The 72,089-nt window shown below is 37.8% G+C and overlaps 2 protein-coding genes across 2 annotated transcripts; both read right to left on the reverse strand.

Moving 5' to 3' along the window:
• Positions 1 to 20,729: 20,729 nt before the first annotated feature.
• LOC149831619 (ALA-interacting subunit 3-like) lies at positions 20,730 to 44,859 on the reverse strand. Its single transcript, XM_090014020.1, has 8 exons — positions 44,651 to 44,859; positions 41,114 to 41,172; positions 40,879 to 40,953; positions 40,633 to 40,746; positions 40,466 to 40,536; positions 22,255 to 22,552; positions 21,816 to 22,105; positions 20,730 to 20,986 (listed from the first exon to the last, which is right to left on the reverse strand). The coding sequence occupies exons 1-8, from the start codon at positions 44,733 to 44,735 to the stop codon at positions 20,932 to 20,934; spliced, it is 1,047 nt and encodes a 348-aa protein (XP_089870146.1). The 5' UTR covers positions 44,736 to 44,859; the 3' UTR covers positions 20,730 to 20,931.
• A 10,778-nt stretch (positions 44,860 to 55,637) lies between these two features.
• Positions 55,638 to 69,110, reverse strand: LOC149831620 (PITH domain-containing protein At3g04780-like). Its single transcript, XM_090014022.1, has 8 exons — positions 69,040 to 69,110; positions 68,885 to 68,971; positions 68,689 to 68,812; positions 64,919 to 64,967; positions 64,750 to 64,807; positions 64,551 to 64,597; positions 64,365 to 64,442; positions 55,638 to 55,875 (listed from the first exon to the last, which is right to left on the reverse strand). The coding sequence occupies exons 1-8, from the start codon at positions 69,076 to 69,078 to the stop codon at positions 55,827 to 55,829; spliced, it is 531 nt and encodes a 176-aa protein (XP_089870148.1). The 5' UTR covers positions 69,079 to 69,110; the 3' UTR covers positions 55,638 to 55,826.
• Between the last annotated feature and the right edge of the window lie 2,979 nt (positions 69,111 to 72,089).

The raw sequence follows: 72,089 nt of genomic DNA on the forward strand, positions 1-72,089 counted from the left end.
TCCCAAATTTTTATGTAAAAATCATAAATTATATTACTGGTCTGATCTGGGCCTGGTTTATATTATACTTATAGGACCAGGGTAAGTTTTTTCCCTATATATAGTGACTCCGGTTAGTCCAAACTAGGACCCCATGCCAGCACGTCAAAATTGGATCCATGTTTGGACCCACCGAGATCCAGTGAAGGTCCAACCCACTATATAAGACTAAAGGAGAATATAATATGTGGCCAACACAGGTCCAGAGAAGTTATTGCATGATCAAACTTAACTTTAACCAAGGTATAATTGTAGTATTGGTACGGCACGCTTTGTGATCCACCAATAATACAATGTAGGGTCCACTACCCGATCCACGAGTGGACTGGGGCCCAGTCTTAGCCATGCCCATCTGGTCACCAAAGTTGGCATTCTCTACAAGCCACAACAAATATAGTAATGCTAGCTGGCTATACCAACTTTCATTTTTGCCAATGATAAAAAAGTAAGATGTCTAGCTACCACCGCAAAAAGAGGGTTCCAACCCAGATCCAAACCAAGGAGACTGGAACCAGACCCACAGAGAGGGTCCCATAGTCTCATCAACCCAATATGTGTAGGATCCGTGGCCACTTGGTAACAGATTCACAGGCTAGTATAGGTGTCTCTAAATCTTTACCACACATTAAATCCAATACATTATGTCATGCACATTTTGAATAGAAAATAGGGAATTTACCTTATCTCGTGAACCCTTGACACTGCTATTCGGGTCGGGTCTGAACCCACATAGGTCCGATACGGCCACCCCTATAACTATTTGTAGTTGTAATTGAACAAGACAAAGGTGTCCCCTTCGGAAATTAATGAATAGGTCGGTCATTGTTGGACGTGAGATGTCCAGCCGATTAGCTGGTAGCCTAACACAATAAATACTATACTAAAGCACATTAATGGTAGGGCCTATTATTGATACGTTGGATAGTACCGTACTCTTTAGTAAAAAGCAATAATGCCAAGTAATGTTTATTTATCATTTTTTTCTCTTCTTTTTGTTTTTTTTCATGAATCTAATATCATCGATGTGATCTACATGTTTTCTTTAGTAGAGATCGGCACTTGGCTCATCTGATCATGGCACATAAGCATGATTTCAGAAGGCTTAAAAAATCTGCTATTTTTGCAATGCATAAAATCATATTTTTCGGTAGTAAAAACCAGATCCAAAATCCAATTCCTATCATTTGGATCATGTTGAATCCATCTATGAGATCCGAATATTGGATCAAAACAACTTGTGTTTGTGATCTAGAGGTGTGTGTACTTCATGTTGCCAAGACTAAATATTAAATGGCTCTAAAACAACTTCTCATGCTCAAGAAAAACAGATTCATAGGACAAATCAACAAGATATAGCATTCAATTATTCAAATTCTTGTTGAAATGGTAAAATTCATCAAACATGAAACTCATGTGTCTGTACGTTCATTTAAGCATTCATTCAACAAAAAACATGCATCGACACTTTAAATTTTCTCATATGATAGATCTACGGAGAATCAAGCCACCCAAATCAAAATACACATGAAAATGAATTCGATCTCACCACTGATCAATGGTTAGATGATATTCTTCACAACTAGGCTTCTCAAAAATCTTCAATCTGATGGTGGATGGTCTAGATCTGAAGATCTGATCTCCCTCACGATTAGAACACGATTTGATATAGATCCACACCGATCTACATGTTTTCCACCGTTGGATCAGTGAAACTTCTTTTAACGTAAATATTTTTGTACATTGAGAGCTGTTAAATTTTTTTAGATTTCTTGAAAAAACTATTCACATGTCAATCTCTAAATATAGTGCAAGTTCACCACTAAAAAGACTGTAGAGTGCATATTTGCAATCAAATTCATAAAATAGTGTATCATAGGAAACTATGCATCATGCACACTTCCAACCAGGCTACCTTGCCCGCCCATGAGTGGGCCGGGTTCTAGTGATTGAGGTAGTCTGCGTACACCAATCCGACAGGTTGGCACATAGTGTACTCAACTTTCCATATCTCTCTCCCCCTCTTCATGGCTTTGGCTGTTTTGATCTAATCTGAACTCATGGATGTATTCAACATATTCAAAATAGTAGGGACCGTACTTTTGAGGCTGTTGAATTTTTAAAGCCTTCCCGCTAAGCTATTATTTATATATATATATATATATATGGTTAATATTTGGTGCTATTTAATGCACTAAATTATGTGAAACTATTAAGCTGAAAATCAGAGCTTCGAGCTTTATCGACTCAATCTGACCATATAAATATGTTTAAGATGGTTTGTTTGCTAGGGATCAAACCTTAGATCGTGTTATTTCAATTCAAAAATATGATTTTTTGAGTCATAAAATTTTAGTGCATTGTGGACAGTTAAAGCCCTTAAAAGACCTGATTATGTGTCACAATCATATGATTCAAAACTCATCTCCTACATCACATCCATAGGATTTAATCTACAAAAGAAGTCTGAAACTTATGATTTTCAACTCAATAGTTTCATATTATTCGGTGTCTTCAATAACACCAAGTATTAACCCATATATATATATATATATATATATATATAGATATATAGATATATAACAAGGGTTCGTACAATAATGACTGATGAATTGCAACTCTCTCTCTCTAAGAGAGAGAGAGAGAGAGAGATCATCTAACACCAAAAAAGCTACTCATTCACATGTTGTGACCCATATGTCTTTTGTAAAATTAACATCACTTGGTTTGAAGGTTTGATCCTTCAATTATATGCAGCATTATTGAATTTGCATGTAGGTAAGGACAATTCACGTCAACCTAAATATGATTAGCTCCCTACCTTTATCTGATCTAAAAGCCATAGAGTTGATTACATTTATATAAAAGCTCCTTACTATATCTTTTATGGTCATTTATCAAGAGCAAGTAAACAAACTAAGGTCAGTTAGAAAGTTGCATTTTTTTATTTTCTCAAAAGAAAAGAAAGAAAGTTGCAATTTTTAGTTTCCTATTTAAACACGAGTGATGATGCACGGCTTAAAGGGGTGGCCTAGAGTTCATGCAAGGATCCATGAATTAATGTACTAAAATTATAGAAAATGTAATTAGTGATTATAATCTATAAGAAACTAAAATATTTAAAAAATAAATAAATAATTTAACCAAAAAATACACATAATAATCAATCACGAGCCTTTAAATTGAGCTTTTATGATGTCTATGTAGCTCAGTCTTTTACTTAGTTTGATTCTTTAAGATGCTCCAAAATCAGGAAAGGTAAACCCCCATATAATGGTTTCCACAACCCAGTCCTAATGCTATGCCCGCCCCCTTTCCATTTTTAGGGAGAGGGGTAGGTTCGGCACGGCACGTGGTTGCCCGTGATTGGGCCAAGTACCCTTTGTAAAGTACTCGCCGACCGATCTCTCATCAGCCTGACCCCAACTTGCCAATCAAAAAGATTTCTAAGGAAACCCTAATTCTAATGTGAATTTAAATGGGTTCATAAAATAAACCAAAATTCAAAATTTAAAGTAATTTAAATAATAAAAATAGATCCAAGGATCGCAGCCTCCCAATCTGCATCAAGTTTTGAACAAGTGAATTATGAGGTACAAGGATTGCGACTCTCACCATGAGTCAGGGGCTTTAATTGGTTGAAACCTTTCTATGAATTAGCTCTTGTTTGGAAAATGTAGTTTGCTTGAGCCAATAAAGCCAGAAATATATTTTTTTCCCCTTAGACTAAAGAAAAGGATGGCGTAGGCTTATGATAGAGATTTCATGTAGCACTCGTGTGAAATTGTGACATGATGTTCTATGAAAAGGTGAAGAGCCAAAAACATTTTGTCAGTAGAGTTTGCAACAGACAAACACCAAAGATTACAAAGCGATTCTTGACTGTTGTATTATTGTAAAGTGTAAAATAAAAGTGGACCCCATAGGTGAGATGTATAGATGAGAGAAGCCCTAATGATTGATGACAAATAAACCAATTTGACAGCTTAGTTTGAGCATGAAATGAAAGGACTTGTATGTGAGTCCATGGTCTTAATCAGTTGTCTTGTAACGACAAAATTGGGTTGTATTTGTTGAAATCCAGAACCAACAATTCTATATTTATCATCACTATGAATACTTGAATCCTCTTCTCTCTCTCTCTCTCTCTCTCTCTCTCTCTCTCTGGGTTGCAAAAGGATCGGATCTCGGATACCAAAATACATTGGAAAGCTGGATTGGTTCAGATTGGGGACAGACAAATTTTGTAAATTTGGCTTCTTGAATTTGACCCGTTTACAGCCCTACTCTCTCTCTCTCTCTCTCTCTCTCTCTCTCTCTCTCTATATATATATATATATATATATATATATATATATATATATATATATATATATATATATATATATATATATATATATCATCAATTTGAAGACTTAATGCTCTCTCTCTCACACACACAGGAGACTTGGCCGCACTTGTATTAGCCTTCCATACCAACGGTTGCCGTCTTGGCTGCATAAAAACCGAAGGTTGTAAACGGTTCGTATCCTGATTGGATGTGGTCAATACCATATTTAACTTATGGGATGTTGGCTAAACACATTCGAATTTTCTATTCGGATTTAGATGGTGAAATGCTCATTCCAAATCTGGTTTTTACATGTAAACGAATTTGGATACCCATCAAATCTTAATATCTATTGGACTCAGTGGAAAAGAAGCAAAACCATATCCCCATCTGAATACAATCGTATATGGTTTTGGCTTGCCAAATCTAGGGATGGCAGTGGACCGGAGAAAGCGGGGCCCCGCCCCGCCTCACCCCGTTTGGACCGAGGATGAAGGCTATGAAACGGGGATGGAGGCATGGACGAAGGTTAAAATCCATCCCCGTTCGGGGATGGAGGCGGGGATGGACGTACCCTTTTCACTGCCCGGCCCGCCCAGTCCCTGCCACTTTTCCCCGCCCCGCCTCATCCCAGTTTGAACCGGGGATGGAAGACATGAAACGGGGATGAAGGCGGGGGTGGAGGTTAAAATCCATCCCTGCCAGGGATGAAGGTTCTAATCTTGAGGCGGGGCTGGGGTGGAGACCTTGCCCCCCGCCCCACTGCCATCCCTAGCCAAATCTGAATAAATGGAGTAGGATTCGGTCTGATATTGGATAAAATCTGATCTATCTATCTATCTCTCTCTCTCTCTATATATATATATATATATATATATATATAATGTGTGTAACTACAGTCTCGGGTTACAAAATTCACGAGTCAAAATTTTTGTTTTATTATTTTTTTTTACATATGTAATCCTTCAAATGTAATGTACATGTTTGATTTAGTAGAAGTGGCCCTTGGATCATATCCATTCAACGTGTGGATGATGGGTTTTGTGGGGTTGAAAAATTAATAGCCAACAATGCACGAATTCCCATCCTAAGAAATTTGAAATTTTATGTTAACAAGGTACGATTAAAAGGTTGATTTATTTGATTATACCGAATACATGTATGGTTCAGATTTGGTCAGCACACGACTCACCACTATTAGTTTCACCCAGCTAGAGAGTTGGAAAACTTTGAGTATAGGCTTGGTTGGTACTAATGAAGAAAACTGTTGACCTGAAAATTACATGATCAAGCTGTATTGACCAACGTTGTTAGTATCAGTTTCGTATTCGGGCAGAAAATCGTTACGACACTAACCTGAATCGGTTACTTTTTAATAAATATAAAAAAGTGCTTACATTTATTTTTTAATATTATTTTAATAGTTTTAACATGTGTCACGTTGATTGATACGAAATAATTTTTAATTATTTTTTTAGCGCGATTCATAACGATTCACTTGAGAATCGGTATAGAGGGCCGATTTAGCCAAACAATAGCGATGCTGACAAAATTGGTATCGACTCAATCTGAACAAATGTGTTTAGCATGGTTCGTTTGCTACCATCAAACCTTGGATTTGTTTTTTTGTTTTTTTTTTTCGTTGTAAAAATATAATTTTTTAATTATAAAATTTCGATACATGGTAAAAAGGATGGTTTTTGAAGCCCCTGTTAAAACAAAACGGACTTACAGATAATAAGCATTCAAAACTTGTTTTCTGCTTAAAAAAATTTACAAATAAACCTAAAAAAAGATTTTTTTTTTTTAAAAGATGATTTTTACCCTATAACTCCCTAAAATATTAACGCTGCCTAAAGAATACAAAGAAACAGGAGCATGAATGAAATGTACTATTAATAATAAGATAAAGCAAAGGAAAAGAGGGGAAGGGACGCCCCCCTGAACATGAACATGAACATGACAGAAAGGACACGTCCACGCCTGACCTGTTCCCATGCAACCCCGTCCCATCTGTACGGGACGTAGAGCGGGACCCACATCCGTCCTCGTGGACAGGATGACAGACTCTGACATGATGGTTCGGCTGCTCGATGGGACCCACATCCCCCTTCTCTCCTTAAATTCCCAACGAATCCTAGACGTCGGATCGGATCTACACCAAAAAGGTAAAGGGGGCGGGGCGTTTAGAAGGCAGTATTTTAATCTTTTTTATTTTTCGATGGGTGTACGGGTAAAAAGGGGCGGGGCGGCGCTGTCAAACCGGGGGATCCGGGAATTACTTTGGCTAGAAGAGAAATTTACAGGAAGCTGCCAACATTTTTGATATTTACAAAAAGGCACTCACGGTTTCCATTACATTACATTCAACTGCTTACTTTGTCTAAATATGTTTCACATACCCGGCTGAGAAATAAAATGACTTCTTTTTCATCTTGCATTTTATGAAATTGTTCAGCTCTGCTTTTTATTTTATATTGAAAAAGGAATTTTATTTTAGAGACCAACCTTTTGCCCCTAATTTTAAGGATAAACTCATATTTTGAAGTTTTATTATTTTTTTTTTTTATGAAGAACGTTAACCCTCACCCAGAACCAGGTTACATAATAGGCCCACTTAGCCTTACGCACCCCCAACTGTGAAAAATCACCGGCAGCCCATTGTGCCAATGAGATTCGATCCTGGGCCTTCAGTTTGATACAGGACCCAGCTAACCACATGTGTAACCACTGCAGTGGTACATTTTGAAATTTCTGATATGAGGCCTCAGGTTTCCTTGTAACCAATGTTGTTAAAATTGGTTTACTAGGTGAATCAATTTCTTAAAAAAAAAAAAACTGAGAATTGAATTATTTATTTTGTATTTGACAACTTTTTACCAACATATGACACATGTCATTAAAAATATTAAATAAGAATTTTAACCTCCTTAAAAAAATACTAAAAAAAGTGAATTGAATAAGCCCTTTTTGAATTCTCATTGGACCGATTCGATCTGAATCAAATTGAATCGGCTGATTTGAACCAATTTTAACAACATTGCTTGTGATTGTTAAATAAGGACCTCATGTTGACATACATCAGTAGAGAAACATGATTTCTTTCTATATTATTATTCTCTGCTATTGAAAAATAATCATTTATCCTCTAAATTAAAGAAAATGTTTTGAACATTTTATTATATTTTATTATGAAGGGTATCATTGTAATTTGACTTGAGGTTGAACTGATGGCAGTGGACCGGGGGTGAAGGACATGAAACGGGGATCGAGGCAGGGAAAAGTCTTCATTTTAGTTTTAATTTTAATATTTATAGTTTTAGATTTTTTTCTTTTTAATTTTAATATGTAATCTACTTGTAAATTTTTTTATAGTGAAATTTCGGGCTTTAGTCCCGTGATTTTTTTTTTTATTTGAGTTTTTTCACGTAAAAACATGGTGTTCATTTTTTTTATTTTTTCTGATTTTTTTTTCAATTCTGTCGGTTCGGCCGGTCCAAGCCGTGAACCGGACCGCCTAAGCCCGGCCCAACCGTGCCAGTTTCACTGAGCCAGTGCGATTTGGCCTTCTCTCAAAGAGTCCGGTTCAATGAACAGGCCCGTCTCAACTGATCCGGTTCATGAACCTGCCCGGTTAATGAGTCTGAACTGGTGGGCCGCGTGCCGGTTGAGGCCCGTCGGGCACCTTTGTTAAAACTACGAGCCTAAAGTATTTAGCTGACATTTTTGCCCCTTGTCTTTTAAATAACTCATTCACAGCCTTTGTTAAGCAAATAACAATGAGAGTATTTTAGTATATTTTGGTATACTCACCCTGAATGTTCACGTGTGTTACTTTTTTACCCTTTACAATTTTGCTAAGAAAATGAGAGGCTACTAAATGTGATTAAATTAAAAAAAAAAAATAAGAAAAGGTTTAACAGAATCTGGTTACATAAAAAGTAAGCCAAGCTGTCATTTGAGTAATTTCTTGAAGAGGTAAGCATTTATTTTAAATATTTGGAAAAACGTAAATCATGTAAATTTCCATGCTTTTAAGACCAACGTGTTTTGAAACATAAACTAAAAAAATCAGGGTGTTAAATGTAACAAGTAACATTTTGTAAATTATAGATAAGTGAAAAGGATTTGTGTAAATTAGTCAAAAAGATTCTGTCCGTCCCTTGTTTTAGCTCAAAGGAGCAAGACAGTTACACTTTCAAAAGATAAAATTAAAGGGCAAGAAACATTGGCCTTGAATAAGACCTATGAATTTTTTGAGAAAATTATTTAATATATGGTGAAATTTTAATATATATATATATATATATATATATATATATATATATATATATATATATATATATATTCATTAGAATCGAAACATCGAGATTTTTAAGAAGGGGCTTAAACCCATTTTATTATAAAATTGTACATTGAATGAGATTTAAGAGAATTGTAGTTTTTTCCAGAAATTAGGCAGGATATTTTCAAAGATCAAAGCATGATTTAAAAAGAAGTTTTTGTAAATGAGCCAAAATAAAATTTAACAAAGTTAAAAAGAGTTTTTTTTTAAAGAGCCAAAACAAAATTTAACAAAGTTAAATTTGAGGTTTTCTAAATTTTTGGAGAAGTTGGCACAAGGTTAACGTTATGCCTAGGGGCATGGGCGCACGGTAGAGTGCAGCCCACGCCACTCTGAAAAGACTAAAAAAATTATAAAAAATCAAAGGTCCTAAAAACCACCCAAAATAAGGAGGGGTGGTGGCATTTTTAAAAGGGATTTCAAATTTCAAACTAAAAAGGGGGCGTGAACATGGTGGACCGTCCATCTTCCCCTCTTAATCTCAGTCGTCCAATGCAAGCCCTAAGTTATATAAGGTTTTGAGAAAGGGGAAGAGATAGAAAGACTAGCCATTTAGCCTCTCTCTCTCTCTTCTCTCTTCTCTTCTCTCTTCCACCGGCTGTGCATGGAGGCTTGAGGGTGCAGCCATTACCTTCTTCCTTAAGCTCTTGTGTAGGGTGAGGTACCACGTAGGGACTTCCTCCTACTCTTCTAGCCAAGAGAAGCTCTTATCCTTCCGGTTCTTCTCTTCAAGTAAAGGTGAGTTTATCTTCTCTATGCTTTAACAATTTTTTTTTCTTTTTTCCTCTTTTGAAAATGCATGCATGCTATTACCGAATGCCATGAAGCCTCGTACCCTTCTTGCATTCGATGAAATGCAAGGGGTTTGGGTGAATTAGATAGTGCATATGCTTATTTTTGCTTTTCCACCATTTTTGTGCACACACGCCTCACCTACTAGTTGTTTTACTTTTTTTTTGGGGTTTCCCCATTGTAGTTGGCTTCACACAGCCTCTTCATGGCTATGTGGAGCCCCAGCTAGAGGGGTAGAATGGGGTAGGTAGATGGAATGCACCTTTGTTGCTGGAAGTAAGGGGCTGTTGTTCCAACACCCCCACCTTCTTTGTTTTTTGATTGGGTGGCAGCTGGCTGGGAGGGGTGGAAGTTGCACCTCCTCTCTTCTCCCTTCTTCCCTTCCACCATGGCTGTAACCCTATTTTTGGGCAGTAGGGGTTCAGACCAGGGTCTGAACCACTCGGTTCAGACTTGGTCTGGTTGCAGCAGGTGACCCAGGCCAACCACACTCAGGTCATCTTGGCCCCCCTCTTTCTCTCTCCTTTTCTTTTTTTTTCTCAGCCCTTCTTCTTTTCTTTTAAGTGCAGCGATGCTTGGCTGCATGCCAGGCGGGTGCTTGGGTCTGGCCAGCACCCTGTACAGGTGTTGTGTCTGGGTCCCTAGCACCCTGACCAACTCCTCTCTGCCACTACAACAGCCCCAGTGTATCGGGCACCCTGTTGTAGTCGTGGCAAGCAGGGTGGTCCAGCCCAGCACAACACCAGCCTGTGCACCCTGTGTCAGGCTACATGCCGAGCTGACAGCATCACCCCTGGTCTGAGCCACCCTGGCTCAGACCAAGGTGTGGTCATTTTCACACCAGAGTAGGTCTGGTCCCACCTGGACCAGACCTAGCAGCACCCAATCTCAAGCTTGGGCCCCCGGACAGTCACTGTCTGGGGCAGCCTCCTTGCGGACCGCAAGGCAGCAGTGTGCCTGCCCTACACCTGCTCCCCTTCTTCCACTTTTTGGTTGGCAGTTTCTCATGATGCTACTATGCAGCCTGCAGTAGTTTCAGTCCCTTATGTTGGGAAGCGTTCTGGTCTGCAAATGGGGTTGTAGCCTCCACTATTGCAGTTCAGCCTTGGGCAGCACCATTTCGCAGCTCTGCGGAATGGTGTTGCATTTGACACCCTTTTTCTACTGTTATGGCGGCATGTCGCTTGCGTTCCGTGGCAGTTGAATGTTGCCCCATTTTTCTAGGTTTTGGTAATATGTTTGGTGGCTTTCGTTTCTCGCATGTGTGTTGCATGTGTAAGGCATTTTCGCTGGGTTTCATTTTTGCGCTTGTTACAACACGAACCAACTTATAGAATGCATGATTCTCATAATTTTTTGTTGCATATTTTTTCAGCCACCGTAGTTGCGACATGTGATCCCTCGCATCGATATTAGTATATGTTTATAGAAGTGTGATCGCCACCATTCAAATTTTTGCAAAGAATAGCGTGTCAAAGTAATTCTCACAAATATGTTACGCAAAGTTATCACACATCATGACACATGCATGAGAATCCTTCGTTACAACGCGTAAGAGTGATGGTGAAGTGGAAAGAAAGTGTTGCGATTACGTGAATCGCCTTTGCACTTAATGATGCCAAATACGATGCAAAAAGACATGTGATGTAACGCAAAATTGCAAATGCTTATTTTGTCATAATTATAAATAATATGCGAAAATGTGTAATTGGCTTACGTATCGAACGTTGTTACTGACTTACACTTCGCACCTGCACATGTTGACACAAATGCGATATGAAATGTATGTGACATGCGTAGTTGATGAGATTTACATATGTGTGAAATTGATCGAAACATGTCTGATTAAGTTAAAAATTTTACACATTTTGGCACATCATGTCACTGAACTAAAACATGTTGAATTAAAGTGTGTAGATCAAGTGTCTTATTCTGCAAAAAGTTCTTATCATGCAATAGATGTTTAATGGAATTGCGTGCATTTATAGTTGACACATGATGCACACTTGACACTTGGTTTATCGTAAATGACAAGGGAACATGGACATCACAGTAGAGTTATGACACTCCTTTTACGTATTTGGATGCTTGTTTGAAACTCCATGGCGAGTTGTGTTGAGCATTGGGCCCTGTTCGTGAGTAGAGCTCACTTGTGCTCGTTGTGTCGTAAACCCCAAATAATGAATGTGTGATGGTCGTCTTCATAGGCGATGAGCTCTTTTGAGGTCGTGAGAGGCTTGGGCACGTGAATGGGCGGGCTAGACCTTGAGTGTTGTTTGTGTTGCCCTGCGGGGAACACAAGGCCGGATGAGCCTAAGTACCTCAAAATGATAGAAAGTTTACTAACTGGAGCCCTAATAAGATAAATCACCCTATTACCCATTCACAAAATGGTTCACCTTGGAGAGAGTGGATGGTACAGCCCTGGGTGATCGGTCAATTTTACGACACATTTAAGAAGCAAAGGCATCCTTTGACCTCCAGTCACTCAGAGTTAGGAAGGTCGAGATGACCTATTGAGGTGCCTCAGCCACTGCAGTAGTGTGGATTGCAATCTATTACCTATGTGAGGTTTTCTCTCAACTACGAGTCGCGCGCATGAGGTTTACTCAGTCTGTCACATAACATAGAAAAATAAATGTCGATGGTATTTTTTACAGAATGTGAGGTTCCTTCATGTACCCGAAGGAGTAATCAAGACAGAACAATTAAACTATCTTGCTAACTACTGATGTAATGCTTATGTCGTAGTTCAATTCTTAGTTGTTTAACTGGTGAGTTGTTTAGATACTTAAATTCATTGTCTTGCTTATTATTCATTATTTGTTACTGTTGTACTTAATTAACTATTTAAAATATTTTTTACTGTTCCATCATGCTAAAGTTACTTATGTCATTATGATAGTTAGCCTTGTTGATATCTGCATTAATGTCATTACTGCTTTGTTTTTCCTAAATGTATGGTTGAAGATATCACCTCACCAACTCACAAGAGTACTGACTCTGTTTCATGGGGATACAGGTGATGACTGCTAAGGTGCGATCGCGATGATTGCGCGACAGAGGCTTGAGACCCACACTTTGGACTTACGCGGTCTTGGTAATTGGTTTGGGAAATCCTCAACTTTGTTTTGAGAGACCCTTTTGTAAATGAGTTGATGTATATCCTTGGTCTCATTTTGTAAATCAAATATGGAATGAAATGTTTCTTTTTGTTGTTTTTTCTGTAACTTACTCAAAATTTTCAATTGATTTCCCCTTATGGTTTTTCTGCTTGCATAATGTTTTAAAAAAAAATCCTCTAAAAATCAGGATTTTACAAGTTGGGATTATGGAGCGTTGCATGTCGGGCCTGACTTGGATCTAGATCCTATGAATTGGGTACAACATGATCCATGCATGGGCTTATGTCCAACACATCCTCAACCGCATGCCAGTGGTTTCCATGCACAAAACTGGTCCACAAGAATTGGGGTTTGCCCATTTTGGCTTAACCTTTGTAGGATCAGATTTCTACTTCACCAAGCCAAGAAATATTAGAGATATGAGATCCAAGGAGTTTGGTGAAGTGGGATGATCTTAAACTGGTTGATGGGCAGTTTAGGTTCAAATCCCATGGGTGTCACCCCTTGCATAAGCTGAAGCTTGGCGACTCCCTGGCGGAGCTATATGCCAACATAGACAGCGACGGTAGTACGGCAGGCTGAGTCAGTGCGGCTAGGTCTCTGCACCTCGGGCGTTAATTTCTTTGAGTAAAAAAGTACTAGAGGTCTAACTTGAATGAAGAGTTGCCATGTACCATTTAAAGTCCTGAAAGGATGTCACAAATGCCAAACTTATTCGGGAAACAAGTTGGCCGGCCCGCTCACGTGGCTCGGCTTATGTTTGGCTCATAAAGAGCTTGTTCAGACTCGTAAAATAGGCTTGATAAGCTAAATATAAACAATAGATACTCAGCTCAGCTCAACTCGTATAAAGGTGGTAAGAAATATTTTTCTATATATATTTTACATGTATTTTTTTTTGCAATACTCTTTCTTCCAACTCTAAAACAATGTTTTCTTTTTTAAAGGCAAGCTGGGTTAGGCAGACCCCTACCAGATATCTCTTAAGCCCCATGTGTCTGAGGGATTCGAACCTGGGCCTTCAGCTTGGCACAGGACCCCGCTTACCACATGGGATACCACCTCGGTGGTTAAAACAATGTATTTTTCCTATAAACAAACCAGCTCTAACTCAGCTCGTTTAACTTGGTCTGGTTATGAGCTTGACCTCGGCTTGGCTCACCACATGAATGTGCCCATCTTGAACACTTTAAGGTCGTCTCGTTCAGCTTGGTAACTTTCACGAGTCACCCCTACCAGATGAGCAGATTCCTTGCAAACTTAGTCGATCTGTTTCTTGCTGCAAAGAAAAAGGCACCAATGAACTCGCGAGTGAGGTAATTTTTCCTAATTATCCAAAAAAAATGTTTGGCAAATGTATGGCTTTATTTGGTTTGGGAATTGTACAAAGAAATAAAATGATAAGTAGGTGGCATGGAATAAGACTTTCCATCTGCAAACATAGCCTCATATTAAGCTTTGAAAGGTGTCTTATATGTACAAGCATTTATGATATAGCTCTAGCAATAATGTCACTGAAATATTCATTTTTCTTGAGTGTGATAAATTGATTAATGTGCAACTACCTCAACGTCCAAAATAAATATCTAAAAAGTGACCAATTTGTCTCAAATCGCTTAACTACTCAATCGATAATCTAGCAACATGACCAACTTATATTTTAATATGAACTTTGACAAAATCAATATGACAACTTTACATGCATGCTTTGATGCACCCACTCGTCCAGATAAACTGGATAGTCTGGGGAGTTGCATTATGTTCCATTGTAGAATATCCCACATTATCCCATTTATCTGTGTACGTGCAGCCAAGCACCACTTTAGTGTTGGATTATCTCTTGTAATAACTGCAGCACAGACCACGCTATGTAATCTCTCTCTCTCTCTCTCTCTCTCTCTCTCTCTCTCTCTCTCTCTCTCTCTCTCTCTAGCTTTCCCACAATCGTTTTTTGCTTTGTTGTCTACTTGTCCCTATATCTTCAGTTTACTACGGCTGTTTGTGGTAGTTAACCCCCATTTATTTATGCAATTTGGCATCTCTGTTATTCTCTATTGCTTAAAGAATTAACTTAAAGTGATAAATAATATCAAGCAGACTTTGTCTCATTCCCAACTGCCAAACTAACTGGTGTTTGCCAATTTGTGAGCTTTTATATTCAACTTTCAGTGGTAGGTATCATTCAATTTTAATCTTCTAACTCTAAACCTGTTGTATTGAGAAAAAAAAACACCACCAACAAACAGATTTGTAAAAGCTTGCAATGTGGATTCCAGGGCAAGTTTGAGTAAATTTTGTGACCAAGTTCATAAATTTGGTTGTTTATAATGACTGAAAAATCTTTGCAGCCCATAACTTGGCCACTTTTCTATATGCAGTAGTGCAACGTACTCAGTCCATGCCCATGGGGGCTCCCCACACCTGCCTAGTTGTGTTGGCTCAAGGCACTCAAGTTGAAGGATGTCACAAGTTTGATACCCGGGTGTGTGTCCTTCGCCTAGGGGTGGGCAATGGGCTGGGTGGCCCAATGGGCCAAACCGACCCGGCCCACCATGGGCAGGGTTTGGGTCAAGGTTTTATGTCTGGGCCCATTAGCTATCGGGCCGAAACCCATCCCATTATATACGTGGGCCGGGTCCGGGTCGCCCTGGAGGCTACCGGGCTGGCCTGACGGGCCTGAGCTATTCATTAATTTTTAATAATAATAAATTTAAAAAATTAATTGATTTCATATTAACATGATAATTGTTATTATTTACCTAATTAATTAGTTGCATTAATTTTATGAAAACTAGAAAGATAATTAATTGGGTACATGAGAACTTGTTAATTATTTATAATTTACCTAATTAGTTGCCCGCTTCACATTGGCCCATTGGGCCGGGTCACGGGCTGCTCTTCAAACCCGAGGCTGTTAAGAACCAGGACAAAGTCCAGCCCGTTAGTAAATGAGCTGGGTCATCTCCGGGCCCGGCCGCACTTAAAGGACTGTGGGCCAAGCTCTAAACGGGCTTGGGCTGGCCCCACCCCTACCTTAGCCACATGGTTGAAGCCAACAGAAAACTATCCCCAGTGGGCAGTGGGGGAGTACTTGTGGATTTTTACACCACACACACTAATCAGGGCCTCGATTAACTTGGCACTTCTCAGCCTGGATATCTGAACCATAACAATGGTTTCTCCTTGTCATAATTAAAATGAAAATTCACGCCAAGTTCATGAACCCCCATGAGCCCTTCACCATATATTTGGTTTTGTTTTTAACTGTGCCCTAATCATACTCATGAACATGGCTAAGTTCTTAACTGCCAATCATCCCTTTGCTATCATAAAAAAATGGAGTTCATGAACTTGAACATGTTCCACAACATTGAACTTATCCCACTTGCATAAGTCAATAAATTATTGAAACCAATAAAGATTCAAAGAAACAAAACAAATGAGGATCACTCAAAGTTGGGCCCGAGGGTATTGAATGATTTGGGATGTATTAGTTATAAGATCAAAAGGAAGAGCATGAAGTAGAGAGACAAGGATGTGGACGCAAGCCAAGACGAGAAGTTGGTTGGAAGGCATTGAATGCGTAGAGCACTCACATTTCATGTGCTTGGTGATGATGAGTGGCTTGACTATGCCACATGTGGGAGTGGGACACCCCCCTTTGATTTATTATCCTTAACCATAGAGCAAGCACTACACATATTGGAGCTTGGACCCTACCTTGACTAGTATGGCCACAACCATGTTAATTTATTATCTAGTTGACTTCAAGATTGAGCATATATACCCTTCTTTGATTCATGCAGAAAAGGATTTAGGAATTGGATCTCTTTTTATTTATGTAAGAAATAAATTTAAGAGTTGAATCACCACACACACTTTATCATAAAGACCTTGGGCATTTTGGGCACCTCTGCTTACCTCTTTACTTTCTTTGAGAACCATTCTAGTTGTTGGTTCTCAGGAGGACCACTTTCTCATGTGAATGTAAACGTGAAAAATAAATCTCATGGTTGCATGAGAGAATTCATCAAAAAAACGCAAACGATTCTCCAACTCAGAAAAAAAAAGAAAGTCATGAGATCAAGGAAAGGATTTAGATTCCAGGGAGAATGACCCAGAAGTGATTGTGAATCACTTTTGCAAAGTGCAAATGCAAACATGGCCTTTTTTTATAACAAGGAGAAAGCATTATTATGGCTTGGATGTCACGTTACGAGCCAAGAGATGCCACGTTGATCGTGGTCCTATTTTGGTATGTCTTGTAAACTTTCATAGTTACTCCCCTACCCACCGGCATAGTTTCTCATTGGCTTCAACCTCGATGCAAGGGATGTGTATTCTGGTTATCGACTTCATGGCATCCTTCAACTTGAAGGTCTTAAATAGACCCACATTAGCAAGTTGTGTGGAGCCCTTATAGGCCAATTGTGTCCTTTTATAATTCTATCATAATCTTGTTTTTGGTTTCCGTCTTGTAAAATTCCAGTTACTCCCCTATCCACCAGGCATAGTTTCTCGTTGGCTTCGGCCTTGCGGCAAGGGATGCATACTCTGGTTATCGACCTCGTGACATCCTTCAACTTGAACATCTTAAATCGATCCGCTTTAACAAGTATGTGGATCCAAATGTGTCCGGCCGTTACTATTCTATCATAATCTTGGTTTTTGGTATCTATCTTGTAAAATTCCACAGTTACTCCCCTATCCACTATCAACCAGGCATAGTTTTTTTGTTGGCTTGGGCCTTGCAGCAAGGGATGCACACCCTGGTTATCGACCTTGTAACATCCTTCAACTTGGAAGTCTTAAATTGACTCACCTCAGCAAGTGTGCAGAGACCTTATAAGCCAAACATGTCCTTTATTATTCTATCATAATCTTGGTTTTTCTTTGCTACATATCTCAACCTGGCAGTAGGGATGGGATGATTTGGACTAAGACAGTGAGCAGTGATCAGGATACACATGACCTTCAGGAAGCCTTCACTGCTCAAATATATATCAAACCATGAGTCTGGCCAGGCTCAGTGCATTTTATTTTTACTTTGATGTGAAGTTAATGAAATGTGAGGTCAGGCTCGGCAGGGCAGGGCTACCAAGTGTACAACGCAATTTATGTTGTTACTAGAAATTCTTACTACAACTCAAAATTACATTGATGTCAAAGAAAACTACATTCTTGTCTACAAATAACTAATATGTTGCTCTACTACTTTTTTACTTGAAGTTCTTGACTGGAATTGAAATAATTCCCTCGAAATGACTTTGAAAGATTATGCGGTCCAATTGGATCAAATAAGCTCTTATGCAATGAATGTTTTGCTACTTGTGAACGTGCAATTTATTAAAGTTACGATCCAATTACTATTTTCACAATTAATTATCAGAGTTTCAATCCTTCATAATCAAAGTGACAGCCTAAACAGACCTGAGAATCAACAGATGACATATAACCATATGAAAATTTTGGTAGGGAAGGGGAGGGGAGAGGAGGAATGAACTTAAAACTATTTGTAATGGGACAATAATGCATATTTTTTAAAAAGGAAAAAAGTAAGCACATTATTAGCAGGGATGACAGTATTAACAACTTTAGTAATTGGCGTGTAAAGTGTAAACATGTTAAAAATATGTTCACTGTTTAAAACAATGCGGGTTTCTGGAACATATATTCACACACTACCAGACCCGTCACCTGCTTGTCAATCTACTTGTACTGCTATTCTTCTAAACCTTTTCAATGTTCATGCTATTTCACCTGCTCATCCAAGTATTCAGTTCTGGAGCAGCAGCATCCTCCCAAAATCAAAGCAGTTAATATTTCTCATATATATATATATATATATATATATATATATGAGAGAAATTCTCCAGTGCGGATGTGCATATGGGTATTGATGAGTTGAAACTCATGTGCAAGCTGTTTCGACTCAGTGTGGCCATGTAGATGTGTTCTACATAGTTAATAGATAGACTCTTGGATCGTGTGTGTTTGACCAATAAAAATATCTCTTTTCTAAGTCATGCAAATTTGATGCATTTACGGCCATTGATTTTTTAATTCCCAAAAAACCTGCACACACACACACACACAATATTTTGGTGATTCAAAAGTTGATCCCTATCAAAAAGATGTAGATCATATTTGTAAGATTAAATTCACTTAAAAAACACAAACAATAAGATATATCATTGATATTGTACGCAAATCCGCACCAGATGCTTATCCTCTCTCTCTCTCTCTCTCTCTCTCTCTCTCTCTCTCTCTCTCTCTCTCTCTGGTAACTGATCATTTGCGCCACTCCTTGCGTCCGAAGAATGCCATTGCAAATAGATAGGACAAATTACAAAGACTGACAGAACCACCCAACTTCTTGGTCATTATATTTAGCTGTCATTTCCTATCTTTGTTTCAAAGACTGGTTCTAAAACTCAACCGACAATTGCTTCTAATTTAGGGAAAAACAAAATTATTACGATGTCATCAATAACAAAATAAGATACGCTCTTTTATGAAAAAAAAGACACAAAAAAATAACTTCATAGGTAGGGATGTGAACAGTTCGAATTTGTGTCATGTCCAACTGAATCTGAGTTTATGTAGTCGGATTCAGTAAGCAGACCAGCAAAACCACATTCAAATGATAATTGAACTTGGATCCAGTTTTAGCATTTTCACAACCCAGCCATACCCGAAGACCACCAACATCAGACCTGATTAATGATTACCATATAAATCTGTATCCAAATTTGGGTGTCTATTCATTGGCTCCAAATCCAATCAAGTTGCATCCAATTGAGTCCGAGCCATTTACTTACATCCATATTTATACCTCAGGCGGGTATATGCAATGAATTTATTTTAAAAAAAAAAACCTAAAATTTGACAATTTCTTTGTAAATAGCCAAAAGTTGGATGGTTTCTTAGAATTTTTTTCCAAAGAGAATGTCAGGAATTGGAGCGCCTAAGGCTTCTTTTTCAGCAATATACTTGATAAGGGCCTTTAACACGATATGACATACCTCTAAGCATCATACAGTTTAGGTATCATTGGACAACTTTTGCATATTTATACATTGCTTTGATTTTTAATTACTCTGATTACCCAAAATTCTTGATGGGTCTTTAAAAAAACATAGGGCTAGTAAGAAGCATCATATTCTCAACTCTTAAGGAATTGTTGTGTTTGTAACCTCTAAAGCCCATGAAATACAATCAACAGCAAATGCCTGTATCAATTTGATAAAGTCACAATTTAAAGCTTGAACCCAACTCGCAGTAGATAGCTCAGCAAACAGGTCAGGCAACCCCCAAACCACACATGAACATTCAGAGCACCACAAGCTAACATAACTCTTTTAAGTTTCAGTTGGCCAGCAGATCAAGTCATAGATCACAACTGATCCTGCAAACCGTCGATTTTAACACTGACAAGCCGTGTAACCTGTGAACAAGGGGAGGGCTAGTAACCGGGGTTTTGCTGCCAAACGGGAGGCCAGTCCAGAGTCAGTATAAACCCACCTCCTATACCTTTTACCTGAAGGTACCCATCACATATGTGGTTTTGCAATGCAAGCATAATTTTAGGAATAAATTTTCTACCATTAGAAGTGCATTTCTATCATCAAAATAGTTATATTTAATGTTCCAAAAAGAAAAGAAGCTTTTTTATTTTTAGAAGTGAGTTTTTCATAAAGCTTCAGAAGTGTAAAAGAAGTGCATTTCATAAAGCTTCAGAAGTGTAAAAGAAGTGCATGGTTTCACACTTCCGAAGCGAGCTTCGGACATTTTCATAAGCTCCTGCTAACTATGGCCTGGCCATCAAAGACTACTGATTCACATAAACCAACTTGACTGACATGTTGCTAAGAGTCCTCCGCATTGCCATCAGGCCCCCAAATATTTGCAAATAAACAGGCCAAATATTATGTATGTGGGCTTGATTTCGATTGCACCATGAACAGACACATCAGAAAAAAAGATAACATGTTTATACCTCATCTGCATTTGTCACTAGAAAAAAACAATGAAAAAGCTACAGATCCATTTTTAGAGCATGAGAATGAAACAGACCCAATTACTCTCATGAGGCATCACCTTGAGGTGGACAGGAATATATTTATTGATTTATAACCAGTGAAGCTTAAGATTTACAAAAAATGAGCAAAAAATGTATTATATATAACAAAAAATACTTTATTTACATGTGGATTAGTGCTTCTTATATTAGCTGCCGCAGCAATGTAACTGGTGCAAGGGTAGAAGTAGAACGTCACGAGACTTGTCCATCGCTCGTATTTTTAGTTTCCTGCCGGATTTCTGTTCCAAGATAAATATGATGGATCTCCCAAAGGCCTGTAGGAAAACCATCTAAGTTATCCACAGTAACATGAAAGAATATGAAGATTGAAGGGGGGGCGGACATAACATGATTCATTAACCCAGCCAATATTTGAGGTGCTTTCCCTGACAAAATCAATCACCAACACAGAAACTAAAATGACAAAATTACTGGGGAAAAGAAGATAACATGAAGCATGCTAGAAGTTAAACATGCCAGTTAACCCAGAGTTTGTTGGAAATGGCAGCTATGTTATAGACAATCACTGATTCTAACAGTTACAAGCAAAAAAAATGCAGGTGAAAGAATTTGTATTAGTGCAAGCCCCATCAATTAGCAAACAGAAGGATGGCATTCTATAGAAGAAATAAATAAAATTAAGACGAGGCTGAGAGATGGAGTCCTTTTCTAAACCATTCTTTCCAATGTCTGGAAGGTCAGAAGAAACCTATCAAACACCTACAGGTACTGGTATGTAGTATGGCATAGTTATGGCAGGTACCACATGGCAATATAAATGCATATGCACACACAGACACACACATTGATAAGCACGTCTATACAACAAAGGCAGCTTCCTGAGGCACCCAGCACCATCACCGAGTAGTAATAGCATCAAGGTGGGCATTTTGAAGCACCAACTTTACACAAAAGGAAAGGTTCACATTGCAACAATTAAAAGTATCTATCATCATCCTACACAACTATACTGCCAATTTTCATATCAGAGAACAATGTTTCATCAAATCTCTATCTTTAAAGAAGCAACAAAGTTGAATATAACCTAACAAGCACCGCGAAACCAATCTAATGGTACAGATGAGTGACAAAATTGTTACTAACCTTCGGTGGACAAGGTACACTACGATAAAGACCATTGCCAAGAAGAAGCTCAATCCACCAACAGACAGATATGCTATACCAAGGAAGTCATTCTTTCCGCCAAGCCAACTTGTTGTTGAAAGCACCAGCTTCTTCTTGCCACTAAAACTGTATGTGTTGTAGTTGTTCTGTATCACTACATATATTTTCTCATTGGCCTCAAGGTCCACATGTATCCTCCCGTACAACTTCCTAAAGGTTGGCAGTGCAGCTGTTCGCATCCAAACAATAAGGTCCTCTTGCTGACTCAGCTGTTATATGCAGAACAAAAGTTCAGTTAGAGATCAACTATGTTCCCATAGTCCCAAATGCCAAGAAAAGAAACAATGCACAAACAGGAAGAGACAGCACACATACAACAGAAACAAGAACATCAACAAAGTAGACAAACAGCACATACAGGTATGTTTTCATTAAGTTTTGCACCCCCAATAAGGCTGCCTTTTTGAAAATTCTTAGGGTAAACATCTTTTCCAAATTTATGCTCACGGTCGCTCTTCCAAGCTATGTTCTTTTTGTCGACTTTGAATGTTGTGTTACTGGTTGAAAACCCATATGTGTCATTGAACAAACTCCATGCTATGAGACCGCATGGAACAATAGGACCATTTGCACCTTTAGCTTCAGGGTCACAGGTACCAGTCTCAGTTTCATACTTCTTGTCCATTAACTGTTTGTCACTCCTGCTCTTGACATACCTGAAGAATAATATGTTTGCAAGTCAATAACAACTGGAAATAATCTGCAAATGGACTCAAACTGATGATGCTTCAGAACAGAAGAATTTCACATAAAATCTAAAAATCCAAAATCTTAGTTGAAACATTATTGGCCTTTCTATTACTTTTTAATTAAAAAAAAATACTCAAAAAGTGTGTGGATGGGCTGTCAAAGGAAAATATAAACATGTGAAAACTATCACAATGATGTCATAAAATATGCACATTTCATGCATAACCCATGCCAACTCAATTGGACAAGAACACAGAGAACACAACAATTTTGACACAAGGTGAATAATGCCAATCCCATGTCCAACCAAACCCATCCTAAGTTCCTAAAATAGGATGATACTGCCTTCTTTAAGTTAATTGTTCATTCTCTAGATAAATTCTAAGTGAAACTTAGGGTGCCTTAGGTTTTAGAGTTGATTAAGTTTGAGTTAACAAAGGAGAGAAAGATGAGCTTACATGACCTTTACTGGAAAAGGAAAAAACTATGGCCCAAACAATTTCAGAATTGTAATTACTACATATATAAATGGTAAAGTAATTTCTATGGTGGGGGCTTATATTTGTTGAAATTGCAAATTTATAAGAAAATAGTAGAAACTTGGACTCCAGTTGAATGACACTCTGAATGAAATAAAACATGTGGGACGACCATGCTAGAATTCTTCTCAAATTAATGAGGATTTCCACCTTGGTATCCAAGTGTACCCTTAATTAAAAATGTTGTGAAATTTCTGGACATCTGAGTCATTCTATACCTTTTGATATATAAAAGTATGAAACTTTACCAAGAAAAATGCTTTGCTTTAGGGGCTCAGGATTTGTTTGACATGATCAATTTTCTCTGGGAATACTATAAGGATGAAAAGATGGTTTGAGCAAACACCACATCTAGCCTTTTGGTGAGTTGAATGTACAAAAACCCAAAGGCATGTGCATCATAGTATCTGAATAGACTCTCTCACGTGTGTACAGGTCTTGGCAATATTTTACGGCCAACTTTGAGATATTTTCACTTTTCTATAAGTCATGGAAAATCCCAGAAACCATGTAAGAAAGGAAATGTTAGAAAAAATTTAGATTTTTTTTTATTAATGTTCTTTACGAAAAGATTAGAACGTGAAAAGTGACAATAACATTGAAAAGAATATTTAAAGTTTAAACCGACAAAGAAAGGAGATCATATTCCACGATTTTTTTCATTTCTTCTCAAATACTTTTTACAATTTTGTCACATTTTTAATATAGTTGATTTTCCAAAACCTTGAGAGGGCCTCAAGATTATAGCTTTTACCAAAAAAATATCACAAGATTTCCAGTTCAGTTGCCTACTATATAAATACACACATACATACAAATATACATATATGTTTCCCTTTTAGAACCAAAGTGGCATTATGCCGAAGACATCGAGCTTCGTCAGAAATAACTCGATGCTGAACATTTTTACCCGTTTATCACTGGATTAAGGCCAAAATTTGAAACCACTAAATCGGCCCTCCTTCACCGAGGAAAAATTACTTCTATTGTTGAAACTATTGAAGAGTTAACAATGGAAGAAAATCATCTCTGAAAAGGTTCTTCAAAAATTGAAGATGATTCCGTTTTAGCCGTGTCTAGACCAGGGAATCATTTTTGATCATATAGGTCTCCTCACTTTAACCGACAAAATGGTGATTATGATAAGAAGAAAGTTATTTGTCATCATTGTCATGAACCGGGACACTACAGGCCACAATGCCCCAAACTTAAGGAGCTGTGAGAAAAAAGAGTTACAATTGTTGAATGGGAGCCTAAAGATCAGGATGCACCAGTTTTCCTGGCCCAACTAACGGAGATTCTTCAGTCTCTCATCAAAGGTTTTTCTTCCTCATCTGAAGCTTCAACCGGCGCAACAGCCTCATCTTTTTCCGATCCAGGTAAAATTTCTTGGCTCCTTGACTCTGGTGCATCTTTTCATATGACCCCAAATAATCAAAGTCCATCCAAATATGTTAAAAATAAAACAAGTGTGTCAAAGGTCTTTACCGCTAATGAGACTTTTCTTGAAATAGAAGGAATAGAAAATTTTGAAAAAATTTATAAAACAAAGAAATTTTCTATTTCAAAAATTAGATATGTTCCCAAATTAAATTTAAATATTTTATTTGTATCTCAAATTTATGATTATAGGTGTAATATTTTATTTTATTTTCATGGTTGTTGGGTACAGGATCGTCAGTCAGGCAAGCTGATTGGGGAAGGCCATAAAGAAGGAGGACTCTATTACATGGATTTTTTGGAAATGCCAAAGAAAGCTTTTTGTTGTAATATTCAAAAAATAGAGTTGAAACTGTGGCATAAGAGACTTGGTCACCCACATATAGCCAAAATCCAACATTTTTCAAATCTATGAAAATTTTGTAACTCTGAATCATTTTATTATAAAGATTGTATTCTCGGCAAAATGAAAATATTACCATTTCAGAACAAAACCTTTTTCTCTTCAAGACCACTTGAATTAATACACTCGGATGTTTGGGATCCTGCACCAGTAATTTCTAAAGAAGGATTTGTTTACTATATTATTTTTGCCGATGATTTCTCCCGACATACATGGATTTACTTTCTCAAACATAAGTCTGAAGTATTTTCATACTTTCAAACTTTTTATAATATGGTTAAAAACAAATTTCAAAATGATATTGTTATTTTTCGAACAGATTTAGGGGGAGAGTTTTTATCCACAGATTTTCAAAATTATCTTAAATTGCATGACATTACACATCAAAGATCTTGTCCTTATACACCTCAACAAAATGGACTGGCGGAACGAAAACATCGTCATATTATAGAAACCACTAGGACTTTATCAATAGCAAATCAAGTCCCGAAAGACTTTTGAGCAGAAGTTGCCTTAACTGCCACCTATCTCATTAATAGGATGTTATCTTCTTCGTTACAAAATATCACTTCCATTGAAAAACTTATGAACATTTCTCCAGACTACTCTAGACTAAGAATATTTGGGTGCAAATGTTTCATATTTACTGACAAAAATGATAAACTTTCCCCTCGTGCAATTTCCTATGCCTTTTTAGGATATGCTAAAAATCAGAAAGGTTATAGATGTTTTGACTTCAAAAATAATAGACTATATGTGTCTAGAAATATTTCCTTTCTTGAAAAGGAGAGCTTCTTTGATTTTAGAAAATTAAAAGACGTCACTGAGTACTCCTTTTTGCTAGATCTAACATCAACATCTGACAAATATGACCTTGACTATAACTTTGATGATGATCAAAGAATTATTGATCTTAATCATAATGTTGAAAATGAAGAAGTTCATAGGGATACTAGTATTCAATATTTCAGGCGACAAGAGTCTAATCCTCCATGTGCACTTGAAAAATATTCTAGCATTCCAACTAGACAATCATCCCGAGTCTCGAGGCCTCCAGGAAAGTTTGTATCATACGAGTCATTCTCACCCACATATAGGTCAGTTATTGCATTAATTCACTCATATGAAGAACCATCCACATATTTTCAAGCAAAAAATGATATCAAATGGATAGAAGCCATGAAAGTTGAATTAGATGCACTTGAAAAGGCTTCTACATGGGCTATTCAAGATCTTCCTCTAGGGAAGAAAACTATAGGATGTCGATGGGTTTATAAAATTAAAACCAAGAGTGATGGTACTCTTGAAAGATATAAAGCCCGATTAGTAGCCAAAGGTTATGCCCAAAAATATGAGATTGATTATGAAAAAACCTTTGCTCCGGTGGCTTGTATGACAACTGTCTAAACCTTAATTGCCTTAGCTTCTATCAAAAAATGGTCTATTTTTTAAATGGAAAACTAGTTGAAGAAGTATACATGGAACTCCCTCGTAGTGTAAGTATTCCTAAGGGTAAAGTTCTTCGCTTAGAAAAAGCTCTTTATGGACTTAAACAAACACCGAAAGCTTGGTATGATAGGGTTAGTCTGTTAAAATACATGTAATTCATATATATATATATATAATCTAAAATACCCAATAAGGGTATTTTAGTCATTTCATAAGTACCCGATAGGGGTACTTGTTTCTTTTCTTTTTTTTTGTAAATTCTTTTTTTTTTTACTTTTTATTTTTTGTATTTTTGCCCACCTAAAAGGGGCCCCACCATGGAGTCGATGGGGCCCCCAACGGTCACATTTGTGACCGTTGGAGGCTCCCAATGACTCCATGGGAGCCCCTAGGTGGATCTTCTTTTAAGGCCATAAGGCCACTCCTCCTCTCCTCCTTTTGTGTATAAATAGGGATGAACCCCTCTTGTATTCTTCACTCTTGAGAGCTCTCTCTCTTTTCAATAAGAGACTTATATTTTTATGTTGTGTTGTCTCTTGTGGGTTTGGGTGTTAGCCCTATTGTTTGTTCATTAGTGGATGTTGTAAGTGCTTAATGCACTCTTTGCTTTTCCGCATATTTCATTACATGGTATCAGAGCCTTGTGTATGCTCTTGTTCTTAATATAGCTAGTTGTGTTGCTATATTTTTTTCTTGTTGTATCTCTCTTCATTTATCCTCTTGTGAGTGATTAAAATGGAAGGAGAACAAAAGATTGATCTTTCCTTCAAGCTCAATGGCTCCAACTACATGATGTGGGCCGCCGCCATGGAGAACAACCTCAAAGGTAAAAAACTTTGGGGATACGTTATGGGCACCATTCCGGAACCACAACTCCAACTAACTAAGATGGATGGTGATCAAGAAAAAGCTCTTGAAGGAAATGCTCGCATGAAGGCCATTGAAGATCACCAATCTAAAGTGGAAGATTGGGAAAGTAAGCATGCCAAGATTCTTGCTTGGTTCATGAACAATGTGGAGCTCAAGATTTGCGCCAACATTGCCAAGTTTCGGATGGCTAATGAAGCATGGTTCTTTATGAAAGGTATGTTTACTCAAAAAGACCTTGCTCGTCAATTCTTTCTTCAAGAAAAAATCCGGACTATCAAGTAAGGAGAAATGAGTGTAAAGGATTACTTTATCACTCTTGGACCCCTATATGATGAACTATCCTTACTAGAACCAAAATGGGTTTCTAGTGTGGATGTGGAATTAATGAGAGAACAAATGAAAAAAGAGCATTTTTTCCAATTTTTACATGGGCTTAGGCCCGAATATGAACAAGTTAGATTTTTCCTCCTACATAGATCTAAGCCTCTTCTCTTGGAAGATGCCATAGCCGAAATATGCCAAGAAGAAACTCGTCTTGGCATGATTAAAGGAGGAGATAATGTCTTGGCCGTATCAAAACCCGGCAACCATATGAAAGCTTACAAACCTCTGCATTTTGAAAGGCAAAATAATTATAATGGCAACTATAGAAAAGCCATTTGCCATCATTGTCAAAAGTCGGGTCATATAAGACCTAATTGCCCTAAGTTGAATGAAGCATCTAAAAATAAGGTTGCTTTCATTGAAGAAGCTACTCAAAAGAAAGAGGAAACCATCAAAGGGAAGGAATCTTTTTCTCTTGCTCAACTATCGGAAGCACTTCAAACTCTACTCAAGATACCATCAACCTCGGGTGTCGCCATAGCTTCTTCCTCTCCTCCAGGTATGTCTTCTTGGATCCTTGACTCTGGAGCTTCCTTTTATATGACCCCGCTTGAAAATGAGCTTTCCAATTTGTGTAATAACTATAAAAACTCCTATGTTTCAACTGCCGATGGTACATCTTTACAAGTAAAAAGTTTTGAAACTTTAAACTTTTCCAAAGATTTCTTTGTGCCAAATGTGAGAGTTGTACCTCAACTTAATTTAAATCTCCTCTCTGTTGCTTAAATATGTGATCATGGATGTGAAATCTCCTTCTCAACTAAGGATTGCTCTATTCAGGATCTCCGGTCCGGGAAGCAGATTGGGCAAAGGCCATAGGAGGGGAAATCTCTATTACATGAGCAACTTGAAACTCCCCACTAACTCTTTTTGTAACCATGTCCAAGATAAAAATATTGAAATTTGGCATCAAAGACTTGGACATCCAAGTTTCTCAAAAATGTACTCCTTTCCATTTGGAAAGAAATTTTGTAATGAGAAATATTTTGTTTGCAAGAATTGTATTTATGGCAAAATGAAATCCACTCCTTTTTCAAACCGAACTTTTGTGTCCAAAAGACCTTTTGAGTTAGTTCATTCAGATGTTTGGGGTCCTTCCCCAGTCATGTCTAAAGGGGGTACTCCTATTACGTTACTTTCATTCATGACTACACTAGGTATGTATGGATCTACTTTCTTAATTTAAAATCTGAAGTCTTTGACTTCTTAAAAAAAATTCATATGATAGTTAAAAATCAATTTTCAAGTAATATCTCTACTCTTAGATCCGATTCGAGTGGAGAATATTTATCAAATGAATTTCAAAATTATTTAGAAGTAAATGGAATTTGCCATCAAAGATCGTGTCCTAGGACTCCCCAACAAAACGGTTTGGCTGAAAGAAAACATAGAGACATCATGGAAACCACTAGGACACTCCTTATTTCCAAAGAAATTCTGAAGAGTTTTTGGGCCGAAGCGGCCTTAACCTCAACTTACTTAATAAATAGAATGATATCTCCATCCTTACAAAACACATCTCCATATGAAAAACTATTTGAAAGAACACCCGATTTCAATAGATTAAGAATTTTTGGGTGTAAATGTTTTGTCCTTACACATAAATGGGACAAATTATCTCCTAAAGCTATTGAATGTGTTTTCTTGGGATATGGAGAAAATCAAAAGGGTTTTAGATGTTTTGACTTGAAAAATAACAAACTCTATGTATCCAAAGATGTAACATTTTTGAAAAATGAAAATGGTTTTGTGAAAACTAAAGATATTGACGAAAGTGAATATGTTTTTTTATTTGATCTTCTATCTCAAGAAGATGAGACTCCTCAAGAAGAGGAAATCTCTAATGAGTCTTTGAATGACCTAGAGGATATTCCTCTTGACAATGTTGTAGATGAAAGTGATAGACCAATCCAAACCTATGTTAGGTGTGGTCAACAAACTCAAATGAGCGCCTTAGAAAAATACTCTCAAGGATCCAACATAAAAGAAACCTCTTTAAGGAGATCCGATCGGATCTCCAATCCTCCTAATAGGTTTGTTTCCTATGAGTCCCTAACTCCAAGGTATAGAGCGTGTCTAATTGCGTTGCACTCATTTCATGAACCTTCACACTATAATGAGGCCAAAAACATTCTCCAATGGGTTGAAGCCATGAACTTAGAGCTTAGTGCCCTTGAAAAGGAAAAAACTTGGGAAATAACTTTGTTACCCACTGGAAAGAAATCAATTGGATGTAGATGGGTCTTCAAAATTAAAACTAAGAGTGATGGTTCATTAGAACGTTATAAAGCCCGGTTAGTAGCCAAAGGATATGCTCAAGAATATGGTATAGATTATGAAGAAACCTTCGCACCTGTTGCTAGAATGACTAGTGTTAGGACTCTTATTGCCATTGCGTCAGTGAAAAAATGGCTTATCTATCAACTAGATGTTAAGAATGCATTTCTGAATGGCGAATTAAATGAAAAAGTTTACATGGATCCCCCACCAGGAGTATGTATTGGTAAAAATAAATTTCTAAAACTTAAAAAGGCATTATATGGTTTAAAACAAGCCCCAAAGGCTTGGCATGATAGATTTAGTAATGTAATGACAAGTTTGAATTTTCATTCATGTTATACTGACACTGCTTTGTTTGTGAAAAGTGCAGGGTCTTCAGTAGTTATTTTACTACTTTATGTTGATGATATGATCATCACTAGAAGTGATAAGCAAGGAATTTATGATATTAAGAAAGTTTTAAAAGAACATTTTGAATTGTCTGATCTTGGTTTCTTAAGATACTTTTTAGGGATTGAAGTGGCGTACTCTCCTCGAGGGTACATTCTCTCTCAGATGAAACTGGCTGCTGACATTTGTTCCAAATCTGGTATCTCCGATGATAACAAGACAGAAACCCCTGAAGTCATCAATACAAAATTAAGGTTGGAAGATTGAACACCTCTCGAGGATCCTATTCCCTACCGGCAACTTGTTGGGTCTCTAACCTACTTATCCATTACTCGGCCAGACATAGCTCATGTTGTTCACTCTGTCAGTCAGTTTCAACATGCACCTACAACCGTGCACATGAGTGCAGTCTTAAGGATCGCCAGATATATCAAAAACACCATAACTAAGGGAGTTTTTCTTTCCTCCTCCTCATCACTTGATTTAATTGCTTATACTGATGCTGATTGGGGAGAAAATCCCAATGACCGAGTCTCAACTACGGGATTTTGTGTTTTCTTAGGTGACTCTATGATTTATTGGAGATGCAAGAAGCAGCACAAAGTATCCTTGTCCTCAACGGAAGCGGAATATCGTGCTATGGCCACTACAACCATGGAACTTGTATGGCTAAGAAGTCTCCTCAGTGATATAGGCATTGTCATCTCTACTCCTTCGAAGATGTGTTGTGACAACAAAAGTGCAATTTATATTGCAAGCAATCACACCTTCCATGAGCGTACTAAGCATATTGAGATGGACTGCCATTACGTACATGATGAATACCTGAGAGGAACCATAGCACTACCTTACGTCACATCTGAGTACCAGTTGGCAGACTTCTTCACTAAGGCCCTTGTTGCTCCTCGTTTTTTGTTTCTCCTTAACAAGCTTTCGGTTATATCCCCGTAAAGCTTGAGGGAGGGTGTTAAAATACATGTAATTCATATATATATATATATATATATATATATATATATATATATATATATATATATATATATATATATATATATATATATATATGTGTTTATATACATATATATATATATATATATATATATATTATCTAAAATACCCAATAGGGGTATTTTAGTCATTTCACAAGTACCCCTATCGGGTACTTGTTTCTTTTCTTTCTTTTTTGTAAATTCTTTTTTTTTATTTTTTACTTTTTATTTTTTGTATTTTTGCCCACCTAAAAGGGGCCCCACCATGGAGTCGATGGGGCCCCCAACGGTCACATTTGTGATCGTTGGGGGCTCCCAACGACTCCATGGGAGCCCCTAGGTGGCTCTTTTTTTAAGGCCATAAGGCCACTCCTCCTCCCGTCCTTTTATGTATAAATAGGGGTGAACCCCTCTTGTATTCTTCACTCTTGAGAGCTCTCTCTCTTTTCAATAAGAGACATTTATATTTTTATGTTGTGTTGTCTCTTGTGGGTTTGGGTGTTAGCCCTTTTGTTTGTTCATTAGTGAATGTTGTAAGTGCTTAATGCACTCTTTGCTTTTCCGCATATTTCATTACATAGTCGTGTTATGATTCATATTGGTTTTCAATTCCGTTTAACTGACACTCTTTGTTTATTAAGAATTCTGATGCATGGATCATTGTGCTTCTTCTCTATGTGGATGATATGATCATCACCGAAAGCGATAAACAAGGAGTTGAAACGATCAAAACACTTCTTAAATCTCATTTTGAAATGACTCATTTAGGTTTGTTGAGATATTTTTTAGGCATTGAAGTTGCTTATTCTCCTAGAAGATATTTATTATCTCAGACTAAATTTGCTTTTGATATTGTTTTCAGGTCTGGTATTACTGATGATAAGAAAGTCGATACTCCAGAAGTTGTTAATGTTAAAATGAAGATTGATGATGGAAAACTTCTTGCAGACCCTACTCCTTACAGACAACTTGTCGGGGCACTTTCCTATCTATCCATTACCAGACCAGATATAGCACATGTTGTTCACACAGCAAGTCAATTTCAACATGCTCCTACTTCTGTTTATATGGGAGCAGTCATGCGTATTATCAGATACATCCAGTCTTCTCTTTCACGAGGATTTTTCTTATCTTCCTCCTCTTCTCTTGATTTAATTGCATATACTGGTGTTGATTGGGAAGGTGATCCTAATAACAGACACGCAACCACTGGTTTTTGTGTTTTTTAGGAGAATCATTGATCTCTCTTATCCACCGAAGCTGAATATAGAGTCATGGCAACCACGACCATAGAAGTAGTTTGACTCCGACAACTGCTTGTTGGCATGGGAGCTGAAGCAACAAAGGCTTCACAAATGTACTGTGACAACAAAAGTGCGATCTACATTGACAGTAACAGAACATTCCACGAATGCACCAAATACATCGAAATGGATTGTCACTACGTCAGAGAGGAATATCTACACGGGATAATTGATCTGCCATATGTCACTTCAGAATATCGGTTAGTAGACTTCTTTACAAAGCCTCTCGCTGCTTCCCGATTTCACTTTCTCTTAGACAAACTTTCGCTCATTGTACCGTAAGTTTGAGGGGGAGTGTTAAAATGTAAAACTGTACATATATATAATAATAATAATAATAATAATATATTATATATATATATATATTTTGTATCTTTTTTCCTTTATTTTTTATTTTTTGTCTTTATGTCATCTAATTTAGTTTGAACTAGAATGACTGTTGTTAGTAAAGTCCTGTGCAGACTTGACTAGCAATAGAGTTATTTGACACAGTCCAACAACTCTATTGAGTCCTCTTTCAGTTGTGTATATAAAGGGGTGCAGCCCCTCTTGTATTCTATTTCAATGCTTCTTAAGCAATTGGTTTTTCATATCAATAAAGAATATCTTTTTATTTTTATTTTGTTTCCAGTTATACCCTTTTAAAGAGTTATGCTTTAGTGTCATTCATGACACTTTCCCTTGTGAATCTAAGCTTGTGTTTCGAAGATCCCTATTTTATTTCAGACTCTTTATATTAAATTCATGCATGTTATGTGCATTTTATTGATAAAAATAGTTATCTTTTTATTGTCGTTTCATGTGCATTAAATATGCTTTAATTGCATGATGCATATATGTGTATTTCATATTAATTAGCGTGGTTCACATAATTGTATGCATGAATTTAATTAACTCATCTTTTTTATTATACGCATGGTTGAAATACTTAGGGTATTATTTATGCATAATTGTTTATCTCTTCTTGAGAATTGATATGTTTTTTAGTGATTAAATTCCCTTATCATCAATATTTATATTTTCTTGAAAAATATGTTGATTTTGAGCTTATCATTGTCTAAATTTGATTTCATAAAGATTTCTCTTTTAAGGTATGCACCTCATGTCTTTCTTAATGGTTATCTAATATTTCTAAAAAATATCACCACTTTTCTTAAAAAAAAATTCCTTAAATGTTATTTTTGTTCAAAAAGAAGGTATTTTAACCAAATAGTTATGAAATTTTAAAACAAATATATATATATATATATATATATATATATATTGTTTTGAAACTTCATAACTATTTGGTTAAAATACCTTCTTTTTGTAGTTGGGACCTATGTTTTGTTTTCTTTACAAGTTCTTAAAGATGTGATGGACCGAGAAAGAAATATCTTCGATGCATTATGAAAACGGAGATAGCCGATGAAGGCATCACCAATAAAAGACATTTGAAGACTTGTATTTGTAAAACCCTCTTATATGTCATAAAGATGGAGATTCTCATTGAAGCCACTTGAAGACTTAAATCCTTCTCATTGAATCTTTGTTGTATTTTCAAACTTTCGGTATATCTCACTGTAAGTTTGAGGGAGAGTGTTAAGTTGTGTATATATATATATAAAACATATTTGTTTCATTTTGTACATATATACATATATATATATATATGTGTGTGTGTGTATATTGATGTAATGGGTAAATATCCTCTAAAGGTATTTTAGTCATTTTACTCATATAATAGTATTGTTCATTAAGAGCAGTTTTTCTCTTATTTATTTATTTTTATTTTTTTTATTTTGTTTTTTTTGTAAAGAGCATGGGCTTTACGATCAAAAGACCATAAAGTTGTTGGGGGCTCCCCAACGGTCACATTTGTAACCGTTGGGAGCTCCCAACAACTCTATTGGGCTCTATGCTCTCTTTGTGTGTATATATAGGGGTTGAACCCCTCTCTTGTAACCAATGCTTCTCTTAAGCATTTATGTTCAATAAAGATAAATATTTTTACATTTTGTGTTTTTCTATTTAGTTCTTTAAATGTTTGATATGCACTTAGTGCTTGTGTTGTTGCCCCATGATGGCTATTGTTTTGTCCTATAGTGGACGTGTGTTTGTGCACATTGTGTTGCAATCTTGTAAGCCCTTAATGACATTGGTTTGTGCTTATGCACCGTTTTTATGGTAATCTTGCAAAGCCCTTAGTGACATTATTTTTGCATTTTCCGTTATTTCATTACACCATCAACCTATACTCAAGCTAAAAAACATTTTGAATGGGTAGAAGCTATAAGAATAGAGTTAGAAGCTTTAGAAAATGTTAATACTTGAACCATTCAAGATGTTCCAAAAGGGAAAAAACCTATAGGTTGTAGGTGGGTATATAAGATTAAAACAAAGAGTGATGAAACTCTTGAAAGATATAAAGTCAGATTAGTCAACAAGGGATATTCCCAAGAATATGACATACATTATGAAGAAACCTTTGCTTCAGTCACTAGAATGACCATTGTTAGAAATCTAATAGCATTAACGCCTGATAAAAAATAGCTTATATTTCAAATGGGTGTCAAAAATGTTTTTCTTAATGAAAACCTATTTGAAGTTCATATGGAGGCACTACCATGTATAAGTGTTTCTAAGGGCAAAACTCTTCTTCTGAAAAAGACTTTTTATGGATTTAAACAAGCACCAAAGGCTTTGTATGATCGATTTAGTCGAGTTATGCTTGATATTGGATTTAGAACTTGTTTGACCGACAGTGTGCTGTTTGTTAAGATTTTTGTATTATTATTATTATTTTCTACGTGGACGACATGATCATCACTGAAGATAAACAAAAAGTTGAAAATGTTAAAAACTTCTTAAAAATATTTTAAAATGACTGATTTAGGATTTTTAAAATATTTCTTAGGAATCAAAATTGCTTACTCTCCTAGAGGATATTTATTATCTCAGTCTAAATTTGCTTTTAACATTGTATCAAGGTCTGAAATCGTAGATGATAATGGAGTTGATACCCCTGAGATTGCCAACACCAAGATGCAAAATGATGATGAACTTTTTGAAGATCCTATTCCTTACAGATAACTTATTGAAGTACTCTTATATTTCAATTACTAGACCTGACATAACACGCGTTGTACACATAGCTAGTCAATTTCAGCACGTTCTCACTTTTATTCACATGGGAGCAGTTTTGCGTATTATTAGATATATTAAGACTTCACTTTTTCAAGGTCTCTTTTTATTTGCTTCATCTTTTTTAGATTTAATTGTTTATACTGATACTGACTGAGGAGGTGATTTCAATAACAATCACTCAACCACAGATTTTTTGTGTTTTCTTAGGTGAATCTCTGATTTCGTGGCGATGCAAGAAGCAGTAGAAGATTTTGGTTTCATCAACTGAGGCTAAATATCAGGCCATGGCAACTAGAACAATGGAGGTAGTCGAGATCAGAAGGTTGTTGATTGATATGAGAGTTCAAGTGACAGGAGCCTCTCACATGTATTGTGACAACAAGAGTGCGATCTACATTTTCAGTAATCGTACTTTTCATGAACATACTAAGCATATCGAAATGGATTGTCACTATGTTCGAAAAGAGTATCTACATGAGACTATTGATCTGTCTTATGTTACATCAGAATATCAATTAGCAGATTTCTTCACCAAACCTCTCGTTGCTCCCCGTTTTCACTTTCTATTAGACAAACTTTTGGTTATTGTCCCGAAAGTTTAAGGAGTGTTAAAATTGTATATATATATATATATATATATTATATTTATATTTATATTTATATTTATATTTATATTTATATTGATATTTAACTCCGCCTGTGTAGTTATACACTGCCGGTCCCAAGCCCGGATAAAGGAGGAGGGTTGCGGTAGGCCTGTGACAGCCAGCATAAAAACTTTGTCATATCCTATGAAAATGAACCAATATGAGAATTTCGTTGGGGCGTTCCCTACTGAGCGACGCACTGTACTCTCTAGGCCCGGAGGCAGTGATAAATGTGCAAGGGTTGCTAGGTCGTCGCCCAGAAGCGACGCGTCACACCGGCGCCCGGGTGTGGTGTCAAATAGGCAAGGGTTCCCTCACTTTGTTGGACGGGTGGGGGTAAAGAAGTTAGTCCAAGACCATAAAATTAGGTTAGCCACTTGGAACATAGGGTCTTTAACTGGTAAGTTGGTAGAGTTAGTAGATGTTATGTGTAGGAGAAAGATTGATATTTTATGTCTTCAAGAGACCAAATGGGTAGGTGGGAAAGCTAAAGTGATAGAACCTTGGGGATATAAGATTTGGTATACAGGAATAAATAGGAATAGGAATGGAGTAGGGATTGTTATGAGTCGTCAGTTTATAGATAATGTAGTTGAGGTCCGTAGGAAGGGTGATAGAATTTTACTTATTAAATTAGTATTAGGTACGGATATTATTAATATTATTAGTGTTTATGCACCTCAAGTAGGTTTAGATGATTCCATTAAGCATCAATTTTGGGAAGATTTAGATGGAGTAGTACAAGAGACATCTTATGGAGAAAAGCTTTTTATCGGCGGTGACCTTAATGGACATGTAGGCATTAGTAGGGATGGATTTGAGAATATCCATGGAGGCTATGGTATAGGAGAAAGAAATGAAAGTGGAGAAAGGATTTTAGATTTTTGTTTGTCCTATGATATGATCTTAGCAAACACTTGGTTTAGGAAGAGGGAGTCTCACCTAGTAACATTTAAAAGTGGGGTTAATACGAGTCAGATAGATTTTTTCCTACTTAGAAAGAGAGATAGGGGTTGTTGCATCGATTGTAAGGTTATACCAGGAGAAAGTGTAGCTACACAACATAGAGTCTTAATTTTAGATCTTAGAATTAGACAATGCCGCAAAAGGGATAGACATAGGATAGATCCTAGAATTAAGTGGTGGGCACTGAAAGGAGCTAAACAAGGAATGTGTGTAGAGCAGGTAGTTAAGGAAGTTGATTGGTGTCTCGAGGAGGATTCATAATCAATGTGGAATAAGATAGCGGGTGGTATGAGAAAAGTAGCTAAGGAGGTATTGGGTGAGTCTAAAGGCGGTGCACCACTAGGTAAGGATACATCATGGTGGAACGAGGATGTCAAATTAGCTATTAAGGTTAAAAGAGAGTGTTATAGAAATCTAAGTAAGAGTCGTGATAATGAGAATTTGGAGAAGTATATGATAGCAAAGAAGGAAGCTAAAAAAGTTGTTCGAAACGCGAGGGCTAAGGTATATAAGGAGGTTTATGACAAGTTGGATACCAAAGAAGGCGAGAAGGATATTTATAGGTTTGCAAAGATGAGAGATAGGAAATCGAAGGATTTGGGTATGGTTAGATGTATCAAAGATGAAACGCAAAGGGTTTTAGTCAAAGATGAGGAGATTAAGGAGAGATGGAAAGATTATTTTGATAAGCTATTTAATGATAGTCATGCCCAAGATCTTGGAGACTTCTCCATTCCTTTTCATGAGATAAATCGTGACTTCATGCGCAAGATTCAAAAGAAAGAAATTGCAGAGGCTTTGAAGAAAATGAAATCAAGAAGGGCAGTTGGCCCAGATGGTATACCTATTGAGGCTTGGAAATGCTTGGAGAGAAAGGTTTAGAATGGTTGACAAATCTTTTTAACTTGATTTGGCGAACAAATAAGATGCCTAATGAGTGGAGGAAGAGTACTTTGGTGCCTTTATATAAGAATAAGGGTGATATACAAGATTGCACAAACTATCGTGGTATAAAACTCATGAGTCATACTATGAAACTTTAGGAGAGGATGATTGAGTCTAGGTTGAGGAAGGTTGTCATGATATCGGAGAATCAATTTGGTTTTATGCCTGGAAGATCAACTATGGAAGCTATACATCTTCTTAGACAACTTATTGAAAGATATAGAGAGAGGAACAAAGATTTGCATATGGTTTTTATTGATTTAGAGAAGGCATACGATAGAGTACCTAGGGACGTTCTCTGGTGGACAATGATGAAGAAAGGTGTTTCTCTCAAGTACATTAGTATAATTAAAGATATGCATGAAGGAGTAGTAACCAATGTCCGCACTTGTGGAGGGGTGACAACCAATTTTCCGATAACGGTTGGGTTACATCAAGGATCTGCTTTAAGCCCTTTCCTATTTGCGATAGTGATGGATGAGCTTACGAGATCAATTCAAGAAAATGTACCGTGGTGTATGTTGTTGGCTGATGATATTGTTTTGATTGATGAGTCTAGAGCTGGGGTTAATGCTAAGTTAGAATTATGGAGACAGACATTGGAAGCTAGAGGTTTTAAGTTGAGTAAGAGTAAGACTGAATATATGGAATGTCGGTTTAGTAAGCAACGAAGTAGTGATGGGAGTGTAGTGAAGCTTGGTGAGCAAGATATACCGGTGAATGATTATTTCAAATATTTGGGATCCATCATTCAAAAGTATGGAGAAATTGATGGAGATGTAAATCATAGGATAAAGGTTGGGTGGATGAAATGGAAAAGTGCTACTGGAGTGTTGTGCGATCGTAGAATGCCATTGCGGTTGAAGGGAAAGTTTTATAGGACGACTATTAGACCCGCTTTACTATATGGTACGGAATGTTGGGCTGCCAAGAGACATCATATTCAAAAAATGAGTGTAGCTGAGATGCGGATGCTTAGATGGATGTGTGGAAATACAATAAAAGATAAGATTCAGAACAAAGAGATACGTAAGAAGGTAGGTGTTGCACCCATTGAAAATAAGATGCGAGAGAATCGTTTACGGTGGTTTGGACATATTCGGCGAAGGCCTAATGATGCTCCAGTTAGAAGGTTGGAGAAATGGGAAAATATATTAGTTAAAAGAGGTCGGGGTAGGCCTAGGAAGACTTGGATGGAGATGATAGGAAATGATATGAATGCTTTGAACCTCACCGAGGACATGGCGTTGGATAGAAATGATTGGAGGAAAAGGATTCATGTGGAAGACCCAAAATGAATTTCTTTTTTGGTTCATATCGCTGACCCCAATTGTTTTGGGATGAAGGCGTAGTTGTTGTTGTTGTTGTTGTATTGATATTGATATTTATATTTATATTTATATTTTTTCTCTTTCTTTATTTTTTCTTTTGTTAACTAGGAATAGGAACTAGGGTTGGATTTTTACTTTTTTATTTGTAATTGAACTAGTCAACACATGTTGCCGTTGCTACTCCAACACCTCTCTATGGAGTCCTCCTCCTTTGTATATAAATATGGGAGCAAAGCCCCCACATAATGCATGTTTCTTGCATAAAGGTCATCAATAAAATATTATTTATTTTTAGCCTCTTGTTCTTGCCCATTGTGTGGGTTTTGTGAGTGAACCCGTTTGTGGCTTTCGGTGTGAACACTTTGGCATTGTGGTGGATCTTGTTAGAGGCTTTCATTTCTTTACAGGCCCAGTGTGGGTGCATGCGGGTGCATGCAGGTGCATACCTCCAATTTACTCCCCTTATATATAAATATAATGAGTCAACTTATGACATGCATCAAGTTAATGGAACCCAATCTCTTTATGCATACTCTGCTTTTCTATTTTCATGGAGTTAGAGCTTTTTTGGACCAAAGGTCTCATACTTTTTTTACTTCTATTTTCACATCCTCCGTATTGCATTTGTCCTTGTGTTTGATTCTACACTTGACTCTGTCTATGATGATGTCTGTGTACCATGATTTTATGAAAATTACAAGAGGAATGACATCTAAGGGCACCATTGAGAAAATTTTGACTAGGGAATGCTAAAATTCACAATGACAGTATTATTCATGTCATCAAAGAACCCATAGAAAAGTCATATGAGCATACCTACGATGATTCTGGTAAAAGTTGTCCAGCTGGTAGTACACATATACAGGTGCTTTCATCTTTTTTGGCACCTGAAAAAGCTCATTAGATTTAAATTGTTTTTTCCTGTAATAATTGTCCTAAGGATAAATATTGATCAAGCCAAATTAAATACAAGAAATTCTCACAGTTACAGTCGCAGTACAAGTCTTGTTAGCATCACTTTGAATGAAATCAAGCCCCTTCCCTTTCCAGTTGCTAGGGATGCAATCAGTTTCATATCTGTGGACAATTTCGACCACCTGAATTATAAGCAAAGCAGTTAGTTCTATGAGAATAGGAAAACTGACAACAGTAGAAAGAAAAAATAAAAGAGCTCATGCAGAAGATAAGCATGAGGTTGTGTTAGGCCATGAAGGAGATTTAAATCTTACACCACGTGATGCATTCAAGGAAGCAACTCCAATTGGAATGAAGATAATACCAATAAATGTAAATGCTGTAATGACCTGTACAAACCAGAAAATTACTTTCAATTTAGTTAAGAGCTGACTGCAAAAATAAAATAGACCACCACAGTCATTGTCATTGCAATTTGGAGGATAGTACAGAAGATGATAAAAGACTGGATAAACTAAAACAGTCATCACTAGAAAGAGTTAAGCTTACCCATCCTGGTGTCAAGATAGGCTTGCAAGCAGGAAGCTCTTGTTGAGTGAACCTGGAATCTGCAGAAAGGAGATGGGATATACCTTTCGGTTAGGAAAGAGAAAACATGCTATTAAAAGAAAAGCTAATGAAACAAATAAACAAGACGATAACAAGGTATCAGCAGCCTAAAAACTAAACTTCAAATCCAAGAAGTAGAATTCTTAATACACCTATCCAATTCAATTCCAAACCAGGCTACTTCCTACAAGCACAACTGAATTTCAACCTATATTCAATGATGCATTTGAACAGGATTTGGAGAATTCTCTTTAAATCAAGACCAACATAGTGCCATACCATGTAGATCCACCATTTCCATATGACCATCCACTTCTTGCCCCTCAACCTAATCCAAGAAGCCCACAAGAATATGTCTAACTGAATGGACATCCTTCATGTCCAAACACACCTCCAAGCAATCACTAACAGCTTCATTGAAGTGAGAGCATGACCAAAATATATATAGCAATGTCTCCTTCACCCTTCTACACAAGCAGCGAGAAGTAGCCAAGGTGGAACACACATCTTCAGTGTTTCTTGCATTAAACTCCTTCCATAGATGTCAGCCCAGTAACGAGTGATGCGCTTAGATTTGGTCCATGCCCCCATATTCAAGTTCTGGGGAACGATGCTGCCAAAGGCTTTGAATTGCAAATAGCAGAATCTAGTAGAAGATGGACTAATATCAGTCACAGTTGCACATAATCTCATCCTCATTTTCCAACAGCCCCAATTCAGCCAAAACCTTCATCAGCTCTACACATTAACTGATACAGCCCTACTAGGATCCTCAAACTTTGAAGCCAAGGTAGAGACCAATTCCCCCTTAACCGATAGGTAGGTGGCCTCAAGTCCAAGTTCACCCACTTGGTTCTTCCTTCGGTTTGCCTTGGTGCTCTTAAGCACAAAATACTCACAATTGCCTCAATTACAGACCCTCTGATCTCCCCTAGCCACAATTGGCAGGCTTACAACACAATTTACACACGAAATACAAAGATCGCACTTACAAGACAAGCCGTACACAGGCTACACAGTACATACATTGTTTCTACACACAACTTTACAATGCCGTATCTCCCAAGATACAAACTATTTCCCAGCACAATTTGGTACAGTGTCACTGTATAATAGTAAACAAACACACAAAAAATGGGCTAAAATGTAAGAGTAAATCTGGAAATATACACACCCAAAGTAGGCCCAGAAACAAGACCCTACAGTTTGCAGAAACCCTGTCACAACCTGCGACTTACGGAAAAATGATCAATTGTGCCCAACCTCTGCAACTTCCACTGGTGCACCTTTGCTCATCCCTTTTTACACACACTCTCAAGTCTCAATGGACAAAAAATCATCCCATGAGCACGTGAGGATTGGCTGGAATTGACCTCCAAAGTTGATGGTGCAAAACTGCTCATAGAGACAAACAAGATCCAGTGTAGCTTGTCGAAAAACAGTGATTCTCGCCGAAAAATGAGTCAATTTACCAGAGCAATCAGTTCCATTATCAAGATAACATCTTAAGCAATCCATAGACACCGAAAATGCCGAGAGATGTGATCGGAGTCCTCGGGAATTGTGCACACATCACTGGATTCTAGTGCCGTGACAAGACAGAACAGAAATGCAGAAATATGGCTGGGAGTCATCAGAATTTGTAAATTCTGGGCTACTCACTGTAGCTCAGGCCCTGAAAATGTCCAGATAAGGTCTACAGACCCCTAGGAACAAAATCAACACGAATTCACACGCAGATATGCCGAATCTTCGCCGGAAAGATCAACAGTACAGGAAAAACACTCCAAACAAATGGATCAGTTGGAGAATGAGATTGCTCATTTAATCCAAGCCTAGATCCACGCAAATTACTGACGATCTAAGCTCAGATCACTACATCTAGCGTGTATAGGCCTGATCTACAGAGAAACGGCCGGAAAATACTCACTAGTGGTCGGCTATGGTGAATTTCCCACTTCTAGCGCACACGAGTGAGATTCAAGTTCTAATTCTTGGAACTACTTTGATCGACCTCCAAAAACGTGAATTTGGCCTCTAATCATCCAATTGAATGTTGGTCCACTGTGAAATGGGCTGGAGTCGCTAAAATTGTTAACAGATATACAAATCTGTAGGATCAGCTATGTGAGGAGCACACTATATAACTCGGCTCAATGGAGGAGGAGCACACTAGAGTTGAACTACAACTCCAATTTCAGATCTGAGTTTTTTTATCTCTAATTAAGAATTAGAGGAAGAAGATAGAAGGAGTAGGAAAAAGAAGCTAGAAGAGAGTTCTAGAGGGAAGCTCAATTCAATTCATTCCAAAAACATATCTCAATTTGGCACCAAAGGGGGTTTTTAAACCCTTGGATCTTGGATCCTCATTATGCATGATCCTAAATCAAACAACCCCTTACACCCTCAGTCTAGTGAAATGCATGAAAATTCACATGAAATTCAAATTCAAACAAGCATATGAAAGTCAAACTAGCTAGGGGATCAAGGTTTGGGCAAACCGAGCACACCCTAGTCATGTGTGGGTCTAGTGAGGCCGTATCATTGACCATACCATTATGTTGTCATATTTCTACTGAAATTCACCTCTCATGTTGTCATACCAGACCAGCAGCGAGCAACGGAGCTTCTCTATTTCTGGCCGGAAGATAAAGCTATGACAACCTACAGAAAAAGGGAGCCAGGACCAGTCTATGAATCACTTCAAAATCTAATCCAAGACCGTTCACCAAGATTTGTTTTCTCGGCTTGCATGAGAAAGGAGAGATTAATATGTTAATTACGTTCCCAGAACAGAAAATAAAACGAGAAACGGTTCTGCATTTCCCTCTGATAATTCCGATAGAAATGTATAAAAATAACGAACCAGCTTCGCTATTCACCAAATAATCCCAATACTCACGGATGTGTTTCACAGGAAATTCTACTGAATCCTTGTCTCCTGCAAATTTCATCTCATATTCTAAAAAAAAAAACAGAAATCAATTTGACCGCATCTTCTCCTCGTAGCTTCAAAATTTCCCAAAATTTTCATGTGTCGCTGCATCTCTAGGTCAAATTCTCTCCTATACTTCTATTTTCCCTTTCAAACGTTACGCAAAACCAGAATTTGAACAAGATTCCAGACTATTAAACGATCACGACCTTCTCATATACATATTTTTCATGAATTTCATCCCAAGATCGTGAAAAGTAAAGCGTCGTCTGTTCTGATACGAAATATCTCCATTATTTTCATCCTAAAACACCTATTAAAAACCTTAATCTTTCATCATATATCAATATATACCAATACAAACCAAAATTATCTGCAAGATCATCGTTCCACTCAAGAACTCCAGATTATCGTCCAAAATCAACGAAAAACAATAACAATTACACAAAAAACGACGAAACATGCCAAAAGGTTGGAGAATGCAACAATCGAAAGGAAAAAAAAGAGAAAATTAGGATTTTTCGGCGAATCGAAACACTCACATTTAGGTCTCTTGGAATTCCTCCTGGGAGCGGAGGGATCGCCGGACCCATTGCTTGGCGAGCTCGCAGCTCCCGTCAGATTCATTCCGCCCCCTCCGATCTCGGCCGTCGGATTCGAACTTCGGAAACGGGATGAACTAGAGCTCGCTGGAGATCGAAAATTCTTGTTCCCGGGAAAATCGAGAGAAACGGAATTCGGTGAGAGAGAGAGAGAGAGAGAGAGAGAGAGAGAGAGAATCCACTGCTGTGTGGAGGAGCCCAGGAGGCGTATTGTAAAAAAAAAAAATCGTGGTCTCTTTGGTCCTTCATTTGACTTTTATTTTCCAAACGCGGGCGACAACGCGGAATGAAAGGAAATATCCTTGAAGTTTCTCTTCTCGTACGATTTTACATTAACCTCCTTTATGAGAAGCTTTTTCTCTAAAAAGTCTCACATATTTTTCATATATCTTTCTGATTGTTAGACCCATAATAACTTCATGGTGGTGTTTAAGTGCTGCCCCAATGGGTTGGATCTCTACTTAAACCAAGACCCAAATTTTAAGGCAGCAGGTTGGATTTGGGTCGGACTTAAAGATTAACTTTGGGTACTGATCCGGTTCCTATAAAAAAAGTTGGCAGGTTAAGGAGTTCAAGTTGAAAGAGTCAAGAGTTATATACTCAAGGTGCACATCCCATGCCTTAATGTTGGAGGATTTTAACTAGGAGTGAAAACGGGTCAGATCTTACTAGATCCATACCTGAATCTGAAGTATAAATAGCAGATCCAAATTTGGATCCGGATCTTAATCAGAAATTTCAGTATGAACTACTTTAAAGCAGAGCTGCAAATCTCATTGTCCATTCAAGGGAAAATATTGCGATAAATTGAAAGAATTTTAATATTATAATAAAATTTCAATGCATTTATACATAAAATATAAGAAAAATAATGAAAATATGTAATAATATAAACATTATAAAAAAGTGCGATAATATATCCATAATATTTTGACAATATCACCGTACACTAAAAAAAATAGATGACGTTCTAAGTTTCTTGTATTTTTATGATATTTTTCTAGCTTGTAATTTGTTGTGATAAAATCATGAGAAATACACGATGTGGGCAATATTAGTAATTTGAATTAGAGGTCGTTTGATAATTTAAGCTAGTTTATCACCTATCACTTTAAACTAAAACCCTTTCATTAGGATATGCCATAGGTGCAAATTAATCAGGGATGTAAAAACTTCCTATTCAGGTCCGATATAGTCAATACCATCGGATGTTCGATAAATGGATTTCAATTTGGATTTGGATCCAGACAGTCAAAAGCTCATACCAAATCTGGTCTTTTGCATGTATGGATTCTGAATTTATCAAAGCCCAATATTTCAGATACAAAAACTCTAAACCATATCTGCATGCTGCCGATTACAATCCAATGTGGTTTTGGCTTACAAAATCCAACTAGAAGGTGTCGGGTCCAGTTGGATATCGGATAAACTCCAATCCATTAACATCACTAAAATTAATATTAATGTTAGGGGTGCGAACCATTTCGAAAATTTGAGTGTGTGTGCTGACAAATATTTGGGCATTGGGGGGTTACCAGGAGAGAGCGAAGAAATTCAACATAATACATGAAAAATGGATGCACGTCTATTCTAACCTGAGTTGTTTAACAAAAGATCATAAGATGACCTAACATGAGTTGTTTGATAAAATAAATGAGCAAAATCGCTATGTTCAAGCAGGTATACGAATTAGCAAAGTTGGCAGATAAATGTAATAACCCTAAAATGCATTAAGAGAAAGTAGGCAGATAAATGTAAGTTAATCAAAGTTGATGCCAATGGTCGATTCGAATCGATTTCACTTCTGGTCTGTTCAAGCCCACCTCGAAAAATAGGCCTGTTCAGCTTGAATTGGGCAGAATTAGCCTAATTGTGAATGGATTTCCGTTGGATCAGGGTTGAATCAGTTATTTTGTTTCATATTTTTTATTTTTATGTTTTGAATTAAAAAAATAAATTTACCGGTTCAACTTGATTGGGTTCGACCCTCAATCAGCCAATCCTGTGAATCGTTTTGAAAATCCATTGAGGTCTGAAAGCATTGGTAATAACCCAAAAGCTACTTAGAATCACAGATAAAATAGGCAGTTAAATGTAATAATCGAAATGATGGGCGGCTTTCTCAAATAGTATAAATGTTGGATGGCTTGATGTAAATTACTCCATTTTCCAAAAAAAAAAGAACTGTTTTGAGTTTGACCAAAGCGTGTCTCAGGCCTCTCAGCCGCTAAGGGTGCCATTGAATGATTGATGACAAGTTGGATCTTTGATTCGAATCCGATGCATTGATCTGGCATATGGATCTTAAAATGGAATGAGCTTCTGGATCGGATTCAGCCTAAAATGGTTGGACTCTTCAAAGTCGGAGTCAAACTTAGATCCATTTTTTTGTCATATCTGTATTCAAATTGAACTCTCTCTCTCTCTCTCTCTCTCTCTCTCTCTCTCTGGATAATTGCTTGCCACTTCTGATAGCTTGAACGAGTGTAACAGGCCGCTCGATCGTGGAGATGATCCTCCGGCGGGGGTGTCTTTGGCGGTGAAGATGGGTGTAAGCCGAAACAGTTATAAGCAGCTCGGGAGATGGTAAATATTGTATACTCGATCTATCTTGGTAAATAGTATATTCAATTAAATATTTAAAAATGTTGATAAACTTTGAATTAATATGCATTGTTTTTCAGTAATCCAAACTTTAATTCATTTTTGCATATACTTCCTATAGCACTTTTGTCGGGAAAATTGTCGGATTCAAGTGAATCTTATATTATTAATGCTTGAAAACTCATTGAATTTGATACATTTTGAATATGATGTCATTGATTTTTTGTTTCAATTTGAAATGTTTGGATGGTGTGAATATACTTTTTTTATATTCAGATTTTGACATTATTTAGAATAGTTATTAATTAAGCTTTTATTTTATTAGCATATAATCTTCTTAATAAAAAGTTGATTATGTTAATTTACATATTTTTTATTGGTGGTAATTAGGTCAAGAATTTTGATCATATCAAGACCGAAGCTAAATACTTTTTTTATTTACATGGATGAACCGCTCGCCCGCAATATCAAAGACCTGGCGGTGCTGGCTCTTCCTGCCATACTTATGAACATTGTCCTAGCGGCGTAAAACTTTGTGGGCTTACCTCTTGCCCCAAAGGAGCCACCACACTTCAGCTTATGCAAGGGGTGATGCCCATGGAATTTGAACCTAGACGGCCTTTATAGCAGCCTAGGCTCCATCCCACTGTGCCAAACCACTTTGGGACTCCTAAACAATAAATACTTGAACCCTTTAACCTATATGGGTCTATTTTTTTTCAGCCATACCCAAACTCGAACCTGGCCCGAATAAAAATGGGTCGACTAAAGACCAAACCCAATGTATACCCTAACTCGTTAATCCATATAGGTCCACAGTTTTTAGCTATAACCGAACCTGAATTAGATTGGGTCATGTTTGAATCTTACTTTTAGACCCGATTTATGATCGGGTCAGATAAGACCTGACCCGGTTACACTCCTAACCATATATTTTTCGATATTAGAATATGAGGATTGGAAGTACGAGAACTAGTGTGAACTAGGTATTTCTTATGTTTGTTTGTTTTTCAAATCCGAGACTGTAAATGTATTCACTATGGCCTATTTGGTAGCAATCAATTGTTAGATCATGTTTTTCTTTTGACAAAAAAAAGATTTTTAGATTCTTAAATTTTTACCTAGTTGATATCAGGTGATATCAAATGTTATCAATGTTGTCAATATTAGTTTAGGACCTGAACCACCCGATTCAGACTCAAACTTAATCGAGCTGAATTAGTCAATTTTATTTTTTTAATTAAAAAATTTATTAAAATTTATAAAACTAAAAAGATATTAAAAAGGACAGAACCGGCCGATTCTGGCAAAATGGGTCGATTCAGGGCACTGATTTGCATGAATACTGAGAACATCGGGTGATATATGTCACAGTAGTAGCAGTGATACAGTGGAGCTCTGATCTGGTGATAACCTGCAGTACAGTCAACAGTGAACAATTGCCTGCACACTGATGGTGATGGATGCATAAGCAGCCCGGGAGAAGGTGGGTGAATGCAGGCCAATAAGTCATGTTTAGTGGGGATGTGTGTGTGAGCATAAGCAAAACAATAGAAGGGATGGAAAAAGAAAAGGAAGAAGACTAAGAGGAAGGAGAGAAGCACAGAAGAGATGAACCTCACTTTATGAGGTGTCTCTAAAATTCCTTGTTCACCAATGACCCATTGCAATAGACTCTTTATTTATACTACTAGCTAGGTTATTTGGGTTCAACCCCAATGTTGGTCCTCCTTAATCCCAAACTTGATTTCTTGATCTCTTGTGTAATAAAAAACCACAACTTAAACGAAGCAAACTATGAGAAACCAAAAAGTGAAAGACAAGATTTATATGGTTTGGCACTTGGGCCTATTCAATTAATGAAAAAGGAGCAAAATGCAAGAAAATACAAAAGTGAGATACAATGCTCTCAAAACCTTAATCTCTAATACATCAAAAGTGAGATACAACTAAGGGCATAAAACTCTAGCCGGTATAAAAAAAGAAGTTTACAAAACTAGACAGATCCATACCACTGGAAATCTGCCTTGCACCCTCCCTTCATCACAAACCCCCGTTGAAATTTCTCGATCAACAAAATACTTTTTTTATTGAAGCATGTCAAAAAATTCAAGGCACTCACTGTCATGGGCTTACTTTTTCAATAGGTCAGTGCGACATGACGGTCCTTCCTTACCACCATAAGCCTTCTGATCACTCGCTTGCCACTACGAAAGCTTTGATAACTAAGAATGCAAGAGAGCAAAAAAAATAAAGGAAGAGAAATCACAATCACTCAAAAGCAATCACAACGAGAGTGAACAAAAGAAAGCTTTTCGCATTTGCATTCATTCACATTTTTATCCGAAGGCACGTTACAGTTCAAATCTGTGGGTTAACCTTTGAGGGTATTGATTAACCTAAATCAAAGCGTAAGCATGGCCCAAAGAAAGTTGCAAGTAACTCGACACTTTACATCAAGACTCAACCAAAGCAAAATAGACTCTAGACACAATTGTACAAAGTAGGCCACAAGATAACAGACTCCCTCCGTCCATCTGCTTCGTGGTAGGCCCTGACTTCAATCAGATAGTGGTTCTTTATCCAAAATGTTGGCGCTCATGTCTTCTCCCACTGTACCAGATACTTCTTCGCTTCACCCAAGTAATTGACCTTATAGCGAAGGATTTTGCTGAGATGCTTCTCAGCCAATTGTGTTGTTGGGGCCCTCTACAGGATAGGAGCGTGTTGTGGTATGCTATGTTACGGATCCCCCTCATCCGCATGGAACAGTTTCAGGTTGTATACGTGGAACATCAGGTGCACCTTGAAATTTGAAAGCAGGTTCAGCTTGTACACTAGGTTGCTCACTTTCTTGGTAATGATGAATGATCCTTTGTACTTTGGTGCCGTTCACGGAAGATGCATGTGTGATTCGGGTAAAGTTTCACCAACACATATTCCACAACACGGAACCCAACAGGACAATGTTGCTTGTCCTCCCACTTATTCATCCTCTTGATCGCTTTGTATAGAAACGCCTTCACCAACTCTGTTTGCTCATGTCAATCTCGAACAAACTGATAGGCAAAGGATGGTCTTCCCTTCTCGTCCAGCTGCCTACGCAACTCCTTCAATTCAGTCGGCTCCATGCAATAAGGGATCATGGCAGAAGGCTTTGCTCTAGAGGTCAACTCTAACTTGTGGTCGACCTTGCGTTTTGACGATAGACGCTTCGGCAGTTTTGGGGGCATCACTCTTTAAAACTCAGTCAATAGTGGGGCAAGGGTTGGCGTCACTGCTGCTTTCACCTTCCCTTCTCTGGTACGCATGGTGATTAGGAATGTCTGATCTTCCCACTTGACACCTTTCTTCAATTACATAACAGATAGTAGTGAAGACTTTCCGACAAGAATAAGGTGTTAAACCATGTGTGAAAAGTTTGGCCCCATAATTGTCAATGAGTTAAACTTCGGCATCATCACCACATTCTGGCTGCGAAGAAACTCCATGCCCAAAATCATTTTGTAGTCGTCTAGGGACACCACTGAGAAGTTGGCTTTGCTAGCTCAACTCTCAATTTGGATAGCCACATCCCTTTCTTCACCAAGGATTGGCTTGGCCTCATAGTTCACCATCTTTATGGTCCTCTGCTTTGGCCCAGGTTTCAAGCCCAACCATTTCGCCTCTTCTTGCGAGACGAAGTTATGCATGGACCTAGAGTCTACCATTGTCGTAATAGACTTCTCATTCGCAATGACTTTTAAATACATGAGCTATTTGCTAACCAGTTTGCTCTCGGTTGCACAACTTCTAACTGCATTGATCGTCTGCATGGCTCCTAACCTTGATTGCATGACCTCGACATCACTACTCTCCGCCTGCATTGCATTGGCCTGCTCATCATCCATCACGAGACGCTTTGGACATTGCCTAACAATATGGCTTTCGCTACAGAATCAACAAGTCACAACTGACCCTTTGTTGTTATTATTGTTGTGCTTTCTATAATTCTGTCTCTTGTTAGAATGGTGTTGGGTTAACAATTCATCTTTATTGCCGCGTCGATCCTCCTTCTTGTCATCATGGTTCAGCTTCTTCCCAACCTTAGTCAATGGAGTGAAAGACTTGCGTTGTATATCCACTAGTCGCTCGGCCATCACATATGCATCTTTCAAAGTCTCAAGATTGCTCTTTTTTACTTCAGGTCGTGCCCAAGGTTGTAGTCTCACAATAAACCAGTTGAGTCTGTCTTCATCTGGCATATTGGGTACGTCTAGCATAAGCTTCTGAAACGTCCTGATGTAGTCTATCAAGGCGCTAGCGTGCTTGAGTTCTGACACTATTCGATAAGCTTAACGTTATATATTCATTGGCATAAAGTTGTTTCATAGCTCAATTTTGAACGCTTCAAAAGTATCAATCACGCAGTGGCCTCTTTTCATGTCGCTATGTTTTCGTCTCCACCAGGCTATAGCATCCTGTCAAGTAGAGCTGCTACCGTTTTTACCCTGAGGTTTTCGGTCAATACATTCTGAGTGTCGAAGTAGCCTTACACCTAGAACAGAAAGTTTTTTATGGCCTTGCTATCCCTAGAACCATTGAATTTAGCTGGCCTCAGCACATTTATCTTTGATGGTCAATCACCATTTATGGTAACTATCCATTACAGAGTGCGGTTCTTCAACTGAAACTCTCCTACTTCAGTCTGCAGGGTGGTCATTGTCGTAGTGAGCGAAGTAACATGTCCCATCAGTATGTTTACCTGCTCTTGCAGGCTTGTTACCTCATCGTCTAGTCCTTCGAACGACTTAACTGCACGTGAAATTGTTTCCTCGTACAAGTCACATTAGCCACCAGTCCATTGATGGTCACGACCATCTGCTCATGTTCTCGAGGTGAACCCATCTTCTCGACTTCGACAATTGTCTTTCCATTGGTGCTTCGCAAGTTGTATCAGGATGCCACGATGTCTTGCTCACAAGTCATAGCTTGTCAGCGCGTCTCTCGACATTGAGTCCCTTCCCCCAGCTTGAGAATGGGCTCGAGTACCACTTGTCACGAGCCTACTTTTTCAATAGACCAATGCAACGCGATGATCCTTTCTTACTGTTGCAAGCCTTTCGGTCGCTTACTTGTCGTTGCAAAAACTTTGATAACTGAGAATGCAAGAGAGCGAAAGAAATAGAGAGGAAGAAAAATTGCAATCACTCGAAAGCAATCACAACGAGAGTGAACAAAAGAAAGCTCTTCGCATTTGCTCTCATTCACATTTTTGCCCAAGGACAAGTTACAATTTAGATCTACAGGCTAACCCTTCAGGGTATTGATCAACCTGAACCAAAGTGCAAGGGTGACCCGAAGAAAGCTGCAAGTGACTTGACACTTTACATCAAGACTCAACCAAAGCAAAACAGGCTCTAGACACAACTGTACAAATTAGGTCACGGGAGAACACTCACAACACCTTGCATATATACAAATTTTAAGCCGCTTGTGCACCATTCTAAACCTTCCTTGACTAGCTTGTATTGAAACTGTAAGGTGCTAACACCAATCCATCTCTTGTTTTACCAGATCCAATGGTACTACATAAAATTCAGATCCTCATTCAAGTCTACTTCATCAGATTTTGTTTCAAATTTGCATTTGGACTTGCTGATTAAAATTGAGATCTAGATTAAGATCAACCATGATCCAGCCTGTCCGATCTGTTCTCAGGAAAGATCCGTACAGGGTTAGTGGCTACTGGCTATTATAACTTTGCCAGCGGGTTTTGCCTGGTTGGAAATTTTCAGGATGAATGCTACGTGGTGCAATCTGAGCTTCTATATTAACGGTCACGATTGGCATATGATGGAGGCCCTTCATATGCCATATGACCTGATCATCCTCCTTATTAGAAGGAGTTCCATATTAGCAAACATATTGCATGGTTACCACTATCAGCATTATACCGATCACTTGGGATTCAAAATGATAATGCAAATGGAACAGAAAATGATAGTCTTCAAGAATCTCGTAGTTGAAAATGTTGGTATTTACATGTATAAACTAGTTAGATTGTTACATTTATCCGTGTCACCTACTTACCATGGTGTACCCAAGGCCACTAGCAATAGGGATATGAAGGATCTGTGTGATGATCTCAAACTCAAAGAAGCCATAGATGTATTAGAATCCACACATCAAGTTGAAATGGATACGTACACAAAGCTACTAGAATCATGTACCCATTTGAAATCACTCAATGATGGAAAGAAAATTCATGACCATATTGTTAAGTATAGTAAGACCATGCATAGTTTCTTTGTGCTAGAAAGGCTTAAATGCATTGTTAGGCTCACCTAATGAATTAGTTACAACACTATACGGGTTGATATACGTAGTGCCTAGTATCTGTTATTTACAGCTAGAACGGTCGAGTTATCTAATCCCGTTCGCTCTCTTGGCTTTCATTTCTCAATGTCAATGTTGGCGTAACAGTGTTTTGACCATTGGTATTCTTTCCAATCTCTATGCTACTGCAGCACCACTGGAAATTCCTTCATGCTCAACCAAAGTCAATCTTGAGTGTCATTCAGATTTTGTGGATGGTACTGGGTATTTATTACTTTTGTCACTGCAATAAAATTTTTTCTGCACAAACTCAAAAACTGCAAACCATTGATCTTGGTTATGATGATTTGATAGTGAGAATTATGTTTGATTGTCACTACACATTATATAGCCCAGAACTTGGCCGCGTTGTTTGAATCACCATGAGTCAAGACTATCTTCTGGTTCACCAAGCACTTTTGGCCGATGCTATTTGGGTCCAAACCAAAAGGAGCTCACAATTTTAAGCATGGGTTAGACTATTCCTGCTGAGAAGTATAGGTTTGCAGACAGTCAGAACACATCATAGCATATGACAGCTAATTGTAGAGACTAATGTTTGCCAGAAAAAAAATCAACTTTTTCCATGCCCATGTTTTTTTTCATAACAGAGCTGGGAGAATTAGGGGCCCCTCTCTTTTACAAACAGCCTTTAAGCCAAACCAGACAGGCCAAAGGCCTGTTCAAACTACAAACAAACCACAAAAGAAGACATATATGTGGTTCATCATAACGTGGCTACATCCACGAGAACACCAACAAATAATATTTTTGTGTATCAAGGCAAGCATAATACAAAGAACAATATGCGGGACCTCTTCACAAGAACAAACTCAACCAACCGGGTCAATCGTGTAAAACTCAAAACTATCAAACAAAAATCTCTATACCTCCAAAAGAGACTAAAGAATACCTTTGTCTTCTTTTTTCCAAAGTCTTCACAAAGAAGATGCTCTCTATCCCTCTTCTCCTCTCATAAGGGATATGGGTGGTAGTCCCTCTCTCACAAAACCGCACCCACAAAAGGAATCCTCTACCAAAAACCCAAGAGTCTCCTCACAAGAATAGAAGTCCAACCCAACACCTTATATGGTTTTGAAAAGGGAACAACATTTGACATTACCCAAAGCACCCTTGATGAGCCTTTATGAAACACACACCTTATGAGGGCATTTTTGTCACACAAATAAGAGGCTTATTTTCAACACATTGATCTTTAAGCTCACAAAAAGTTTCAATTCATTGTAACCATATTCAACAGATTCCATTACAGGTGAGCATATTTGCACCAACATGAAAAGAAACTCAACAATCAACATATATCACCATATGGCAACTAGTTTCAGTAGGTACATATGGTTTAGAAAGAATAACATGTAGCAAGGAACAACATAATTCACCAGTATATGAAAATATAAACAGTGAGACTAATTTGCCATACATTTTCTCGTGATATGGTTTGGAGTTTTCCCTCATGTAATCGGCTGCATGGATCTCACAAGAAGTTAAATGCAATCATTACACACAAGCATTGTCATGGTATAGAATGTGTGTTCTGCTAACAAAGGAGAAACTCAGTATATTTCACCATATTGCAACTGGTTTCAATAGCCATAAAAAATTTGTAGACAACTACATTAAGATAGCATCTAGCAAGTAGCAAAAACTCAAAGTTATGGTCTTTAATAAACCAAAAATGGCAGCAGTGTGCATCCATTTCTTGGAAGTCAACGTTTTGGTAACTAGATCTTAGTAACAGGAATGGGATTATTGCACAAGATTGACTATGCCAACCATTTTTAGTGGGAATTATTATAAAAGACTGAGTATGTCAACCATCTTAAATGGGCCTTGAATAATTTTCATTACTGCAAAAAGCAAATTCCTAAGATCAATTTTGTACCAAGCTATGAAAGGAGGGCTGAAAATATGTCGTGTCCATACTAACATGCAAATTTTGACCAAGTAATGGAAAGAGGCCAATTCCCATAAGTGTAAATGTATCTGGCCCATATGAACATGTACCAATGTTGCACCTGACCAAATAAAAGAGAAGTAAAAAAAGACTAGCATTTTCTTTCTCTGATTTCACATCAGAAACAATATATTTGACTTAGGGGACAAGACCGGGAGTATAATGAATTTTCTAATAAAATCAGTGCTCCTCGATCTTCTTGAGACCTTTCATGTCTGTTGTTTCCACCCTGAAAACAGAACACACCAAATACTCAGTGGCAAACTGTGATATCGGAGAATCACAAAAAACAGTATGTGTGTACGTCCATGCACACGTGCAAACATTAAGCAATCTTCTTTTAAGCTATGTAAAGTCCAGATGGTGAATCAGTATGAACTACTCAAAGGCCATGTGGCATCCAAAGCATCAGTATAGCTGGCAGCCCAAGTGCCCAACAACAAAGGGCGGTCCACCTTACACTGGCAAGGCATCAAGCCTTACCACTTACGAAGAAGTGATGGATGATGATCCAAACTAGATCATGCTACTCTCTTGATCAAAGTAACAACTAAATTCGTGATAGATGGTGATCAAAGTAATTCATACCCTCACTTGGAACTCTTCAGCCAAGCCTGAATCTAGGTGCTTCTGGGTTTCAGGGTCCTTATTATGTGCCCAGATCTCTCTTCCTCTCTCTCTCTCTCTCTCTCTCTCTCTCTCTCTCTCTCTCTCTCTCTCTATATATATATATATATATATATATATAATGTGTGTGTGTGCAACATTTTTGTAAGAAAGAAAAGACTATAACGTTTTAAATGTAAAAAAGGAACAAGGGGTAAATTGATTTTTTTTTTAAATAAGAGGGTGTATGAATTTTTTTCCTTTTATTATAAAAGGGAAGGGGGTACTTTGTAACTGACGGATCGTGTGCTGTGAGCAAAGTCCACCGGAGGACGAGTAAGGGATTAGAAACAGTGTAAGGCCTTCTTCAAGGGGGCGCTTTCTGTTTTTCTTTTTCACTGTCTCTTTCTTGAGCGAGAACCTCTCCTTTATAAGAGAGAGTTGCTAAAACTACTCCTCCCCTGGGTAGCCGTTACCCAGCAAAATGGGATTCTACCGACTTTCCTTCATTAGAGGAAGCGGTAACTGTATCTCACTTTTTCATGTCTATCCAGACGAGGCATATTTGAATATGCCTCATTTGGATAGGCCCACTACCGCGTGCGGTTCATGCGTTGGAGAGAGAGTGGGCCCACCTCTCTCCTCAATGGATGAATCCATGCGTGAACATGGTCATGTATGACCAACATCTCCCACTTGGCCATGTGAATAAAATCACAATGCAGGATTTGACCTCTCATTATTGGAGTATTTTGCTTGCATCAAGGTTCCTGAAATGAGTAATTTTCTTTGTTACTCATCCAGCTATATATCTTCTTAGACATATCTTAATCCTACATGGATACATGTTTTAAGAACATTTTCTCTGATATGCCTTTTGTTAAGGGATCAAGAATCATATCAGATGTAGGTAAGTAACTATTGTGATTTCATTCTTTTCAATCATGTAATGAATATAATGATATTTTACCATTATATGTTTACTTTTAGAACTGTCTGCTGTACTCTTCGTAAGAGAGATGGCAGACTAGTTATCACAATAAATTTGTACTGGCCTATTGGTTATATAATTTGTACTGGCCTGTCGGTTATATCCTGCTTCAAATCATTAATAAAGCGGCTTATCCAAATGGCAAATATAGCAGTAGCATTGCAGACAATATACTCTGCTTCTTTAGTATGTTGAACTACGCAGCCTTGTTTCTTACATGACCAAGAAATTGCACCTCATCCGAGAAGAAAAACATATCCAGAAGTGGATTTATTATCATCTCTACCACCAACAAAGTCAGCATCATAATATCCAATCAATTGTAAGGCGTCATCTTAAAAACACAAATTCAAGCTTATAGTCTCTTTTAAATATCGAAATATTCTTTTCACTGCTTGCCAGTGAGGCCAACCATGATTACTTTGGTAGCGACTAACGAGGCCAACAGCAAAACTGATGTCAGGTATCGTGCATAGAATAGCATACATCATGCTTCCAACAACTTGTGCATAGAGAACATTCAGTCTTTCTTGTCCTTCACCTGAATTATCATTTTTCCTTAATTTGAACATTCTAACAGGCTTGCAATCACTCATTCTAAATTTCTCAAATATATGATTTATATATATTTCTTGACACAAGCTCAAAAGTTTAGAATTTCTATCTTGAGTGATTTTAATTTCAAGAACATAGGATGCTTCTCCTATGTTTTTCATCTCAAATTAAGAATTTAACCATGACTTGGTTTTGACAATCATATCATTATCGTTTTCAGTCAAAAGAATGTCATCCACATACAGTGAGAGGATAGAGAATTTGCTCCCACTTTTACAAACATAAATACAGTGGTCAAATTTATTTGTCACAAATCAATAAAGTAATTGCCTTATGAAACTTTAAGTACCACGTGGTGATTGCTTGAGTCCGTATAAGGATTTTTTCAACCTATATACTTTATCTTCGTGGCCTTTAACAACATAGCCGTCAGGTTGTTCCGTGAAAATGGTTTCCTTAAACTCACCATTTAGGAATATGATTTTAACATCTATTTGATGTAGATCTAGATCGTAATAAGCTATAATAACGAGAATTATCCTTATTGATGCAAATTTTGCAACATGTGAATATGTATCAACATAGTCGAACCCTTCTTTCTGAGAAAAACCTTTAGCTACCAATTTAGCTTTAAACTTATCAATACTACCATCAGATTTGAATTTTTTCTTTAAAATCCATTTGCATCCAATGGCTTTCATTTTCTCAGGTAAATCATTTAATTCTCAAACTTGATTTTTCTCAATAGACTCAATTTCTTCGTCCATGGCTTTTACTCAATCTGTTGACTCAAGTAATTTTATTGCCTCATTATATGACAGGTTATCTTTCATGTCATCAAGGTATAAGGCATAACATAGTTCCTCCAAAAGTAGACATAATAGTCATCCAAGTATAACGGAGGAGCTCTAAACCTTTTGTGTCCAACCTGAGTCTAATGAGAAGTAGACGGAGTACTAACAGTTTGTTCAGCGTTACCTAATTGTTCTTGTGAATCATCAGAGTCATAGTATAAATCAAGTGAAACATCTCCATTTATTTCAGGAATAATTGGTTTCATGCTTTGATCTTCCAAGAATACATCTCTACTTTCAATTAAACCTTTATCGGGATGGTAAAATCAATAATCTTTGGATCCTTTGGGATATCCAATAAAGATACACCTTATAGATCTTATAGTAAGTTTATCTTTTGATCGCTCTATAACCTTTATATGAGCTACTAAATTCCATCTCCGAAGGTGACTTAGGTTAGGTTTTCTTTCAGTCCATAACTCATAAAGTGTAAAGACAATAGACTTACAAGGAACTCTATTTAGAAGATATGTTGATGTATGTATTGTTTCTCTCCAAAATACTTTGGGTAACGAAGCATTAGACAATATGTATCTAACCATGTCAAGAAGAGTCTTATTGTATCTTTCAGCTATACCATTTTGTTGAGATGTGTCCGGAGTGGTAGTTTAAGATCTGATCCTGTTAGTCTTACAATATTCAAAAAATTTATTTAAGGTATATTCTCCTCCTTGATCAGATCGCAAAACTTTAATCTTTCTACCAAGTTGGATTTCAACTTCTTGACGATATTCTTTAAATTTTTTTAATGCTTTATACTTGTATGTTATAAGATATATATCACTATACCTTGAATAGTCATCAATAGAATATATGAAATATTGCATTCCTTTATGAGTTTGGGTCCTGAAGGGACCATAAATATCTGAATGAATGATTTCTAACCATTCAAATGCTCTAATTACATTATTTTGAAATGGTTTTATTGTCATTTTTTCATAAATGCATGATTCACACATGTGAAAAGAGGTTTCTTCAAAGTTAGGCATTAGATTTACTTCAACAAGTTTCTTCATTTTCTTTAAATTAATATGTCTGAGTCTTTGGTGCTATTCATTCTCATCCACATTAAGGACAATATTAATACAAGCAGAAATAGATGGAATTTTATTCATCATAGAATCTGAAATTTTAAGTTCTTTGTCAAAATCCCCATCAAACAAAACCCAACTTTGTTTGCCCATAATAACCTTTCCAAGTAGAAACGTAACTTCAAACCCCTTAGTAATCAATGCTGAAACATACACTAGGTTTCGTCTCATGGACGATACAAACAAGACATTTGATAACAAAACATTATTTCTTGGAGTTTCAATACGATAAGTCCCAACACCCATAACATCAAAGTAGGTGTTGTTCCCCATGTACACTCGATGTTCTTCAGGTTTATACTCGACCATATCCACCATGCCTTCCTTGCTCTTGGCTATATGTCGTGTCACTCCAGAATCCACCTAACATCTAGAAAGTGCCTGATTCACATATGAGCATTCCGATATCACGCAGATTATATCACGCATCTTCTTTTGCCTGTCATTTTTGTTGTTCCTGCTATTGTTGTTGTTCGGGCAACTCAAGTAATCTTTCTTAAAGTGTTTTTTACACTTGAAACACTTCACTTGGGAGGTGGTTCCTTGCGGCTTGCGGAATGTTGGACCTTTTTTTTATCAAATTTGCCATTATTTTTTAAGAACTTTTGAAATATGGGTGTCTGAAAAGACTATGGCTACTAAAAAGAGCATCTTTAATAAACTGTAATTCGCACTTCTTGTCTTGTTGCATATGTTGCTCAATTTTCAGTTAAGCTAGGAGTTCTTTCAATGTCAGGTTTTTAGAGTGTGGGTTTTTTAGGTAGTGTCATATTTTTTTGAGATAACTTTAAACATTGACTTTACAATAGGGTAATCTTCAAACACCCTAATGAGATCATCATCCATGTAGGTGAGCATGATGGTTTTCGCTAACATGTTATCCTTTTTATATTTAATATAAGTATTTTTATCTGCTTCAGGAGCTTTGTCACCAAGGTCTCTCATTTCAGTAGTTCGGGCATTCTTGATGCCCTCTAAGGTCAAAACAAGAGGAATCCTCCTCTTCTAGATATGGAAATTGATTTCATTCAATTTATCGGTTTTGGCTAACTTGGTAGCACAGACCCTACTAGACATTTTTCTGATAATTGTTATTACATATTGGCAAGATATGATAAAAATATGTCAAACATCCAACAAAAGGATAAACAACACAACATTAGCCATGAGTACCCAAAATATCATGTTTATAATAAAAAATAATTGATATAAAGCATATTTATTAAGGCAAATATCAAAAAAATATGAAAGAATATTAAGTTCTTGTTGCCATCAAATAGATGTTTACGAGGCAAAGTGCACAAACTGACCACTTTGTGATTCTATAAAAAAACAGAAAAGACAGAACCCTTAAGGTAATAAACAGAACTTTCTAAGTTAAACAGAAAAGTTCAGGAGGCTTTCTGAAATTTTCAAAAAGTTCTAAGTCTATCTTGGGTAATTTCCAGAATATAGGCTTGTTTCTGGAATTACCAGAAAAGGAAGCCTCTGTTCTGTAAAAATCGGTGGACACTGTCGTTTAAACTTATTTGGTTTTGGATCAGGTCCAAGCCCAAAGAGCTAGATTGCCATTCTACTATTTGGATTTGGAGTAGGTCCAGACCCGTTCAGCTCAAATGGCAACCTAAGCTGTTGTTCAAGCTAGTTAGGTGTTGTTCAGGCCCGAAAACTTTTGTTTTGGACCCAGTCTCACATTTAGAAGGTTTTACAAATTGGCAGCTAAAGTATATAACAGGGATTTACAAAGCTACATAAGGGTAGTTATGTAAATTAATTCAACATTCTGATTTAACAAAAAAAACAGAATATCTGTAAATTAATGTTAATACTTAATAGGGAATGTAAATTATAAAACAACCAGGGACATTTATGTAATTTCACCCTTGAAAATGTATACAAGTAAAAACAAAAAAAATCATAACCCTAATCCTAATTTTTCCTTTTCCCCCTTTCTTCCTCTTGTTTCCCACTTCTTCCATCGAAGACTCCGCCACAGCCGCTGTGTTTTCGGCACCTCTTCGGCGCACTCTGACAGTGATGGCCGTCGGGCCCAACCGTCTGGCGCAGGCGAGCAACAGATGATCCCTCACTCAATGGCGAAAGCTTGGTGGTCCGACGATCAAACCCTCCCGACAGAACAAAGAACAAAACAAACTTCTATTGCACCACTCTCTGGCAGCAGGAACCGCCGATCACAGGAGCAGTCAGGTGGAGGAGGCTTCCACCACAGCCCCTTCTGATTCGACAAGCAGTTTCGACAAAACAACCGATTAGAGGAGGGGGTTTATGCACCATTGACTCTGATTGCTCTCCAGATGCCACCGACGACGATAGCCTTCGGCAGGTGAGGGGATGACCTCCGACGATGACCTCCTGGCAATGTTTTATTTTTATTTATTTATCTCCTTTGTTACAAACAGCAGACCCTGATTCTAGGTTTGCCTATGCCTTGCAACTACCAAAAAATAAAAAAAAAGGTGGTTCCCCTCTGCCCTAAATACCGGAAGCCACCACCCGGTGGAAAGTGGGTTTTCCCTCTACCCTTGACTCCGGCAGAGAAAGTTATAGAGAAAGTTATTGAAGTTCAGTAGGGATCAACCCTCTTCAGAAAACGTTGCCCTCCAAAAAAATAGGGTAAATTGCCCCTTTTTTGTATTATTATCTTAAAAATTTTAATCACCCTGGCAGTCTAGGTTAAGCCAAAAAAAAATAGGTACAATTTATATTTTTAATAATAATATTTTAATTTTTTTTTAAATTATCATACCCTCGGTTTTCCAGTAGCCTGATTTACGACGACTGCCTCAAACAGAGAAAATAAAACAGTACTAACCGATATATGTTTTTTCCTGTTTTGGTTTTTGCTGAGTTTGAGCGATCGGCAATCAATGGCTCGGAGCGACGATCTGCAACTCTAAACGGCGACCAGTGAGCAGAGGATGAGCATACTACATGTATGGCTTTGATACCAATGAAGGATCATGTGTTGTGCGCAGAGTCTACCAGAGGACGAGCAAGGGATTAGAAACGGTGTAAGGTCTTCTTCAGGAGAGCTCTTTTTATTTCTTCTTTTTCACTGTCTCGTTTTTTAGCGAAAACCTCTCCTTTATAATGGACAGTTGTTGAAACTACTACCCTGGGTAACCGTTACCCAACAAAACAGGATTCTACCAACTTTCCCTCATTAGAGGGAACTGTAAAGGTATCCCACTTTTCCATGTATATCCAGATGAGGCATATTTGAATATGTCTCAATTGGATAGGCCCACTATTGGGGGCCGTTCATGTGTTGGAGAGAGAGTGGGGCCGGGCCCATCTCTCTCCTCAACGCATGAATCCCTGCATGAACATGGCCATCCATGGTCATGTATGACCAAGAGTAATCTCTCTCTCTCTCTCTCTCTCTCTCTCTCTCTCTCTCTCTCTCTCTCTCTCTCTCTCTGCCTAGGGTGGAAACAAGGGGGAGGGTTTCTATAGGCAAAGCAAAGTAGCAAAACAAAAGAGAGAGAGAGTTGGGGTTCGGGTTGGGTCCCAGTTGAACCCAGGCCCAGCACCCAGTGCTAGCGTCAACATGGGTATGTGGTCTCTCTCTCTCTCTCTCTCTCTCTCTCTATATATATATATATATATATATATATATATATCATATATATATATACAAGACTTTGCTTTTGGTTTAAACTTTAAACATGGCATCAATCAAACATATACAACATCCTTTTCCATTCAAGAAGAAATAAAAGAAGACATGATAATAACAAGAAACCACTACAATTATTATTAAACAATAGTTCCCTAGTAGTTTTAAAATTCCAAATAAAAAATGAAACCATTAGTGTTCTTGTTCTTGACTGATGTCCTACTTTATAATAGGCTATATGCAGCAGACATGGATCTGGATCCACATTACGTCATATGGATCATCCGGATGAGTTTCTAAGTCCTTAACAGTCGGACTCCCTCGTGATTATTCTCCTGGCAAAACCACTTAATAAGATAAACCTTGTGACACAAGATAACCGGCCACATTCCAGGACGGTGAGAATTATTCTCTGGCCTAGAAAATATTGAAGCTTAAAACAGGTGCAAATATTAGATATGGATCACATAATACATACTGTATCTATATATACAAGTATTTGGACGGATCTGGAGAGGTCCCCATCAAACAAACCAATAGGATGTACAACAGCTGTGATGCCCATAGCAGAAGACAAAGATAAACCTCACGGTGAATGCAGTCTTCCAGACAACATTAACCTTATGATGTACTGAAATCAGTCATTTATTTAGAAGATTAGGCAACAAGTAATAGAATGAAGAAAAAGGAAATAAATGTAATTACTTGACACAGAGAAGATTTTTAAAATTATTTGGAGCAACACAAATTGTTCCTCTTATTTATTTATTTTTTGAATGGCCTACTTTCATCAAACACAAAATCAGAACTGACACAGGTTAAAAATATAAACAATATAGCATAATATTAGTGCCCAAATAACTTAGAAGCATCGAGAAGGCTATCCTTAGCAACATAAAATAACAACCAGAATTGCACAATAAGAGCTGAAGAGCATGCATCACTAAATCAGTTCCGAAAATAAGATATGAAATCACTTACGTTGTTCCAAGAAACATGAGCTTTTGAACTTTGGTGATGTCCACACCACATTGGTTGTTCTCGATAAAGATGGTCAAGCTGAACAATTTTACAATCTAATCAGTCCAAACTAATTGCATTCATGTCAGACCCAAAAAAAACACCAAAGGAAATGTAGTGTATCATTTGGACATAGATAAACTGCACCTGCGTACACTCTGAAATTTAACATATTTTAGGATGATGGGAGTTCCCTGCAAATCCAAGAAACAAAGCCACACAAGGTGACTAAAGAGTGTGTGATATAAAAATTAATACTTCCTTTTAGAACTTGATTATCATTCCATACCCAATAAATGCTTCTATCTTTAAAGTAAACACTACCAGGTCTTATCCATTATCTTACTTTAAGATGATCCAGTGAAAGGATAGCCGAGTCACTCGCAGGAAATTCATTGACATTACTGTACAACATCCAGTCAAAAGAATATGAATTCAGAAAATACTGGTAGCAAGAAGCTATGGACATGAGGTACAGATTCTACATTATTGTCACATCAATAAACAGAACACACCTAAAGCCCATGTGGTCCTTGTTTGCGAAGAGCTTCAGCAGTCTGGGACCTGCTCATACAAATCCCCTGGTTGGTCATACCCCAGAATGATGCACACAAAACTTTAAAAAATAATAATAATAATTGAAATCGTCAAGATAAGGAGACTGAGCAAGTTCTTTTACATCACTAGCTTCACTCCAAAACAACAACAATATATATTAACATATTAATCTCCTTTGGGATGCCTTGTAGCTGAGAACAAAAGAGAAAAGAAAAATGACAGAAAAAGATAACACAAGCACCAGGCAGTATAAATTTGAGGATTTTGACATGCAAAAGATTTTAGCATTACAAAAAACTTGACATCAAAAACTTGAATACAGAATGTGTAACCCAGAGTTACCTGAAGCTTCTTAGATAGGTGGGAAGCTCACTTCCCGGAAACTCGCTTTGGAAGCACGATACTCCACGCTTCCGAAACTTGATGAGAACCTCGATTCCCCCACGTTTCTCCTATGCTTTCCACATGCTTCATCTATTCTTCTTATATGTTCTCCTACTCAACTTTTCATGTTTTTTTGTGTTTTTTCTCACTCTTCTCACTCACTTTCATGTGTTTTCTTTAAATTGGTAGTCATCATTTTTAGATTTTGTTAAAATTTTAATTCTTACATTAAAAAAATCATGAAATTTAATATTAATCACTTTATTTTAGTTTTTATTTGTGTTTCATTTTGATTCTCATTCAATTCTTACATTCCTTTTTTAATATTCCTCGCTTCCCGCTTCCTAGACATTTTAAAATACATCGCTTCTCGCTTCCGCTTCCCGTATCGTTTCCCACTTTCGCTTCCCGGAAACTCGCTATGTATTAAGCCAAGTAATTTTGAATTTTCTTTCAACAGTTGGAAAAGGTCTTCGTGCAAACTTTGCTTAAATACAAACACCACATTTTCTAATATGCTTAATTTTACATTTAGGAATAAATCCTAGGTTACTCATGCTTCTCAAAGACTTGAAATTAACATGTCATAATCTAGCATGCAGAAGCTGAATCAGTTTTATTGATCAAATTGAGCTTAAACAACTCATTGGTGGAGTAGTCTTTGCCTAAAAAGTTGTGCTTCATCGACAATATAATATTGTAGGATTCCATTACAACTTTGAAATCATGAGTTGTAAGCAGGTAAGCACATACAAGATTTTTTATAACAATGGGTACGTAATACACATTTTAAAGGGTTAAGCACTTTCCAGAAGTTAAGCAATCCACACTCCCTTTTCCATGAACCTTAGCTTCATGTGAATCTTCCATATAGATCTTATAGTCTTCCCCCATGGTTTTGTATGTTTTCAACATACTTCTATAATTGCATGAATAGATCGTTGATACAAAATTCTCGTACCACCCTTTATCCAAATTGATTATAAATATATGTTGTTGTTGGGTTAATTAGTCTTACTGTCTTGGAATTTCTTCCTATGACGGCATTCTCTCGTGTAGTGACCCGGTTTACCACAAGTATAGTAGAAAATACAATCTTTCTTCTTAGCAATTGTCTTGGATTTCTTATTGTTGTTCCTAAGCAGGTTTGAACCTTGATTTGTGCTCAACCATGTTCACCTTAGCCCAAACTTATTTTACTTCATCTTTCTTATCTCGAGATCAAGTTTTTTCCTCGATTCTAAGATTTTAAAGAAGTTGTTCTAAGGTAAACTATTCATTTTTATGTCTTAATTCATTTCTATAATCTTTTCAAGATGAAAGCAATCTACGAATGATTGCAGCCACCTAGAATGATTCATCAAGGTGCATACCCTCATACTTGATCTGATTAACCAAAATCTACATCTCATGGACTTGAGGTAGCAATGATTTATCATCAAAGAAATTGAAATTCATAAACTTATTAACCAAAAACTTACACTTTTCTGCATACTCAATATTGTATTTGCTTTTAAGAGCTTGTCACGATTTTTTCGCCATACTGACTTCCGAGTAGAGGTTAAACAAGGGTATGAGACTGCATTCAATAAGTGGCCCAACACAAGAAGTCATCTTCCTTCCACTTTCATCTCTTTCGGTTCTCAGCGATGGTCTCATTCTCCCATTCTTTTGGACATTCCTCTCTGACGTACACCACGTTCACAGTTGTGAGAAAAATGAGAACCTTGTGTTGTCACCTTTTGAAATTTATGTCATCGAATTGGGACAACTTGGGCAGCCCCTAGTTTACAATCTTCAAAGTTTCCATTTTGTAAAACTATCGCTTGAAGGTTGTTGAAACATTTTCACTCAGTGGATAAGGCAACTAAGTTTGAACCAGATGCGCTCGGAGGCACGCATTACACGCAGTGTCTTTCAAGCGATAGTTGCCCTACTTAGGATCAAGTCCTTAGTGCAATGGGTATTTGTGCAACTCTATGTCACAGGGACTCTTTATAAGGGTCACCACACCAGCGTCGACGTGATGCAGGTGCGGCACCCAGTTGGGCAATAATAAAAACATGTCGCACTAGGTGAGGTAAACCCACACTCATGGTTATATTTGACCAAAATAGACTCGATCAATGTTGACAGAGTTTGTTTTTGTCTTGTTTTTTTTAAATGGGTTTTGGGGGTTGGGGGGCTTTAGGGCACAATCGCGCCACCCACCCCAGACCCCTCCTCCCCTACTTGACTGCTCCTCTCCTCCTCCTCTTCCGGCGGTGACGGCAACAACGACTACAAAGGGCCACCTCCTCTTCTGACGGCAACGACGAAGCCAAGTATGTCTCTCTCTCTTTGTTCCTCTTCTTCCTCTGCCTCCTCCTCCTCTCTTTCTTTTTCTTTCTTCTCTTCCTTAACCCAAGCAGAATCAAACCCAGGCAACTGGGTTCGGTTCTTCGAACCCAGGCAACTCGGTTCGGTTCTGCTAAACCCAGACCTAGCCATAATATATTTAGGCTGATTTATTTATAGTGTTATTTTTTATTGATTGATTTATTTGTGGTGTTATTTTTTATTGATGAAGAATAACAATTGTAGATTGTTATTTGTTAATTTGATTTATTGCATCAATTTATGCACGATGAATTGATGATATGATACTTGTTTTATTTCATTAGTGTTAACTTAAAATTGTTAAACATTATATATATACCCTCTCCACACCCACACCCAAGTTTTTTTAAAGTGTCGCATCGCCGCACCCACACGTGTATCTATGTGACATAGGTGTAACTTCGCTCTCAAGATATAACCAAGTTTTTTCGTTTTTGCGAAGATCAGCCCACGCCCTGCACTAGGTGAGATCGAGAAACTCGACACGGACCACCATATCAACTATAGGGTAGAGCCTAGGCTCAACTTGGACAGGCACCCTAGGCTTAACTTAGAGAAGCCTTGACTAAGTCAAGGTCTTAACTCACTAGGGAAAGAAAAAGCTCGAGTAATCTAGGGAACTCAACTATCGCAATTCTTCACTAGATAAAAAAAAAATTGGGTAGAGTGGTATCCTTTTTTCATTAAACGCATCAAATGTCATTATGTTTACATATCCTAACATAGAAGGAATCAAAATATAATCTCAACATAGATCATGGAGTTAAAAAGATTTCCCCCAACATTTCATATATCAACATCCTAAAATTGATTAATCTTTCAATTGATCATCACCACCATCATCAAACAGATTAAGCTGGAGCTGAACAACCAAAACAAAATTCAATAGAATCGTAAAGAAAGTGTAAGCAATTCCAGAAGGGGAATCTAAGAATGCTCGGAAGTACCAAATAGAAGCCCATACCATCCCCTTCTGGCCCTTTGATGATGAGAGAGTGCAATTTGACGACTTGTTTAAAAGGGATGTAGATCAGAAGCTGCTCGTCCGCATCGCTCTCCAGATACAACTCATCGATCTCCCTGTATTCCTACCACCCAACCCCCAAAAACTCCACAAAGTAAACAAATGCCCACAATTTTAGAGAGAGAGAGATATATACTTGTTTGAGGGCATTGACTAGTGAGTGTGAGGTGTTCTGATTCAGACATTCGACGCCGCTCCAATCCACGACATCCAACAAATCAACCTACATAAGAAGGAAGAGTTTAAGAGAGAGAGACAGATATATATAGAGAGAGAGAGAGATGGCCTCACCTGAACTCTTTGCGTTGCAGTGGTGCTCTCCCCGGACATGATGGACGAAGGGGAGGTGCAGAAGAGAGAGAGAGAGAGAGAGAGAGGCGTAAACGTGAAGCATCTTTTTCCCTCGCTTTTCTACTGCCCCTAGCGAGTGTGGCAACACTCGGATATAGGGTCAGAGTCAGGTTTCTCGGATCCGATCCGGTTGAAAGAAAAATTGGAGTCGGATCTAAAGTCTGACATTCGGATTCGATTCACCATATCGAAGCAGGTTATATGTTCCCCCTCCGAACAGGGCAGTTAGCTACATCTCATGATTGGGGGTCTCAAAGAGCACCACGTATGTAAGCATGTGCGTCTCGTATCCCCATGTTTGTCAGCATTAATTAGCGTTGGAGTTTGATGCGATTGCAAAGACTTAAGTACCCTCTCCTCCATTGGTGCAAAAAAAATGACGGTTCTTGAAAAGGAGTGGTTGTAAAGACTTAAGTGCCCCGAAGATGATTATTTAAGACCCAGTCTCTGCACTGCAGGATTATCCGAGAAAGAAATCTCCCCTGGAGGAGGCCATGAACATCAACCCTCTTACTCTCTCTCTCTCTCCCTTCTATTTCTGCTTCTGTGCACATCCATTAGAAGATCATACATTGCTCCATCAAGCACCGACTGACCTACACATTGACTGTTGTGGAGCCTGATTCAAAGTTTTTACCCTTACAAGATGAGGGTTTGGGGGCTCATCTCAGCGTGGGTAGCATCATTCAACTCTCACTCTCTCTCTCTCCCTTCTATTTCTGCTTCTGTGCACATCCATTAGGAGATCATACATTGCTCCATCAAGCATCGACTGACCTGCACATTTACTGTTGTGGAGCCTGATTCAGAGTTTTTACCCTTACAGGAGGAGGGTCTGGGGGCTCCTCCCAGCGTGGGTAGCATCACCAGTGTGGGTAGCATCATTCAACTTGAAGAGTTATGGAGTCTGATTCAGAGCTTTTACCCTTACAGAAGGGGGGTCTGAGGGCTCCTCCCAGCGTGTTCATGGTCTTTTGCCCTTACAGGAGGGGGGATTTACATTTCGTAGAACACCCATCACCGGAACGAGATAAACACCCGTCACCGGAACGATGGCTCCGCTGAGACCTCCTCGCTAGGGAGAGGAAGACAACGTGGTGAAGCTTCTGCTGGCCATCCTCAGCGCGACTGCACCGACTGAGTTGCTGTCGAGGAGGAGGGCGAGAACGGTGACTCTTAGCTTGGGCAATCTTTCTTTTGATGATTGTGGTTGTAATATATCGTTGAAGTTAAAATGGGGAATGAAATGACAATAGAAATTGCTGAAAATTTACAGAAATAAACTAGACTCAATAACGAAGACACCACTTTTTACGGATTTGGAATATGACCTTCGGTTAGGGAGATATGGCCCTCACAAGTTGGTCCTAATTCAGGTAGCGATTTACAGTGATTTGCTTACTGAATAACACTACAAATCGCTATAGCGATTTGCGGAAAACACTACAAATCGCTATAGCGATTTGCGGAAGAATCTACAAATCGCTATAGCGATTCACGGAAGACACTACAAATCGCTATAGCGATTTGCGATTTGTAGTGTCTTCCGTGAATCGCTATAGCGATTTGTAGATTCTTCGGCAAATCACTATAGCGTTTCGTTGGAGACCCGAAAATACTACAAATTGTTGTAGGAAAGCCCGATAATACTACAAATCATTGTTGGAAGGCCCAAAAAATTTTTGGTCCGGAGGGCGCTGCCCCCCGAGCCCCCCGCCAGAGGCGGCCCTCCCTGGACCCCCGCCCGCTGACCGCGCAGCGGGATCCGCGCCGGGGGGAGCCCCCGGACCCCCCTCCTGTAAGGGCACATAAGTAGAGAGAGAAGGGATGGAGAGTGAGAGGGTTGGTGTTCATGACCTTCTCCAGGAGGAACTCTTTACCTCCCTTGATTTCTTCTCTAGAGAGAGAGAGGGTTTTACAGTGTTTTACGAAGAATGAAGAAGAAGAAGAAGAAGATGACGATGGAGTAATGTAGGATCGTTTGTTGGATGTGCACAGAAGTAGAGAGAGAAGGGAGAGAGAGTGAGAGGGTTGATGTTCATGGCCTTCTCCAGGAAGAACTCTTTGTTTCCCTTGATTTCTTCTCTAGAGAGAGAGAGGGTTTTACAGTGTTTTACGGAGAAAGAAGAAGAAAACATGTTTGTCCTTTTTTTGAACAGAAAAAGAAGAAGACTTTGAAGAGTCAACATCATCCTCGACTTTCTGGATGGAGGACATGTTTGTCCTTTTTTTGAACTGTTTGTTTTTTCTTTTTTGAATAAAGGGCATTTTTGTCATTTTCTCAAACCATCACTTTATGAGAAGAATAGCAAGAAAGGATACTTAAGTCTTTGCAACAACACCAGAGTTCGATGCAAAGTTATGTCAACATACACGGGAATACGAGCCCCATGTGCTTGTATACGTGGTGCTCATTCAAAGCCCCGAACACAGACGTGGGATTCAGTGAATCATCGGGGGCGAATATACACAACCCTCTCGAATATTCGGGTTAACAAGATTAGGGTCGTCCAAACGTCACGCTCAATCTGGATCAAGGTGTTTCTTTCACACACACAAAAAAAAAAAAACTGGACCAAGATGCACAAAGATCTGAGTCTGTATGACCTTAACAGCGTCCAGAGCTCACAGGTCAAGGGATACCTGTTGTGGAGCCAGGAATATAACCTAAGGTGGGCACAAATGTGGTGGTGTTAAAAAAAAAACAGATACCTTTCATTTGGTTGTTAGAAAACCTCAATACAACAACAACAACTACGCCTTCATCCCAAAACAATTGAGGTCGGCGATATGAACCAACAAAGAAAATCATTATGGGTCTAAATGCCTCAATCCTTACAAAAAACTAAATCCTTACAAAAAAACTAAAGAAACTAAATGCCATTTAGAAAAAAACCTAAAATCTAGTTAAATATTCACGTTATTTAAAAAAATAGCTAAAAAACTTCAATCCTAACCAACATCATTCATAATAGGCTAATTGAAATAAA

This window comes from Nuphar pumila, chromosome 7 (assembly GCF_984573655.1).
Source record: "Nuphar pumila chromosome 7, dmNupPumi1.hap1.1, whole genome shotgun sequence".
Lineage (NCBI taxonomy): Eukaryota > Viridiplantae > Streptophyta > Magnoliopsida > Nymphaeales > Nymphaeaceae > Nuphar > Nuphar pumila.

Excerpts from the sequence above, each read along its gene's own strand:
- LOC149831619 (XM_090014020.1), bottom strand. The coding sequence starts at position 44,735 with ATGAATCTGACGGGAGCTGCGAGCTCGCCAAGCAATGGGTCCGGCGAT. Across the intron at positions 40,954-41,113 it reads CTATCTTGACACCAGGATGG|GTCATTACAGCATTTACATT; the intron begins GTAAGCTTAACT and ends TGGTTTGTACAG. Across the intron at positions 20,987-21,815 it reads GTGTACCTTGTCCACCGAAG|GCCTTTGGGAGATCCATCAT; the intron begins GTTAGTAACAAT and ends GTTTTCCTACAG.
- LOC149831620 (XM_090014022.1), bottom strand. The coding sequence starts at position 69,078 with ATGTCCGGGGAGAGCACCACTGCAACGCAAAGAGTTCAG. Across the intron at positions 64,443-64,550 it reads AAATTTCAGAGTGTACGCAG|CTTGACCATCTTTATCGAGA; the intron begins GTGCAGTTTATC and ends AAAATTGTTCAG. Across the intron at positions 55,876-64,364 it reads CTCATGTTTCTTGGAACAAC|GGTGGAAACAACAGACATGA; the intron begins GTAAGTGATTTC and ends TTCTGTTTTCAG.